At 48.8% G+C, this 72089-nt stretch overlaps 1 pseudogene across 1 annotated transcript; it reads right to left on the reverse strand.

The window, feature by feature from the left end:
- Positions 1-35359: 35359 nt before the first annotated feature.
- LOC118475118 (S-norcoclaurine synthase 1 pseudogene) lies at positions 35360-37221 on the reverse strand (annotated as a pseudogene). Its single transcript, NR_190342.1, has 4 exons — positions 36906-37221; positions 36582-36829; positions 36156-36494; positions 35360-35733 (listed from the first exon to the last, which is right to left on the reverse strand). The product of NR_190342.1 is annotated as an S-norcoclaurine synthase 1 pseudogene (transcript).
- Between the last annotated feature and the right edge of the window lie 34868 nt (positions 37222-72089).

Below are 72089 nucleotides of genomic sequence, written 5' to 3' on the forward strand. Positions count from 1 at the left end.
AGAATCTCCTGGAGGATGCCGCGGTTCGACGGGCCGAGAGCTCTGCCTCCCGAAGGCAAGGGTACCCCCCGGAGCATCGCGCCGCGACTTCCTGATCCATGCGGGAAGCCTCGGTCCACACCGGGTGCACGCGGGACGCGACGCCTGCAGCCCCGGGTCGCCTCGGCAACGAGCACCACCGCCACGACCGTCGAGCCCGCCTCGACGAAAAGGTGCGCCGAGGCTACCACCCCAGGCGTGGGGGACGCTACGACAGCGGGGAGGATCAGAGCCCCTCGCCCGAACCACCTGGTCCGCAAGCCTTCAGCCGGGCCATACGACGGGCGCCATTCCCGACCCGGTTCCGAGCCCCGACTACCATCACCAAGTACTCGGGGGAAACAAGGCCGGAACTGTGGCTTGCGGACTATCGGCTGGCCTACCAGCTAGGTGGAACGGACGATGACAACCTCATCATCCGCAACCTCCCCCTGTTCCTCTCCGACGCCGCCCGAGCCTGGCTGGAGCATCTGCCTCCTGCGCAGATTTCCAACTGGGACGACCTGGTCAAAGCCTTCGCTGGAAACTTCCAGGGCACGTACGTGTGCCCTAGGAACTCCTGGGATCTCTGAAGCTACCGCCAGCAGCCAGGGGAATCCCTGCGGGAGTATATCCGGTGATTTTCGAAGCAGCGCACCGAGCTTCCCAACATCACCGACTCGGATGTCATCAGCGCGTTCCTCGCCGGCACCACTTGCCGCGACCTGGTGAGCAAACTGGTTTGCAAGACTCCCACCAGGGCGAGCGAGTTGATGGACATCGCCACCAAGTTCGCCTCTGGTCAGGAGGCGGTCGAGGCCATCTTCCGGAAGGACAAGCAGCCTCAGGGACGCCAGCAGGAAGACGTCCCCGAGGCGTCCGCCCAGCGCGACACGAAGAAGAAGGCCAAGAAGAAGTCGCAAGCAAAGCGCGACGCTGCCGACGCAGATCTTGTCGCCGCTGTCGAGCACAGGAACCCTCGGAAGCCTCCCTAAGGGGCCAACATGTTCGACAAAATACTCAAGGAGTCGTGCCCCTATCACCAGGGCCCCGTCAAGCACACCCTTGAGGAATGTGTCATGCTTCGGCGCTACTTCCATAAGGCCGGGCCCCCGGCGGAAGGTGGCAAAGGCCAAGATAACGACAAGAAGGAGGGCGACAAGGCAGAGGAGTTCCCCGAGGTCCACGACTATTTCATGATCTACGGTGGGCGAGTGGCGAACGCCTCAGCTTGTAACACCCTGAATTTGGGGTATAAAAATTTCTTTGCTCATATTCACAAATTCAGGTGTTACTCCTCTCTTCACACCTTTCTCAATCTCCTCCTTCTCTGTTCTATAGAAGAAGAGTGGTTATTTTTAATTGTAAATGTAATTATAATCTAGTAAGTTAAACCCTAAGGGAACAATGGTTGTTGCATCATGTTAGAAAGTATTTGTTTTTTTGTTTGATGAATGGTTTGCTTGATCTTTCATCTAATCATTTATTTGCGCATAATGTCAAACTGAAATAAAAAGAAAAGAGAAAGAAAAGAGAAAGAAAAAAAAAAGAAAAGGAAAAGCGGCCCAGCCAGCGCCGCGGCCCAGCCAGCGCGCGGCCCAGCCTTCTCGCCGCGGCAGCCCAGCTCCGCAAGCTGCCCAGCGCGCCTGGTGGCCAGCGCGCGCGTCCAGCCGCCCTGCCGCGCGTAGCGTGCACGCGACCGCATCCGCGCGTGGAGCGCGCCGCCGCCGCCCAGCTCCGCGCCCACGATTGCGCGTGGGCGGTTCCGCGCCGCCGCCTGCTCTGCCGGGCCCGCACGTCAGGAGCCGCCACTGTTTATCTCCTTGGAACCGCCAGATGCACAGTTTCTTCCGCCCGTCATCCAGTGTTTTCGCCACGAACCACCCGCGATCCCTGCGCAGTTCTCGCCGTTTCTCCTCGCCTCGATCTCGCCCTCCGTCTCGCCGTCGCAACCGCGCCCCGCCCAGAGCACCGCTGCGGCCGTCGTCGTGCACGCCGCCGAGGTGAGCTCACCCTCTTCCTCTCTTTCCCCCACTCTTCTCCTCTCGACGTGCTGCTCGCTCACCATGGCCAGAGCTCGGCTGAGCCGGCCCGGACGCCCTGTTCCTCTCCGTCCCGTCGTTCCGTCGGTCGAGCACCCCAGCCCAGCCGTCGTCTCGCCGATCAGCCCCTGCGCAACGCTCGGCCCGCGCGTCCAGCAGCCCCGCGCGCTCTCGTTCGGCGAGCAGAGGCCGCCGTCGCCTAGCGTCGACGTAGCAGCAGTGTCCTCTCGCCGGCGAGCCTAGTCCCTGCGCGCCGTGGCCGAGTTGCTACGCGCTCAGCACGCCCAGCCCGCCCCCATGCCTCCGGTCGCCGGTGCGCTGCGAGTACGGCTGAACCCAGCCCAAACCAGCGAGCCGCCCCCGCCGATGTCCCTGCAGCCCGCCCCGGTCATTCGTCTACTTTCGCCGTGCCTCGCTACTGCTACCTAGCGAGTCGCGTACTCGTCAAGTCTCACGCGCGCAATTTCGCACGTGATCACGGGTATCGCGCGCGCCGTCGTCGTTGTTTGCAGAGTCCTCGCGCTGTTTCGTGCGTGTCGCGCGCGCAATCTGCGCGCATTAATTAATCACTTCGCTATAATCGTCCATACTCGTTAGTCAATTAATCCTCGTATTAATCATCGATTAATTGATAATCCATTTTATCTAAAATATCCCACCCAATTAATTTATGTCAACTAAGTTGAACTTAGAAAAATATAGTTTCCACGTTTAAGCGTAATATAAGTTGTCTGTTCGTCATGTCATTATTTAGCCGCGGATTGTTAACTATTCGATGTGTCGTGCGTCGCGCAACTAGTGCGCGCGCTCGCGTTCGTTTGCGCACAGTGCGTTGACGGAACTTCGTCTACCCCTAGACGACTCTCGTCTACCCCTCGTCTACCCCTAGACGACTCTCGTCTACCCCTCGTCTAAACCCCGTGTGCGATCGTGTCATTCGCCATCACCCGCATATCGCGCGCGTTGCGCGTGCTGTTCGCACGCGTTGTCGCGCGCCATTTCTGCATGTTATGTGTTGTCCGCACGCTAAGTCGTTTGAGCCCGCGCGCCATTCGTGTGTGTCATGCGTGGTTCGCACGTGTTGTGTGTGTCGACGCGTCGTTCGCGCGTCGTTCGCGCATATCGCACGTGCTGTTTCGCGTGTCGCGCGCTGTGAGCGCGTGATATTTAACCGTTCGATTATAATCACTCATGTCGATTAATTAGCTATTAGTTTAATCGTCCACTATTAAAAAATAGTAAAATAGTCAAAGCGAGGTAGTGCTTTTAATTTATATTTAGTATGATAATGTCAATTTGTGTAATTATAATTAAGCCGAGTTAAATATTATAATTCATATTCGCTTAGTGTAAACGTGATATCCCTCGACCGTAGCGTCAGTCGTCTCAATTCCGTTCTCACGTAGTTATAGATGCGAATTCTATGTCGTGTACATATTCATTTGATCTATATTGTTGTATGGTGTACTGTTTTCTACCATTTCAAGAATGTTGGATGTATGTTTGCACTCGCGTAGATATCGGGCCGTTCGTGGAGTCTGAGGGAATTGCAGAAGAAGACCCTGAGCAGCAACAGCTTGGTAAAGGCAAGTGTCCTCAGTCCCATTATGTCCCATTTACTTTATAATACACTGTCCCGCATACTATGAACAACCTAAGGATTTACTAGCTTTCTATTTATCTTATCCTTGTTTACCTTTTGGGTTACTATGGTTAACTACATGCTAGCGCTTTACTTTAATCAATGAACATGATGAGATACAATGATGATACTATGGTCTTATGCTGGATATGATGATATTGTGATACTCTAAGGGGCTCAGGCCATTTTCCTGAGTACCTCTCCGTAAGGACCTGTTCGTTGAGAGACCACCCGGGATAACAGTGCAACCATGAGGGTGAAATGGGATGCCCTTAGCTAATTAATTAGAGGAACTAGAGGTGTAGTTGCTTCGCCGTCGTGCCGTCAATGGGGTCTAGGCACAGTGCTTGCTCTGCCGAGGCTGAGTGCCGAGGTTCTTTCGTTTTGCTTTTTGTTAGTCACCCTCCTGCGGGGAGAGGTACTGTGTTTATCAAACTGGAGAAACCTAACGGGCGGCTAGGACCTCTAGGGAATCTTTGTAAAAGCTACGTAGTGATACCCTGCCGGACCACCTAGGTAGTGGTCAATGGGGATTAGCTCTCCCCGGGCAGAAAGGGAATCATGACTCATGGGTAAAGTGTGCGACCTCTGCAGAGGATAGTGAAACTGATATATCAGCCGTGCTCACGGTTAAGAGCAGCCTTGGGATCCTCTTTGATTAGAGATACTCCGGATACACCTCAGATGATGACTCTAATGATGATGGTTAATGTTGGTGACTTTAATTATGTATTTTAGTATTTCCTCTCTGAGGAGGTACTTTTGGGACTATAACTTGGGCTTGATGATAAAATCTGGATTCTACTAACAGTAAATACCTGACCAACTAAAAGCAACTGCTTGAGCCTAACCCCACATAAAAGCTAGTCCACTTCAGCCAAACGGGGCATTTGCTTAGTACGTTGATGTGTACTCATCCTTGCTTTACCACAAAACACCAGGTTGTCCACATTGTAACCACTGCTCAGGAGAAGATGAAGTCGTGGAAGGAGACTTCCAGGAGTTCCAAGACTACGACGAGTTCTAGGTGTGGGTTGGCGGCAAACCCCAGTCAGCTGCCTGTGAAGGCCTTATCTTTACTGCGTTTCGCTTAGCACTTTGATTTATCTGTTAAGTTGATGACTATGTGGATGTCTATGACTCAGTGATGTAATAAGTTAATACTCTTTTATGTTATTATTCGAGCAATGTGCGTTGATGTTCATTTATGTAACCGTTGTGTACGTGAGTTCTGATCCTGGCACGTACATAGTTCGCATTCGGTTTACCTTCCAAAACCGGGTGTGACATAAGTGGTATCAAAGCCGTGCTGACTGTAGGACCGCTGACCTAGAGTAGCACTGGTCGTACTAAGGACTATTGACCTTCACTCTCACCTTGACCTCTGATGTCACTTCAAAAGTCGGTCACCTCGACCAACCCTATGTTTTACTACATATATATATATACTATATTATACCTTGTTAAAATTTTATTTTGTTCTGTCTATGGTTTACTCACTTGTCATATTAGTTCTGTTCTTACTCTTATGCTTACGGTGTCTTTTGTAGATGGCTCGTCTTAGACACACTGCTTGTAAGTCGGTGATTCCTTTCCTGCCGTCTCGCCTTGCGGAGCGTCCTCTGCGCCGCACCGTGTCCGGTCAGTCGAGTCACCTGGAGAGGCTGCACCACCGCCTGCATGAGGAGCAGGAGCGCCAGCGTCAGCACAGGGAGCAGCAGGGCTCTTCCTCCCCACCTGAGCAGGAGGTGGAGTCCGTGAGGCGCCGTTCCCCTGTTCCCCAGCTGGAGGCGCCCCCTGCACCACCGCGGGACGCCCCGGCTGTTGGAGGAGCTACTGGGGGAGGTCCTGGAGGAGACCCCGACGACGACGACGGCTCAGACCACAGCACCGAGTCCTCTGAGCCGCAGGAGGCAGAAGGATGGGTCGCCCGACCCATCACCCGTGACGCCGCTCGCGGTTGTCACTTCCACGACGCACTCGACACCTTGTTGCGCCAGGCCTTCGACCGGCACATCTGGTCGATCGAGTACCGTTGTGTAGTCTACCAGCACAGTCGCGGGAGGTACCCGGACCGCTGGGAGGCTACCTGCCTAGTTCGCCGTCCGGAGGATGATCTCCGGGGTGCGGAGGCCTTTTCGGAGCACTACTCCATCTCCGAGAGGGACACTGCAGAGGCAGCTATGCAGGATGCAGCACGACGTGCACTCTCCCAGTACTGTTCTTTGTTCGATGGGGTGGCCGACGGTCTTAACCTTAGGTACTACCCCCGCCGTCCTACTGGTAACACAGAGAGTGTGGTTGTCTCACCTGTTGGTGAGGATAACCCTAGGTTGAGCAGCACAGTCAACCTAGTTGTTGTGCTTAACACTGAGCTGGATCACTCTCTGGACGAGCTGAGCAGGGCTCGAACGGAGATTGCTGAGTTGCGTGCTGAGCTAGCAGAGCGCCGCCACCAGGAGGGTGGTTCCCCCGCTCCTGTTGGGAATCAGCACCCTTACCGCTCGCCGCCACGTGGTCACCACACTTATGGTTCCCCTGCCTGTAAGACCAGGATAGATCTGGATCCTTAGATCGTTAGCGTCGGAGTTTGTAATAATTCTTAAGTCAGATGTCTCAGTCTTAGATAGTCAGTTTAGTTTGCTTATCAGTTGCTTCCATTCATTTTAGTTTGCTTATCAGTTGCTTACATGCTTGTTATGATGAACTTGTGCTGGATTTGAATCTTTGTAATGACTGTTGCCAACATGTGGGTTTCCCCTACAGTTTGGCTTAGCTAGTGATGTTAATGAAGTCAGTTATTTAGTTGGGAAACCATTTACTTCTACTTTCCTTTTTATCTAAGAAGTTGTATTGGATCATAATGAGGATCAGTGAAGTTCTTTGTTCACTCAGTGTCATGAAGAATTCTGTATTCCCTTTTCTTATGCTGAAGGATTGTAAGATCAATGCTGATGTGTGAATGTCTTCCACAGATGTCTGACAACAGGCGCCGATGTAACAGGCGTGTTCAGCAAGAGCAGCGTGCCCAGCAGGAGGAACACCGGAGGCAGCCTCCCCCGCCACCCCCGATGACAGTGGAACAGATGTTCTTGATGCAAACTCAGGCAGTGCAAGCTATTGGGCAGACTCTGGCAGCCATGCAGCAGGCTCAATAGCAACCCCAACCCCAGTTGCAAGTGCAAATGCCTCAGATGCCACGGGACAAACGTGGCGAGTTCATGAGAGGGCACCCTCCTACTTTCGCGCACTCTGCTGACCCCATGGATGCAGAAGACTGGCTGCGTGCAGTGGAAAGGGAACTACGCACCGCCCAATGTGACGACAGGGAGAATGTTCTGTATGGTCCCCGCCAGCTAAGGGGAGCAGCCCAGTCTTGGTGGGAGTCCTACCTCGCCACCCATGCTGACCCCGAAGCCATCACTTGGGAGGAATTCAGCGAGAGTTTCCGCCGGTACCATGTTCCAGAGGGACTGATGATCGTGAAGAAGGAGGAATTTCTGGCTCTGAAGCAGGGACCCCTGTCTGTTAGTGAATATAGGGACAAGTTTCTGCAGCTATCTCGTTATGCACCTGAAGACGTCAACACTGATGCTAAAAGGCAGTACAGGTTCATGAGGGGTTTGGTGGATCCCCTGCATTACCAACTGATGAACCACACCTTCCCCACCTTCCAGCACCTGATCGATAGGGCAATCATGACCGAGAGGAAGCGCAAGGATATGGAAGATCGGAAGCGTAAGATGAGTGGACCACGGTCTGGGAGCATCAGCCGCCCCCGCTTCTCAGGAAGTTCATCTCAGCAAGGCAAGCCTGGCCACCCGCAGGGATATCAGCATCAGAGTCAGCGTCCGTACCAGCAGCAGTCTCAGAGGCAGTACCCACAGCAGTAGCAGTATCGTTAGAACAGCCAGCAGGGAGGTAACCAGTATCAGAGGCAGAACAACCAGGCACCTCGCCTTCCTGCCCCAGCAGCGAATTAGAACAACCAAGCAGCCCCAGCACAAGGAGGAGGTCGGGGATGCTTCCACTGTGGAGAACAAGGCCACTGGGCAATGCATTGTCCAAAGAAGATGGCGCAGCAGCAGGCAAACCCGAATGCTCCGGCAAGGCAAGGTGTACCTCAACAGGCAGCAGGTAATCGTGGCCAAGCGTACAACCGTGGAAAGGTGAACCACTTGGAGGCCGAAGCGATCCAGGATGCACCAGATGTGGCAGTAGGTATGTTCTCAGTCGAATCTCACCCCGCAAAAGTGCTATTTGATACTGGTGCAACTCATTCATTTGTCACTGCAACATGGGTAGAAATGCATAACATCTCAGTAGAGGCAATGATGTCGCCCATGAGGATTAATTCGGTTGGTGGCAAAATACAAGCAGATAAAATATGCTCAAATATAAGGGTGGAAATAAGGGGGATAGGGTTCCCCAGCGACCTAATAGTAATAGACACCCCTGGGGTAGATGTCATCCTAGGGATGAATTGGTTAATGAAGTATGAAGCGAATGTTAGCTGTGACAAGAGGACCGTAACATTGAAGTCCCCGCTTGGAGAGTAGGTAGTGGCTGAGCTAAGGATGCCTAAAACAGCGAAGGGAGATTGTCACCAGATTTCGGTTGATAGTAAGGAGGCCAACCCGCTTGAGGCTATCAGGGTTGTGTCGGACTTTCCAGATGTGTTTCCCGAAGAATTAACGGGCATGCCACCCGAAAGAAAAGTCGAATTTGCCATAGAGCTTATCCCTGGTACCGCCCCCATTTCTAAAAGAGCCTATCGAGTGTCTGGACCAGAATTGGTGGAACTCAAGAAGCAGATAGATGAGCTATTAGAGAAGGGTTACATCAGACCAAGTACCTCGCCTTGGGCCGCTCCAGTATTGTTTGTAGAGAAGAAAGATGGTACCAAAAGGATGTGCATAGATTACAGAGCCCTGAATGAAGTCACCATTAAGAACAAGTACCCCCTGCCAAGAATAGAAGATCTGTTTGACCAGCTCAGAGGTGCCAGCGTATTCTCGAAGATAGATCTGAGATCAGGTTACCATCAACTCAGAATCCGACCCTCAGACATACCGAAGACAGCATTCATCACCAAGTATGGGTTATATGAGTATACAGTTATGTCCTTTGGTTTGACAAATGCGCCAGCCTTCTTTATGTATCTGATGAACAGTGTGTTCATGGACTACCTAGACAAGTTTGTGGTAGTGTTCATCAATGATATTCTCATATATTCTAAAAGTGAAGAAGATCATGTAGAGCATTTGAAGATGGTATTGCAAAGGCTACGAGAGCATCAGTTGTATGCCAAGCTGAGCAAATGCGAGTTCTGGATTCATGAAGTCTTGTTTCTGGGTCACATCATAAACCAAGATGGGTTAGCTGTGGATCCAAAGAAAGTAGCAGATATCCTGAACTGGAAAGCACCGAAGGATGTTCGTGGAATCAAGAGCTTCATTTGAATGGCCGGATACTATAGGTGTTTCATTGAAGGCTTTTCAAAGATTGCTAGACCAATGACAGCGTTGCTAGCGAAGAAAGTTGAGTTTAAGTGGACCCAGAAGTGCCAAGAGGCATTTGAAGAACTGAAGAATAGATTGACTACAGCACCTGTGTTAGTTCTGCCTGATGTTCACAAGCCATTCTCAGTGTACTGCGATGCTTCCTACACCGGATTGGGATGTGTGCTAATGCAAGAAGGAAGAGTTGTAGCATACTCATCTCGACAGCTGAAGATCCATGAGAAAAATTATCCCACACATGACCTGGAGTTGGCAGCAGTGGTTCATGCTTTAAAGACATGGAGACATTACCTGTATGGGCAGAAGTGCGACATCTACACAGATCATAAAAGTCTGAAATACATATTCACCCAGTCAGAGTTAAACATGAGGCAGCGAAGATGGTTGGAATTGATCAAAGACTACGAGTTGGAGATACATTACCATCCAGGCAAAGCCAATGTTGTTGCAGATGCTCTGAGCAGGAAGAGTCAAGTCAATATGATGGCTACGTACCCAATGTCATATGAGTTAGCCAAGGAGTTCGACAGACTGAGCCTCGGTTTTCTGAACAGTACACAAGGAGTAACAGTGGATTAAAGCCCACCCTAGAGCAGGAGATCAAAGAAGGGTAGAAGGATGATGAAAACATCAACAAGATCCGACAGCTGATCTTAGAAGGAAGAGGCAAAGACTTTCGAGAGGATGAAGAGGGAGTAATATGGTTCAAGGACCGATTGTGTGTGCCCGACGTCAAACCTATTCGAGAATTGATCCTCAAGGAAGCTCATGAGACAGCCTACTCCATACACCCTGGAAGTGAAAAGATGTATCAAGATTTAAAAAGGAGGTTTTGGTGGTATGGCATGAAAAGAGAAATCGCAGAATATGTCGCCATCTGTGATAGCTGTCAAAGAACCAAAGCAGAGCATCAAAGGCCCGCCGGACTGTTGCAGCCATTACAGATTCCTCAGTGGAAGTGGGATGAGATCGGGATGGATTTTATAGTTGGCCTACCTCGTACCCGGGCCGGCTATGATTCCATCTGGGTGGTTGTGGACCGCTTAACAAAAGTGGCCCATTTCATACCTGTGAAGACAACATACACCGGAGCAACATTAGCTGAGTTATACATGTCTCGGATAGTCTGCCTTCATGGTGTGCCGAAGAAGATAGTGTCAGATCGAGGAACATAGTTCACCTCTCATTTTTGGCAGCAGCTACAAGAAGCCTTGGGCACGCATTTGAACTTCAGCTCGGCTTATCACCCGCAGACAGACGGTCAGACTGAAAGGACCAATCAGATCCTAGAAGATATGTTGAGAGCCTGTGCGTTGCAAGACAAGTCAGGATGGGACAAAAGGTTACCTTACGCAGAATTTTCCTACAACAATAGTTACCAGGCCAGCTTGAAGATGTCACCGTTTCAGGCGCTCTATGGACGGAGTTGTAGGACTCCACTGCATTAGGACCAGCCTGGAGAGAGACAAGTGTTTGGCCCCGACATTTTGCTTGAAGCCGAAGAGAATATCAAAATGGTTCCGGAGAATCTGAAGATAGCTCAATCAAGGCAGCGAAGCTATGCTGACAGGAGGAGAAGAGAACTGAGTTTTGAAGTGGGAGATTACGTCTATCTGAAGGTGTCGCCTATCAGAGGAGTTAGAAGGTTCGGAGTCAAGGGCAAGTTAGCACCTCGGTTCGTTGGACCATATCAGATTCAAGCAAAGCGTGGAGAAGTGGCCTACCAGCTCAACCTACCAGAAAGTTTGTCGGCAGTGCACAATGTGTTCCACATGTCGTAATTGAAGAAGTGTCTGCGGTACCAGAAGAACAGTTGCCAGTGGAGGACTTGGAAGTCCAAGAGGATCTGACATACATAGAGAAGCCAACGCGGATTCTGGAGTTTGCAGACAGAGTCACCCGGAGGAACACCATCAGAATGTGCAAAGTCAGATGGGGCCACCACTCTAAGGAAGAAGCAACCTGGGAACGAGAAGATGATCTGAAAGCCAAATACCCCGAACTCTTTGCTGACCAACCTTGAATCTCGGGGCGAGATTCTTTTCAGGGGGATAGGTTTGTAACACCCTGAATTTGGGGTATAAAAATTTCTTTGCTCATATTCACAAATTCAGGTGTTACTCCTCTCTTCACACCTTTCTCAATCTCCTCCTTCTCTTTTCTATAGAAGAAGAGTGGTTATTTTTAATTGTAAATGTAATTATAATCTAGTAAGTTAAACCCTAAGGGAACAATGGTTGTTGCATCATGTTAGAAAGTATTTGTTTTTTTTGTTTGATGAATGGTTTGCTTGATCTTTCATCTAATCATTTATTTGCGCATAATGTCAAACTGAAATAAAAAGAAAAGAGAAAGAAAAGAGAAAGAAAAAAAAAGAAAAGGAAAAGCGGCCCAGTCTTCTCGTCGCGGCAGCCCAGCTTCGCAAGCGGCCCAGCGCGCCTGGTGGCCAGCGCGCGCGCCCAGCGCCCAGCCGCCCTACCGCGCGTAGCGCGCACGCGACCGCATCCGCGCGTGGAGCGCGCCGCCGCCGCCCAGCTCCGCGCCCACGATTGCGCGTGGGCAGTTCCGCGCCGCCGCCTGCTCTGTCAGGCCCGCACGTCAGGAGCCGCCACTGTTTATCTCCTTGGAACCGCCAGATGCACAGTTTCTTCCGCCCGTCATCCAGTTTTTTCGCCACGAACCACCCGCGATCCCTGCGCAGTTCTCGCCGTTTCTCCTCGCCTCGATCTCGCCCTCCGTCTCGCCGTCGCAACCGCGCCCCGCCCGGAGCACCGCTGCGGCCGTCGTCGTGCACGCCGCCGAGGTGAGCTCACCCTCTTCCTCTCTTTCCCCCACTCTTCTCCTCTCGACGTGCTGCTCGCTCGCCATGGCCAGAGCTCGGCTGAGCCAGCCCGGACGCCCCGTTCCTCTCCGTCTCGTCGTTCCGTCAGTCGAGCACCCCAGCCCAGCCGTCGTCTCACCGATCAGCCCCTGCACAACGCTCGGCCCGCGCGTCCAGCAGCCCTGCGCGCTCTCGTTCGGCGAGCAGAGGCCGCTGTCGCCTAGCGTCGATGTAGCAGCAGCGTCCTCTCGCCAGCGAGCCTAGTCCCTGCGCGCCGTGGCCGAGTTGCTGCGCGCTCAGCACGCCCAGCCTGCCCCCAAGCCTCCGGTCGCCGGTGCGCTGCGAGTACGGCTGAACCCAGCCCAAACCAGCGAGCCGCCGTGTGTTCAGCATCCCGTGCTCGATCGTCCGTCGCCGCCGACCGAACAGCCGAGCCGACCCTGCCGATGTCCCTGCAGCCCGCCCCGGTCGTTCGTCTACCTTCGCCGTGCCTTGCTACTGCTACCTAGCGCGTCGCGTACTCGTCAAGTCTCACGCGCGCAATTTTCGCACGTGATCACGGGTATCGCGCGCGCCGTCGTCGTTGTTTGCAGAGTCTTCGCGCTGTTTCGCGCGTGTCGCGCGCGCAATCTGCGCGCATTAATTAATCACTTCGCTATAATCGTCCATACGCGTTAGTCAATTAATCCTCGTATTAATCATCGATTAATTGATAATCCATTTTATCTAAAATATCCCACCCAATTAATTTATGTCAACTAAGTTGAACTTAGAAAAATATAGTTTTCGCGTTTAAGCGTAATATAAGTTGTAACCGTTCGTCACGTCATTATTTAGCCGCGGGTTGTTAACTATTCGATGTGTCGTGCGTCGCGCAACTAGTGCGCGCGCTCGCGTTCGTTTGCGCGCAGTGCGTCGATGGGACTTTGTCTACCCCTAGATGACTCTCGTCTACCCCTCATCTAAACCCCTTGTGCGATCGTGTCATTCGCCATCGCCCGCATATCGCGCGCGTTGCGCGTGCTGTTCGCACGCGTTGTCGCGCGCCATTTCTGCATGTCGTGTGTTGTCCGCGCGCTAAGTCGTTCGAGCCCGCGCGCCATTCGTGTGTGTCATGCATGGTTCGCACGTGTTGTGCGTGTCGACGCGTCGTTCGCGCGTCGTTCCCTCATATCGCACATGCTGTTTCGCGTGTCGCGCGCTGTGAGCGCGCGTAACCGTTCGATTATACTCACTCATGTCGATTAATTAGCTATTAGTTTAATCGTCCACTATTAAAAAATAGTAAAATAGTCAAAGCGAGGTAGTGCTTTTAATTTATATTTGGTATGATAATGTCAATTTGTGTAATTATAATTAAGCCGAGTTAAATATTATAATTCATATTCGCTTAGTGTAAACGTGATATCCCTCGACCGTAGCGTCAGTCGTCTCAATTCCGTTCTCACGGAGTTATAGATGCGAATTCTATGTCGCGTGCATATTCATTTGATCTATATTGTTGTATGGTGTACTGTTTTCTACCATTTCAAGAATGTTGGATGTATGTTTGCACTCGCGTAGATATCGGGCCGTTCGTGGAGTCTGAGGGAATTGCAGAAGAAGACCCTGAGCAGCAGCAGCTTGGTAAAGGCAAGTGTCCTCAGTCCCATTATGTCCCATTTACTTTATAATACACTGTCCCGCATACTATGAACAACCTAAGGATTTACTAGCTTTCTATTTATCTTATCCTTGTTTACCTTTTGGGTTACTATGGTTAACTACATGCTAGCGCTTTACTTTAATCAATGAACATGATGAGATACAATGATGATACTATGGTCTTATGCTGGATATGATGATATTGTGATACTCTAAGGGGCTCAGGCCATTTTCCTGAGTACCTCTCTGTAAGGACCTGTTCGTTGAGAGACCACCCGGGATAACAGTGCAACCATGAGGGTGAAATGGGATGCCCTTAGCTAATTAATTAGAGGAACTAGAGGTGTAGTTGCTTCGCCGTCGTGCCGTCAATGGGGTCCAAGCACAGTGCTTGCTCTGCCGAGGCTGAGTGCCGAGGTTCTTTCGTTTTGCTTTTTGTTAGTCACCCTCCTGCGGGGAGAGGTACTGTGTTTATCAAACTGGAGAAACCTAACGGGCGGCTAGGACCTCTAGGGAATCTTTGTAAAAGCTACGTAGTGATACCCTACTGGACCACCTAGGTAGTGGTCAATGGGGATTAGCTCTCCCCGGGCAGAAAGGGAATCATGACTCATGGGTAAAGTGTGCGACCTCTGCAGAGGATAGTGAAACTGATATATCAGCCGTGCTCACGGTTAAGAGCAGCCTTGGGATCCTCTTTGATTAGAGATACTCCGGATACACCTCAGATGATGACTCTAATGATGATGGTTAATGTTGGTGACTTTAATTATGTATTTTAGTATTTCCTCTCTGAGGAGGTACTTTTGGGACTATAACTTGGGCTTGATGATAAAATCTGGCTTCTACTAACAGTAAATACCTGACCAACTAAAAGCAACTGCTTGAGCCTAACCCCACATAAAAGCTAGTCCACTTCAGCCAAACGGGGCATTTGCTGAGTACGTTGATGTGTACTCATCCTTGCTTTTCCACAAAACACCAGGTTGTCCACATTGTAACCACTGCTCAGGAGAAGATGAAGTCGTGGAAGGAGACTTCTAGGAGTTCCAAGACTACGACGAGTTCTAGGTGTGGGTTGGCGGCAAACCCCAGTCAGCTGCCTATGAAGGCCTTATCTTTACTGTGTTTCGCTTAGCACTTTGATTTATCTGTTAAGCTGATGACTATGTGGATGTCTATGACTCAGTGATGTAATAAGTTAATACTCTTTTATGTTATTATTCGAGCAATGTGCGTTGATGTTCATTTATGTAACCGCTGTGTACGTGAGTTCTGATCCTGGCACGTACATAGTTCGCATTCGGTTTACCTTCCAAAACCGGGTGTGACACAGCTCGGCACCGCAAGCAGGAGCGCCGGGAGGTCTGCTCGGTAAAGGTGGCGGCACCAGTCTACCTAGACTGGTCCGACAAGCCCATCACCTTCGACCAAGGCGACCACCCCGACTGCGTGCCGAGCCCAGGAAAGTACCCGCTCGTTGTCGACCCCGTCATCGGCAACGTCAGGCTCACCAAGGTTCTCATGGACGGAGGCAGCAGCCTCAACATCATCTACGCCGAGACCCTCGGGCTCTTGGAAATCGATCTGTCCACGATCCGGGCTGGTGCGGCGCCCTTTCACAGGATCATCCCCGGGAAGCGCGTCTAGCCCCTTGGACAACTCAATCTGTCCGTCTGCTTCGGGACTCCCTCCAACTTCCGAAAGGAAACCCTCACATTTGAGGTGGTCGGGTTCCGAGGAACCTACCACGCGGTGCTGGGGAGACCGTGCTACGCCAAGTTCATGGTCGTCCCCAACTACACCTACCTCAAGCTCAAGATGACAGGCCCCAACGGGGTCATCACCGTCGGATCCACGTACCGACACGCGTACAAATGCGACGTGGAGTGCGTGGAGTACGCTGAGGCCCTCGCCGAGTCTGAGGCCCTCATCGCCGACCTAGAGTGCCTCTCCAAGGAGGTGCCTGATGCGAAGCGCCACGCCGGCAACTTTGAGCCAGCCGAGGCGGTTAAGTCCGTCCCTCTCGACCCCAGTAACGACGCCTGCAAGCAAGTCTGGATCGGCTCCGAGCTCGACCCCAAACAGGAAGCAGTGCTCGTCGACTTTCTCCGCCCGAACGCCGAGGTTTTTGCATGGAGTCCCTCGGACATGCCTGGCATATCGAGGGATGTCGTCGAGCACTCACTGGATATCTGAGCCGGTGCCCGACCCATGAAGCAGCCTCTACGCCGTTTCGACGAAGAAAAGCGTAGAGCCATAGGCGAGGAGATCCACAAGCTGATGGCTGCAGGGTTCATCAAAGAGGTATTCCATCCCGAATGGTTAGCCAACCCTGTGCTTGAGAAAAAGAAAGGTGGGAAATGGAGGATGTGTGTAGACTACACTGGTCTAAACAAAGCATGTCCGAAGGTTCCCTACCTTCTGCCTCACATCGATCAAATCGTGGATTCCACTGCTGGGTGCGAAACCCTGTCATTCCTCGACGCCTACTCAGGTTATCACCAAATCAAGATGAAAGAGTCCGACCAGCTCGCGACTTCTTTCATCACACCTTTTGGCATGTACTGCTATATTACTTTGCCATTTGGTTTGAGGAATGCAGGTGCGACATACCAAAGGTGCATGAACCATGTGTTCGGAGAGCACATCGGTCGAACGGTCGAGGCTTACGTCGATGACATCGTAGTGAAGACAAGGAAAGCCTCCGACCTCTTCTTTGACCTTGAAACGACATTCAGGTGTCTGAGGGCGAAGGGCGTGAAACTCAATCCCGAGAAATGTGTCTTCGGAGTCCCCCGAGGCATGCTCTTGGGGTTCATCGTCTCCGAGCGGGGCATCGAGGCCAACCCAGAGAAAATCGCAGCCATCACCAACATGGGGCCTGTCAAAGACTTGAAAGGAGTACAAAGGGTCATGGGATGCCTTGCGGCTCTGAGCCGCTTCATCTCGCGCCTCGGCGAAAGAGGCCTACCCTTGTATCGCCTCTTAAGGAAGACCGAGCGCTTCTCTTGGACCCCCAAGGCTGAGGAAGCCCTCAGAAACTTAAAGGCACTCCTTACAAGTGTGCCCATCTTGGTGCCCCCCGCTGCAGGAGAAGCCCTCTTGATCTACGTAGCCACGACCACTCAGGTGGTCAGCGCCGCGATCGTAGTTGAGAGACGAGAAGAAGGGCATGCACTGCCCGTCCAGAGGCCGTTCTACTTCATCAGTGAAGTGTTGTCCGAGACTAAGATCCGCTACCCGCAAATTCAGAAGCTACTGTACGCAGTATTTCTGACGCGGCGAAAGTTGCGACACTACTTTGAGTCTCATCTGGTGACTATGGTGTCATCCTTCCCCCTGGGGGAGATCATCTAGTGCCGAGAGGCCTCGGGTAGGATAGCAAGGTGGGCGGTGGAGATCATGGGCGAGACAATCTCGTTCGCTCCTCGGAAAGCCATCAAGTCCCAAGTCTTAGCGGACTTCGTGGCTGAATGGGTCGACACCCAGCTACCAACAGCTCCGATCCAACCGGAACTCTGGACCATGTACTTCGATGGGTTGCTGATGAAAACAGGAGCCGGCGCGGGCCTGCTCTTCATCTCACCCCTCGGGAAGCACCTCCGCTACGTGCTGCGCCTCCATTTCCCGGCGTCAAACAACGTGGCCGAGTACGAGGCTCTGGTTAATGGGTTGCGCATCGCCATCGAGCTAGGGGTTCGGCGCCTCGACGCTCGTGGCGACTCGCAGCTTGTCATCGACCAAGTCATAAAGAACTCCCACTGCCGCGACCCGAAGATGGAGGCCTACTGCGACGAGGTTCGGCGCCTGGAAGACAAGTTCTATGGACTCGAGCTCAACCACGTCGCTCGACGCTACAACGAGACCGCGGATGAGCTAGCTAAAATAGCCTCGGGGCGGACAACGGTTCCCCCGGACGTCTTCTCTAGAGACATACATCAACCCTCCGTCAAGACCGACGACACGCCCGAGCCCGAGGAGGCCTCGGCCCAGCCCGAGGCATCCTCGGCCGCCGAGGGTGAGGCACTACGCGTCGAGAGAGAGCGGAATGGGGTCACGCCTAATCGGAACTGGCAGACCCTGTACCTTCAATATCTCCACTGAGGAGAGCTACCCCTCGACAAAGTCGAAGCTCGGCGACTAGCGCGACGCGCCAAGTCGTTCGTCTTACTGGGTGATGAAAAGAAGCTCTACCACCGCAGCCCCTCAGGCATTCTTCAACGATGCATATCCATCGCCGAAGGGCAGGAGCTATTGCAAGAGATACACTCGGGGGCTTGCGGTCACCACGCAGCAGCTCGAGACCTCGTTGGGAACGCCTTCCGGCAAGGCTTCTACTGGCCGACCGCGGTGGCCGATGCCACTAGGATTGTACGCTCCTGCCAGGGGTGTCAATTCTACGCGAGACAGACGCACCTGCCCGCTCAGGCCCTGCAGACAATACCCATCACCTGGCCGTTTGTTGTATGGGGTCTGGACCTCGTTGGTCCCTTGCAGAAGGCACCCGGGGGCTTCTCGCACCTGCTGGTCGCCATCGACAAATTCTCCAAGTGGATCGAGGTCCGACCCCTAACGAGCATCAGGTCCGAGCAGGCGGTGGCTTTCTTCACCAACATCATCCATCGCTTTGGGGTCCCGAACTTCATCATCACCGACAACGGCACCCAGTTCATTGGGAAGAAGTTCCTGGACTTTTGTGAGGATCACCACATCCATGTGGACTTGGCTGCCGTGGCTCACCCCATGACGAATGGGCAGGTGGAGCGTGCCAACGGTATGATTCTGTAGGGACTTAAACCGAGGATCTACAATGACCTCAACAAGTTCGGCAAGCGGTGGATGAAGGAACTACCTGAAAGTTCCCTTTGCCCAGGAACAGGATCTGGATGTCACCTAGAGGGGGGGGGTGAATAGGCGAATAAAAATTATCACTTTAAAACTTTAGTTCTTACTCTACTCAAAGACCATATCGCAGTGGAATGAAAGATCCTTCGAGTAGGTTGCAGCGGAATAGAAGATCCTGTCTCAAAATGCCCTGCACTTCAAATATAACTTGTACCACAGATAAGTGTTGAAGTGCAGATATAAAAAGTGAGTAAGACAGAGAGTCAGCACACAATACAGAGCGAAGCACACAGACGCAAGAATTTATCTCGAGGTTCGGCCAAGCCTGAAATGCTTGCCTAGTCCTCGTTGGAGTTAGCCACACCTGGGCTTGGAGTCTATTTCAACTCCTTCCTCCGTTTGCTCAGATCTATCAGTATGATAGATAGATCCTTCCACTATGTTGAGTTGGGTTACAAAAAAGCCGCGACTGCTTACAATCTTCTTGACAGCACTCCGTCAGAGTAACAATGCGCTCAAGACTTTGCTCTAGCTCTTTGCAGCACCTCTCCACTCTCTAAAGGCTTATAACTTTGCCTTCGCACAAACTAGAGAGATTTACATGAGAGTGAGAGAGAGAGAATCGATCCGAGTGATGTATACAATTGTTGGCTGCACTTGTGTACTTGTTGGAGGCGCCTAGGAGTCCCTTTTATAGACCCAAGGGGCCTAGGAGCCGTTGGAATTCATTTTGGAAGGCAATATTTGCTTTCTGTCGGGTGGCGCACCGGACAGGTCCTGTAGCTTGTCCGGTGCGCGATCTCCTTCCAAATCGGGCTCAGCTGACCGTTGGAGCAACGATTGTCTTGGCTCACCGGACACAGTCCGGTGCGCACCGGACAGTCCGGTGTGCCAACTGACCGTTGGCTCAGGCCACTCGTCGCCCGCTGATTGCGCTGCCGACTGTTGGGGCAGTCGACCGTTGGCTCACCGGACAGTCCGGTGCACCACCGGACAGTCCGGTGAATTATAGCCGTACGCTGCCAAACTTCTCTCGAGAGCGGCCTGTTCACCGGAGTTCAGTCTGGCGCACCGGACAATGTCCGGTGCATCACCGGACAGTCCGGTGTGCCAGACTGAGCTGAGTCTTTTTTCTTTTCTTCTTTTCTCTGTTTCTAACACTTAGACAAATATATTAGTACACACAAACCAATGTACTAAGTCTAGAAACATACCTTCTCTTTGATTTTCACTTCTTTAGCATTTGGCATGATTGAGATTGATGTTGGACTCATAAATCATCAAGTCAACTTGACTGGATCTAGATTGACATTTCTGAGCTCCAACTTCCTGCAAAGGTCACATAGAATATCTCCAAACTAGGAACAACCCAAACTAGAGATCAAGGTGCACTTAGCTCTTTTGGGCTGCTTCCAGTTCTGGTTTTGACACAGCTTCTCCTTTTAGTGACCTTGTTCACTTCTTGAGCTTGATCTTGAGCCTTATGACTTAAACCACATAATTGTAGATGTTACCTCATTGGTTGTAAGTCATGTCCTTATGTAGTGTTCCTTGATGCACCATAACTTTTCTTAACTCGATCAACCTTGATTCCGCAAGTCTTCTTCTTCACCCATGGCCTTGGGTTCCTGGTCTCCTTGACTTTCTCCCATGCACTCGGTACCTCGAAGCTCTTCTTGCTTCCATCCTTGGCTTGATCGGTTGTCTCTGAGTTATGCACATCGAGTCTCACTTAAGCAGTGTTCATTACCTATAGATAAATCAGTCTTTGGACCATCACACTTGTTCACTTGTGTTGAACCCTGTTAGCTTTGCATTAAGCACCTGTTCAGCACTTAGCACACTTGTTAGTCCTTTAATTGGGTTGTCATCCAAACCACCAAAACCCACAGGAGAGCTATCAATCTCCCCCTTTTTGGTGATTGATGGCAACACAATTAAAGCTTACACAACAATAAGATTTAAAGCACAAATTTTGAATTCTAAGTTTATAGAATGCTCCCCCTAAATATGTGCTTACATTAAAATCTTAACTTTGGCCTTAAATGCCAAAATGCACATACTTAGGCTAATTCGAAGCATTGCTACACCTTAGCACCTGTGGGATGCATTGTGTGAAGAATCAAACCATGATGCGTATAACACACAAATGCACAGAATCAGAGTTAAACACCAATTAAATAAATATACCATAAGAATATCAACCTACCACTATTCACCATTAAGATACCAATTTAAAGCGCCAGAACCACAAGAATATCTATCACAAGATAAACACAGTAGATACCAATTGATTCATATCAACAGAAGCACTAATTTTGCATTATCACCATATAATACAACAAGAAGCATATGATAAGTATTGTCAACAAACTAACACATTTTTCTTTAAGATCAAAGGAACTCAAGGAAACCCCTTTGAGTCCTTTAGCACACAAAAAATTAATCTTCACCCTTAAGATAAGCTTTCCTCTTAGGCCGAGGTAAGCTTTAATGCACAAATTCTCCCCCTTTGACATCAAACGCCAAAACCATATTCAAGTAAGAACAGAGGATGATGTCAAGGTACAGCAGGGTATTAAGCAGGGAAAATGCAACACACTAACATTACTCCCCCTTACACATTAAACATATGCAACACAAGTTATAGTATTGTGGCACAAGATGAAGCTTCTATTCTAGTGATTACCAAAAGATACCAATTGAAGCACACTACCAATGCTACCAATTGAAAAATCATCACTGTCATAGCTCCATGATATTCAAAGATAAGCATCTAGGATCACCAACTATAATAGAACACGAGCAACCTTTAAATACGTAATTACTCACAACTTTAGATACCAATTACTCGACTCGTGGAGGTACCCAAGTCCTGATTGCTCCATTTCTTGCTCATCTTCCCTTTTCCACCTTGAGACTATACAGGATCACTCAAGAAACAATTAGTCTCAAAAGACACAAGTTATGTGTGCTCCCCCTAAAGTTGTGCATCAAGTATTTGAATGACTTGCACTTTGCACATTCTAGCTTCCTCAGAACTAGAGGGGATCACAACATATCTTGGTCAAGGCATACTCTATCAATTTCATCACAAAGAGATACCAATTGAATAGTTGACTTAATACAACAATGCATGCCTCAAGGAGTATAACATTTTACAAGCAACCTAGGCATGCTTCATACATGATAATCATTGCACCACATATACCAATTGAAAACGACAAGATCATGCATATAAAGCGCAATGTCTAAGTAAACCATGATTAAGAAGGTTCCTTAGGTACACCAAAAGAAACAACATTTTAAAGTAAGGAGCACCTAAGCCAAGTTACTACCAATTCAGAGGCAAGAACATAGCTGTGATCACAATCAATGGAACTTCAAGATATGAGATTGCATAGTTCCATTCTCCATACCTTTGCCTTTTATCTGAATACCATGAGATCCATTCTTTTAGGTAGTGTAGAGTGAGAGCACCTGTTGTCACCAATTTAGGGCTCCTTTTGCTCATGCACCTCATAACTCAAGAAGGTGCATTAGTGGCACAACATGGATTTGGTATACACACAGTATCAAAATTGGGTAATTATGTGAACATGGACTGAACAAGATGTCATGCTTGCACATAGGTTAATCATTAAAGACAATAGCATGTCTTACAAAAGGATACAAGTTTATCCATTAACACAAAAAGAGTTAATCATAGTGAATATATCGATTGAAAAGCTACCATTGAATGATTCAAAAGATATAACATATAGAACACACAATCATGATTAATCAAGCATCATTATGAACCATTGATAACACAGGCAATCTCAAAAGCATAACTACTCCAAGGATAGGTAGCACAACAAACCAACTTAAGAGCAATACTGATTTGCAATAATGTACTTAAGATACCCGGGTACCGTCCTTTGGAGAGCAAGTTGCATATTCTCATCAAGGTCCTTTGCTTGATTCACCAATAATGATTCAAGACCTCTACAACTTATTTAAATTGAGATGAACCATCTTAAGCTCTCCCATGGTCTCCAGTCCATCTCGAGGCACCTGCATGGTCTAGTTGGCACAGTTTGGTACCCATCTCGGGATGGGTCCATAACGATCATCCAAAAGAGCCTTTGGTACCCAAATAGCAGTTGTGCTAGTTCTAGGTGATCTCATTACTGATCTAGCACAAGTGTATGGTTTGGGTCTTCTAAGCGAATAAGATTGAGACAAATTTACTTGCTTAGGAACCTTACCTTTATTACATACCTCAGGTGGATGACCAAGCTCACCACACATATAGCAGAAACGTCGCTCAACCCGACATGACGCTTGTTGTTTATCATTTTCCTTGGTGAGGGTCATCTTGGAGGGTGCATGTCCTTGATTCTTTATGACCGGACATGAGGTGATCATGTGGTCCTTTTCATTGCATCCAAAACATCTCCTTATCCCTTCGTCCTTGTCTTTGTATGGACAAGAAGCAATGAGGTGACCTAATCCTTGCACTTGAAGCACCTCCTTTTTCCTCTTCTTTTTTTGCTTTTGGATGACATAGAGAGATTATTAGTGCAAATAACATGACTTATTGAATCATTACCTTTTTCTTGTCTCTTGTTGATTGCTTCACTTATTGCTTTAGGAACATCTTTCTCAAGGAGTTTGACCCTTGCTACGGTTTCTCCTTCCTCAAGCTTCTTCACCACGTGTTCGTAGATATCTTGAGGAAGTCGAGCAAGGCATCTTCTCCTCAATTGTCTTTGTTTCTTGTTTCCAAGCAATTTCCTTTTTGACCCTACAACTTGTTGCTCATTCAAACATTCGCTTCCTTTTGAGCGACAGGGGTTAGCACATGGTGATATATTATCCAAATGTGCACTTGTGCAAGAATGAGGTTCACATGAATTTAAGTTTGTAATTACAACCTCATGAGCAACATCAAGCATGATATGGTCATCAACTAGTTTACTATGATAATACGACAACATATCATACTTTTCACCTAGAGCAAGTTTTTCTAAATTTATCATTTTTACTTGACTCCTAAGCATAGAATTTTCAGTTTTAAGTTGAGCAACATTAGATAAAACATCATCATTATTTCTTTGCTCAATTAAAACTGAATCATACCGTTGGACCAAATCATCATGAGAGCACTTTAGCTCCTCATGTTCTTTGGTCATCTTCTCCAGGTTGTCGTTGGTTTTGATGAGAGTCTCCTCTAGCCTGAGAAGCGTCTCGCCTTGTTCCTTGTTCCTTCTCAACAGCTTAACCAAGAGCGCTTTGTCTTCTTTGTTGAGATGGGTGTAGAAACGACGAATCTCCTCTTCTTCTACATCGTCGATCTCATTTTCCCTGTCACTATTGTCAGTGGAAGCAAAATAGGAAAATGTACCCTGTGATGATGTAGACTCCTCATCCTCATATTCCTCCTCATGATTGCTTTCATCTCCATTCTCATCGTTAGCAACAAGACATGTATAACAAGTGGGAGATGAACCTGTCGGTGAGGTGGATCCATCGCTTGGTGTCCATCTCTCTCGTTCTTCTCCCTTGGACAAGTTAGTACTACCAGCAATAGAGGGAGCAGAAGCAGTGCATATGGACTTAAAAATTTTAACTTAATTTTGGTCCATAGATCATGAGCATCAACAAATAAATCACTATCACTACTCATGATTGCAAAATAGGCACTTCTAGAAAGTGAGTCAACTAAGATGTTGCAAGCATGGTGATTGAGAGACAGACATCTTAGTTCATCATTAGAAGGATTTTGACTAAAATTGGAGGGAAAAATACTTCTACTAAAGATCTGTCTCAAATCAGGATCAACACGCATGAAGGCATTATAAATAGAGACAGACCAAGATTTATAATTAGAGCCATCGCCTAGAAGAAGTTCTACAGTTACCTCTTGTGACGACATCATCATCTCCGGACGGCTAAGCCCACACTGGAGAGGCCTTGCTCAGATACCAATTGAAAGTTCCCTTTGCCCGGGAACAGGATCTGGATGTCGCCTAGAGGGGGGGTGAATAGGCGAATAAAAATTATCACTTTAAAACTTTAGTTCTTACTCTACTCAAAGACCATATCGCAGTGGAATGAAAGATCCTTCGAGTAGGTTGCAGCAGAATAGAAGATCCTATCTCAAAATGCCCTGCACTTCAAATATAACTTGTACCACAGATAAGTGTTGAAGTGCAGATATAAAAAGTGAGTAAGACAGAGAGTCAGCACACAATACAGAGCGAAGCACACAGACGCAAGAATTTATCCCGAGGTTCGGCCAAGCCTGAAATGCTTGCCTAGTCCTCGTTGGAGTTAGCCACACCTGGGCTTGGAGTCTATTTCAACTCCTTCCTCCGTTTGCTCAGATCTGTCAATATGACAGATAGAGCCTTCCACTATGTTGAGTTGGGTTACAAGAAAGCTGCGACTGCTTACAATCTTCTTGACAGCACTCCGGCAGAGTAACAATGCGCTCAAGACTTTGCTCTAGCTCTTTGCAGCACCTCTCCACTCTCTAAAGGCTTATCACTTTGCCTTCACACAAACTATAGAGATTTACACGAGAGTGAGAGAGAGAATCGATCCGAGTGATGTATACAATTGTTGGATGCACTTGTGTACTTACTGGAGGCGCCTAGGAGTCCCTTTTATAGACCCAAGGGGCCTAGGAGCCGTTGGAATTCATTTTGGAAGGCAATATTTGCTTTCTGTCGGGTGGCGCACCGGACAGTCCGGTGCACCACCGGTCAGGTCCTGTAGCTTGTCCGATGCGCGATCTCCTTCCAAATCGGGCTCAGCTGACCGTTGGAGCAACGATCGTCTTGGCTCACCGGACACTATCCGGTGCGCACCGGACAGTCCGGTGTGCCAACTGACCGTTGGCTCAGGCCACGCGTCGCCCGCTGATTGCGCTGCCGACCGTTGGGGCAGTCGACCGTTGGCTCACCGGACAGTCCGGTGCACCACCGGACAGTCCGATGAATTATAGCCGTACGCTGCCAAACTTCTCCCGAGAGCGGCTTGTTCACCGGAGTTCAGTCTGGCGCACCGGACACTGTCTGGTGCACCACCAGACAATCCGGTGTGCCAGACTGAGCTGAGTCTTTTTTCTTTTCTTCTTTTCTCTGTTTCTAACACTTAGACAAATATATTAGTACACACAAACCAATGTACTAAGTCTATAAACATACCTTCTCTTTGATTTTCACTTCTTCAGCATTTGGCATGATTGAGATTGATGTTGGACTCATAAATCATCAAGTCAACTTGACTTGATCTAGATTGGCATTTCTGAGCTCCAACATCCTGCAAACGTCACATAGAATATCTCCAAACTAGGAACAACCCAAACTAGAGATCAAGGTGCACTTAGCTCTTTTGGGCTGCTTCCAGTTCTGGTTTTGACACAGCTTCTCCTTTCAGTGACCTTGTTCACTTCTTGAGCTTGATCTTGAGCCTTATGACTTAAACCACATAATTGTAGATGTTACCTCATTGGTTGTAAGTCATGTCCTTATGTAGTGTTCCTTGATGCACCATAACTTTTCTTAACTCGATCAACCTTGATTCCGCAAGTCTTCTTCTTCACCCCTGGCATTGGGTTCCTGGTCTCCTTGACTTTCTCCCATGCACTCGGTACCTCAAAGCTCTTCTTGCTTCCATCCTTGGCTTGATCGGTTGTCTCTGAGTTATGCACATCGAGTCTCACTTAAGCAGTGTTCATTACCTATAGATAAATCAGTCTTTGGACCATCACACTTGTTCACTTGTGTTGAACCCTGTTAGCTTTGCATTAAGCACCTGTTCAACACTTAGCACACTTGTTTGTCCTTTAATTGGGTTGTCATCCAAACCACCAAAACCCACAAGAGAGCTTTCACTACCCTCGGTGGTCTGGAGTCTGAGGACGACGCCAAGCCGAGCCACGGGTTTCTCACCATTCTTTCTAGTCTATGGGGCCGAGGCTATCTTGCCCATAGACTTAGAATACGGTTCCCCGAGGACAAGGGCGTACGATGACCAAAGCAACCAGACCAGCCGAGAAGACTCGCTGGACCAGCTGGAAGAGGCTCGGGACATGGCCTTACTACACTCGGCGCGGTATCAACAGTCTTTGCGACGCTACCACGCCCGAGGGGTTCGGCCCCGAGACCTCCAAGTGGGAGACTTGGTGCTTCGGCTGCGGCAAGACGCCCGAGGGCGCCACAAGCTTACTCCCCCCTGGGAAGGGTCGTTCATCATCGCCAAGATTTTGAAGCCCGGGACATACAAGTTGGCCAACGATCAAGGCGAGGTCTACAACAACGCTTGGAACATCCGACATCTACGTCGCTTCTACCCTTAAGATGTTTCGAGTCGTTCATATGCCTAGTTTTCTTTACATACACAAATACAGTCTAACCATCAAGGAAGGGTCAGCCTTGCCTCGGCAAAGCCCGACCCTCCCTCGGGGGCTAGAAGGGGGGAACCCCCCTCTGCGTCAAAATTTTCCTCGGAAAAAGTCTTTCCGCCAGAACATCTTTCGCGCTTTTCGACTGCTTCGATAGCGAGATCCTAAAAACGACGGAGTACACGTAAGCGGCAAGGCCGACCGAGCCGAGGGACTCCTACACCTCCGGGATACGGATACCTCACTCATCACCTTCTATGATAAGTAACTCACGCTCGGATAAGCGATTCTGCTGCCGAACAAGTCTTAACGCTCAAAAACTTTTTCTGCCAGAACAATTTTTGTGCCTTCTCGACTATATCGATAACAGAATCCTACGAACGAGTAAGAGTGCACGTAAGCGGCGAGGCCGACCGAGCCGAGGGACTCCTACGCCTCCGGGATACGGATACCTCACTCATCACCTTCCGCGATAAGTAACTCTCGCTCGGATAAGTGATTCTGCTACCGACGAACAAGTCCTGATACTCGAAACAAGAGGAAAGGAAATGCAGCTTTACAACACGACAATAACATGTTTGGGCCTCGGCAGCCGCAAAAAACATACGCACACTACAGACAAACTATTCCTGCAGGTTCAGACATCGACAGAGGGAGCAGCAGCACCCTCGGCGTCGTCTCCACCTTCGGCGGAATCTGGCCCGGCCTCGGACGGCGACACGGGTGGAAGGATCTCCACCTCGAAGGAGGACGCCAGCACCACGCTCGGGCCATCATAGCCAGGGTCTCCTCCAGGGCCCCGGCCCGAGCAAACACCTCGACCAGCCGCTATGTAGCCTCAGCCAGCTGTCCCTCGAGGACGTCAGCCCGGCTCTGCCTCTGTTCACGCTGACGCCGCTGCCTCCAGCTCCGGCTCATCGCAGAGCAGCCGAGGGTTCTATAACTGAGCAAGAGAAGCCTTGGTTGGCAAGGCCGACTGAGCCGAGGGACTCCTACGCCTCCGGGATACGGATACCTCACTCGTCACCTTCCGCACAGGGCAACTCACACTCGGTTAAGTGGTTCAGCTAGCCGACAGGCGAGTCCTAGTGCTCGAAATGAGGAAGAAACACGGCTTCACGCCTAAATCCCCAGATGTTCAGGCCCCGACAGCCACAATGAACATACACCGGCACTCAAGGTGCCATTACAACTGGAACTCTGGTTCCACCCACGCGGGTATGAACAACCTCCACATCGGAGGGCCTGCGGGACGACAAACTCTGGGTGGTTCGCCGCCGACCACTGCAGCAGCGTCAACGACCTCCATCTCGGATGGCAAGACAACTGCAGCGACGGCCTCAGGGCAAACGCTGCTGCTGGAGGTCCCTCGACCACATCCCCACACGATGGGCGAGGACAAGCCGCCAAGGCCGAAGAGCCGGAGGTCCGACCGCCGGTGGCGCCGACGATCTCGTCGACGGAGAAACCTTCTATGGCTGCCACCACCTCAGCACCGACGACGGCAGCCACCTGCCCACCAACACCGCACCAGCGAGCACCGGTCGCCCCAAAGCGCACCGACAGGTCCTCACTCCCGTCCTCGCCGCAAGAACGAGAACGGGACCGTCTCAGAACACGAGTACCGCCCTCGCGGCGTACGACGTGTTGTGCGACCCCCCGGTGCAGCCGGCCACAGTCGCCCGGATGGAGGACGAAATGCTGCACCCTGGCCAGGCAGCAGCAGTTCGCCTTCCCCCGCATGGCTGGAGGACGCCTCCTCCGCAGAGCTAGAGGATGGTTTCCACCCCCAGATGCCGGAGGAAGAAGCGGGTTGCCAGCCCACGCGAAGGCAGGCCCCGGCTCGCCTCGCCCTCCTCCCCAGCAAGGATGATGAAGATCCTTGAAGCTGAGGGTGGGGCAGAGACCGCAGCCCGGCTTGCTTCTCCCCACCATCAAACTGGTGGTCACCATCCTGGGTGACCATTGGTGAGGGAATGCAGCCGGGCTGCCTGATGAAAATCCCTGAAGCCGAGCAATGGCTGAAGGGTGCCAACCTCCGTGAGGTTGCGTTCCTCCAACAACAAGACGAAGGCAACGCTGGCGCTCCCCATCCAGGGGCTCGGAAGGTGGAAGGACGCGATGCATGAGGGGAGTGCGAAGGCATGGCTACCGCCCAGGGGTCGATCCCTTTTTAAAGGCGGCTCTCCCCACTCGCGTCCTCAGGCGTCGCAGACTAAGTCTTCACCAACATGCTCCAGGGTCCTCCCCCCACGACACGGGGGCTGGGTCCCACACGTCATGCAAGCTGGCCCAGAACAGAAGAAGCCAAACCGCCGCGCGCGGAGCGTGTAACCGCCCCGCGGTTACAAGTACTCCGCCATCCTCGCCGAAACCAGCGGTTGAAAGGGCAGGCCGCCGTGCAGGTGGCGTGCAACTGCACCACGGGGACGCACCCCTTCGACTTCGACGCATCCAGCATGGAGGCCCAGGCCCACATGTCATGTAACCGGCGCGCCGGTTACTACGTGCGAGAACTTGCACCGCCACTTGCGCCAATGCCTCGCCTTCTCGACTGCGGAACCAGTACCACGACTCGAGGCAACTCTGCGCATGGCCCAACCGTGCCAATCGAGCGCATCGGTCACGGGTCAGTCAGCCACAGGAGGAGGCGCGATGGTCGATATGGCCAAAAGTGGGCCGGCAGTAATGGCGGCAGCAGGCGAGCGGAAGCAGCAGTCAAATCGTCTACAGGGTCACGTCCCCTCCTGGAGCAGCAGGGGAGGCCTCTCCCACGGCGTGAAGACGACGCGCCCGTGTTCCGTCCCTTGAACGGCTCGCGCAACGACCGCCCCGCGAACCACCCGTCCCGTCGCATTAACTCCACGGCAGGGCAAGCGACACCTTTGGCAGGCAAAGCGGGCGACCTTTCACCTCCGCCATGATGACCACGTCAAAAAAGGTGCGCCACACCGTTTAATTTCATATCCTTTTCTTCTTCCCCCCTCTCTCTCTGTCTTGCTACAGGGACCGGGAAAGGGGATATTTCGAAAGGGATCCTTCTCCGCGAAGGAAGCGGGCCCCGAGCCCTCCAACTGATCAGGGGTTCAAAGGCTGGCCCCTCGGAAGGGTTCGATAGCCACCCCAGAGCACTCGGGCTTCAGGCTCATTACTGATCAGAGGTTCGAAGGCTGGCCCCTCGGAAGGGTTCGACAGCCGCCTCAGAGCACTCGGGCTCCGCGCCCACTACTGATCAGGGGTTCGAAGGCTGGCCCCTCGGAAGGGTTCGACAGTCGCCCCAGAGCACGCAGAGCGAGGGATGACTCTAGGTACGTCCGATACATGGCCGAGGCTCGGGCTACGCTCCCGAGGTACCCTAGGACATTTCCGAGACCAGCAGGAGCGATTTTGTAACGGAAACCCATCAGAGGGAGGCATCGAGCCCTCGGACCCTATCGAACGGGACCGGGTCTGGCAAATCACCTGCAGGTACTTTTGGAGCGCGCCTCTGGGCCACTAGCCGACCCTTATCAAACGGGGCACGGGCGTCCACTCGGATCACCCGTTAGCAACTCACTGGAGACACCATGTTCGGCGCCCTCCGAGGGCAACATGGCGCTTTCCCCCCTTCCTCTTTGCAGAAAGGCGACGAAGGGGCGTATCATAAAAGTCGAGTTAGTCCTTGATCGTCCTCTCGCTCCGTGCAGAGGCTCGGGGGCTGCTCTCGCAAACCCGGCTACGGCCAAACCGTTGACAGCATCAACAAACCAGCCTGAGAACTCGGAACCTGACTGTGCACCCGGGATACGATCAGATCGCATGAGGGAACAACCAGACCGGCCGAGGCATCACGAAGGGCATTAAGACCTCAGAGGAGTCAAACCACTCCTCCGAGGCCTCGGGGGCTACACCCGGCGGGTGCGCTCGCGCGCACCCACCAGAACAAAGTGTAACCGAGAAAGGCCGGTCCCCTCGCAAAAAAGTGCGACAAAAGCCTCCAAGCGAGTACCAACACTTTTTTTGAGGCTCAGGTGCTACTGTCGGGTACCATAATTTGGGGTACCCCCAACACTCCTAAACTCGGCTGGTAAACACCATCAGCACAAGCAATAGAAACTGATGGGCGCAATTCAGGTCAAGCCTTCGTCTACTCAAGGGACGCAATCTCGCCTCGCCCGAGCCTAGCCTCGGGCAAGAACATTAGTCCCAGGCGAATTCACGCCTCGCCCGAGGGCCTCCTCAAGCAACGGGCGCACCCTCGACTCGCCCGAAGCCTAGCTCGGGCAGGCTTCGTAGTGAAGCAACCTTGGCCAAATCGCCTCACCAACCGACCGTATCGCAGACGCATTCAATGCAAGGATCACCTGGCATCTTATCCTGACACGCGTGCCTCAGTCGGCAAGGTCCAAGTGACCGCAGTCACTTCGCCCTCCTACTGACTGACTTGACAGGAGAACAGCGTCGCTCGCCCCTCTCTGACTGCTGTGCCACCCGCCAGGGTGAGGCTGACAGCAGCTGAGTCCAGCCTCAGGCGCAACAGGAAGCTCCGCCTCGCCCGACCTTGGGCCTCGGCCTCAGGAGGAAGTCTCTGCCTCGCCCGACCCTAGGGCTCGGCCCCCGCCTCGGCCTCGAAAGGTGGTCTCCGCCTCGCCCGACCCCAGGGCTCGGCCTCAACCTCGACCTCGAAAGGTGGTCTCCGCCTCGCCCGACCTTGGGCTCGGACCGACCACGCCGCAGGGGGTACATCATTACCCTACCCCTAGCTAGCTCAGGCTACGGGGGAACAAGACCGGCGTCCCATCTAGGCTCACCCCGGTAACAAGTAATGATGGCTCCCCGCGTGCGTCCATGACGACGGTGGTTCTCAGCCCCCTACGGAAGCAAGGAGACGTCAGCAAGGTCCCAGCAGCCCCGACAGCTGTGCTTTTACAGGGCTCAAACGCTCCTCCGACGGCCACGACACCGAGTACACAGGGCTCTAGCACCTCTCCGACAGCCACGTTGGCATGTACATAGGGCTCTGGCTCCTCTCTGTCGGACACGTTAGCATATTGCTACACCCCCATTGTACACCTGGACCCTCTCCTTGCATCTATAAAAGGAAGGGCCAGGGCCCTCATACGGAGGATGGTCGCGCGGGAGGACGGGCCGACGAACGGGCTCTCTCTCTCTCTCCCTCGCGAACGCTTGTAACCCCTACTGCAAGCGCACCCACTATGGCGCAGGATAACACGAGCCACAGTTTTTCCCCCTTTGTGTTCCATCTCGCGCCAACCCATCTGGGCTGGGGCACGCAGCGACAATTTTACTCGTCGGTCCAGGGACCCCCCCCCCCGCGGGGTCGAAACGCCGACATCTGGTATCCTAGTCCCTTGTGGATATGGCACGTCGTCAAATCGGTGATTATAAGGTTTCCAATACGACTGCCCTGTGCCTGACATACTAACACCGAGTTTGTCTCTGGCTACCTCGTCCCTAATTTTTCCACCATGTCTGGTGGCCCTCCATTAAGTTTGTGGGTGGAAATCTCTGGTTGCCTGACATCATTCTATCGGCTTTCCTCCCAGGGATGTCCGAGATGTGTGTCAGGTGTCCTATTAATGTCACCACCTCCTGCTCTATATTTCTTAAGTTCTCTGGTGGTCGAAGAATATTCAGCCCTGTGTCCATGAGGTGGCATGGCATGGTTATAATATGTTGCCGGTGGGGCACCATAGTGTTGCTGCGATGGGTGTGGAAACTATGTATATTGTGCAACTCTCGGTTCTGCGTATGCATACCCGGACGGTCCTACGTAAGGCGACGGACGATCCACGATCGGGCCGAATGGTACAAGGGTATATCTAGACTGTCCGGCCGTATATGGTGCTGCCTGGGTAGTTTCGTACTTGGACCGTCCTCATAAGGGGCCGGACGGTCCGCGATCGGGCCGAATGGTCCAGGGTTGTATCCGAATGATATTGTCATGTATGGCGCGACTTTGGCAGTCTGCCTGTGGACTCATGTAAAGTCGGACGGTCCGACAAAATATGCCAGTCGGTCCGTGAAACATCCGGACAGTCCGACATGAGGTACCAGGCGGTCCACGACTGAGCCGAATTGTCTAGGGTTGTACCCGGATGATCTGACCATGTACAACGTGATCTGAGTGATCCGTGTGTGGGCCTGTGTAAGGTCAGACGGTCCGACAAAATATGTTGGACGGTCCACGATAAAGCCAGACTATACATGAAGTCTCTCGGACGGTCCAACTGTGTCCAGAGCCTGTCGCGTGCCTGGTGGCGGCCGTTGTGTTGATGACACAAACGTGTGCATTAGCATGCCATATGATGGCTGGGCCAAGGGTGACCCATTTGTAGTCGATGTGTTTGGCGTGGGTGGCTCCGTATTAGACTCATGCGAGGGAGAACTAGGTGCACTTGATTTCTCATATGAACGTATATACCTTTTAATAGATTCGTCTACATATTGCTTTAACCGATCTCCTCGATGTTCCATGAAAGTCGTAAGAGATAGATCAGGAGCACTTAGAGCAGGAGCCTGAAGCGGAGGTAGGAGGGATTTCATATCGACCTCTCCTTGACGGATGATCTTCTGGTGGCGATCCACCGTGAAGTGTGACAAGTACTTTTCTTTCGCCTCTTTGCGCCGTTCAGAAAGTTTATGCAGCAGTTCCGCCTCCTCCTTGTCGCGCTGTTCATTCCATTGTCACATCATCTCCTCCTCCTCGCACCTTACGAAGTCCTCAAAGGATTGCTGGTCATCAGCCGGGAGTGCCTCCATGGCCAGCTTGATGATGTTGGGGGTGTAGACGTTGGTGTGATCCTTGGAACTGGCCAGGGCCGATTTTTAGCAGATCTAGACACCCTTGTTCCCCAGTGGAGTCGTCAAAAAGTGTGTTGGCACCGATCTAGGTGCCAAACACTGGAACGAACCACATGGTGGTGCTCTTTTCGGAGGCGCGGACGGTCCGCGACACATGGCTAGATGGTCCGCGACCTAGGCGCAAGAGCAGATCCTCCTCTGCGCGCTTCTAGATGGTCCGCACCTACGGCCGGACGGTCCGTGATAGCGCAGAGGGTCTTCTTCTCCGCGAAGAACCCTAGAACTCGCCCTGGGAGAGATCCTGTCGAGGGAGAGAGTTCCAAGGCGTGGCTCCGGGTTGGCAAGTTGCCCGGTGCTGCTCTAATCGGCGTAGAGTCGAAGAGAGATTGTTGTGTAAGACTATAAGCTAAATCTAAACCTAAGGCTAAACTACTCCTACTCTTAGAACGAGGCAAATAAGGTAAAACTGATAAATAGATTTGATTGGATCGATTGTGGGGGCTTCAATTGGTCGTAGCCCTTCATCTATATAAAGGGGGAGGTCTAGACCCGTTACAAGCTGTTTCTCGAGTCAATCCCGCAGATTTAGCTAACAAAAGCCACAAGAAACTTAGAATCCTAACTGATTCTATGCACGCGCGGACCGTGCGCGCCACCACCGTGGACCGTCCGGACCGCGGACCGTTCGGTCTCAGGGCCAGACCGTCCGCGGGGACATTTTCCGTGTTCAACAGGTTAATCCATATTATTTGGTCTGCGACCCATGTACGCCCCGTTCGTGGTTTCGACAGTGTAACTCCGTTGTTTTCCAACATTATGAAAACAAGAGAGTTATGCTACGGAAATCATGAGCGGAAGGTACACGAATCAGACCAAATAACATGCAATGACTGCCATTCTTGGGTGTGTTTAGGACCTATCCTCTTTCTAATATGGTTTGTAGTTGTGAATTGGTTAATAGCACTGCACACTACATACGTCGCCATGACCAAATCTAGGGGCCATGACCCCACTTTGCCCCCTGTGCATCCACCCCTGGCTGCGTGGTCTGCACTACATCAAGCGAAACGCCTACGTCAACCAGCATAATCTATGCTCCATGGTATATAATAGGTATGTCCAATGGTTGATAATTATATTTATCAATGTTATATTTTCTAGACCAAAATCCAACTGAAAAAGCCTACTTTATTGATGCAAATGCTTGGTGCTTAAATTACAAGTCATATATGCTATGTCATTTATTTAGTACCACATGACCAAATGCTTTTGTCGTATTTGATTGCTTCACTCTATAGCCGATTAATGGTGTGTTTATTTCCCTCCTAGATTATATAAGTTGGATTATGGTGAAAAAAATAAGATAATAAAATATCAATTTGGAATCATAAATAAGATAAAATAAGATACCCAATATTAACTTATTTTAGCTTATTTGTGGTACTTAAATAATATTTTACTCTCATACTCTTTTGACATAATAATCTAACTTATATAGTTTAGAAGGTAAACAAATATGGGCTAAGCCTTATGCATCTACCAAATTTATCATTTGGATAACTCATGCGAGTACCACTATGCTCAGGGTAATTCTCTGACAGTATGCAGGAAGCAAACGGATGTAACACAGTAATGCCCGAACCCGAGGTTGCGCGCGTTAACATTTTAGACAAGCAAACCGTTCAATAACTGGCCATTATTAATAATTACAAGTGAATTTATTTTTTGTTCGAGCTGAGAGGTCGTAGCTACTACTGTAGCTTGAATCTCTCTATGAGCTTCTTTCCATCGAGCTTTGCAGCGAAGAATCGCTTCATGAACTCTTGGTAAGTCGTCGTTGCGTACCGCACTGTGTCGCCTTCCTTCACCAGCTCCGGCAGAGGACCAAGCATCCGATCCTGGTCCGGGAAGTGGAACAGCGCCGCCGAAATCCGCTCCTTGGTCGGGTGTATCACGGCCCTGTGCTCAACACTCCTGAACGCTCCGTTGCTAACGATCTGCAAGGGTGGTGGCGTGTCGGGATTCGAGAGAGAGAAACAAGCATATATATGCACTACCTAAATTCGATTCTTTGTCGAGTCCTCGGTTCTTTATTAAGTGTTTTTTTTCGGTTAATTAGTAAAAAAAGTCTTTGTAACGGAAAAGACAAAAGCGTCGTCTCCGCTACTAGTAGTTGTGATGACGGTTTTTTTTTACCGAGTACCGAATAAGAGTCGGCAAAGTCTGTCCGATAAAAAGTACTCGGTAAATAAGCCGTTGCTGATATACTATTTACCGAGTTCTCTTTATCGAGTGTCGCACTCAATAAATACTTTGCCAACTGTTTTTCAGGTTTTATAGAGTGCTTCCGTCACTCGGCAAAGCGCCGAATTTCGATAGTGATGGTAGCGAACTGGGGCAATTCAAAGTACACACGTACCTCGAGCGCGTCACCGACGTTGAGTCGTTGACAACGAAGGCGCCGGGGAGAGCCTGCACGGGGAACCACCTGCCGTCCTTGCTGACCTGAAGCCCGTGCACGTCGTGGCTCATCTGCAGGAGCAGGGTGAGCCCGTTGGGGTCGCTGTGCGGCGACAGGCCCAGCACTTGGTCCGCCGCCTGCCGGCACGGCGGGTAGTAGTTCACCCGCATGCCCTGCACCTGCCCTTGGAACATGCCCTGCAGCGACGCCGGGTCGGCACCCACGCCCCTTGCCATGAACTCCAGCAGGCGGTACGCTAGCTTCGAAGCTTCCAAGGAGTACGCGTCCACGGAATCCCTGGAATCGGTTCAGGTACGGTTAAAAGGAAGCTGGAGCAGTTGAATATATGGATCATTCATCTCGGACTCGGCGGACTACGGTCACCTGAAGGACTCAGGGCGCGTCGGCCAGAAGCGCATGTCCCTGGCCTCCCTCGGCCGCACGATGAGGAAGAGCATGTCCGCCCAGTCCAGCTTCTGGTCCTCCGACACGACGAAGGCCTGGCCGTAGCCTTCGATGCTGCCGGCCTGCTGCGCGCACTCCTTCTTGGCTTCCAGCGGCTGCCTGAAGAACCCAGCTACGTCCTTCATCAGGTTCCCAGTCACCTCGGCCGGAACGCCATGGTTGATGAGCTGCACACCACTGCATCGCATCAGTATATATATATATGCATAATAATTCATGTTTTTACTACAAGGTGGTACGTACCTGGAAGAATCCCCAGTGGTGGCACGCGGCTCCCAGCCTGGCGCACTCCTCCTCGTACGACCCCGGATCGAGCAGCTTGCGGAAATCGATGACCGGAATCGTGCAGGCGCTGTCGCCGGCGGCTACGACCTCCTCGGCGCTAGGATCCTTGATGAGGTACCTCCCGGGCACCGGCGCATCGGCTCCGTTGTCGTTGCAAGACTCCGCAAGCGCCTGCACGTTAGCCACCGGGAGAGACGAAGACCCGAGGCCTCTGGCTGCGTCCGCCATTCCTCCTCCTCCTCCTCTCCTTCAGTTCGTTCGGACTTGTTCTGAAATATTATGTTTTGACCATAGCGCGCTGCTAGCCTGCTACGGTGTATTTATGTACGTCAGGAAAATTTAGTATTACCAATTAATGCGATAGATCAACATATGGTGGTGGTCGCTGGTCGAGTCCGAGTGTAGAGTCGTCTATTGCGGGTTTGTCAGTTACTCGTAGCATGCTTATTTTGACCACCATGTTTCACCAGCGACATTATTGGTTTGAGTCGATTTAACACTTGCGTTGCGTGTGGTCGGACGTACGGCCATGTGGTAACCTGTATCCCAACGTTCTCTAATTTTCGTTCTCTAAAGAGATATTCTCGGGCCTTTAGAGCACACTCTAAAATATTATATTCTCTATATTTTATTATATGTAATTTTGGAACCATATTAACATACCTTTTCCGCAACTGTATTTTTTAAAAAAACTGACCCATTTACATATTGTTATGAAATACATGCTAAAAAAATTTAGAACCAGAAATGACAAATAAATAGAACTATCGTTCTTCTCATTTGTCTCCACATAAGATCCTTCTCTTTCCTCCTGTTTATTTCTTTTGTTTATTGGTTGCCGGCGACGTGCACGCTTCTGACTTCTCTCCAGCTCTGCCACGTGTAGGGTGAAAACGGGTCGAGTATATCCGTTGGGTACCGGATACAGATAGTGCAAATAACCATTTTTTCAGATACAGAGTCAGATATTTTTATATTCGGGACGAATACAGGTAATACCCGGATACTGCAGCTTCAGATTCAGGTCGGATACGAAGCGAGGACTAACCAGTAAATACCCGGATATTCAGGTCGAATACGGGTACCCGGAATTCGGGTACCCGTTTTTTCTTTTTCTGCATAATATAGTTATACAATCATAACTTTTACATATGAAATCGGATGAAGATAAAATTTATATGAAAATTGTAGAGCTCAAAGAGATCTATAACTTTGTAGTACATCAATTTTTTTGTTTAAACATATCTTTAGGACAAAATCATTGAAATAATGTCCAAATGTATATCAAATTAATAGACTTTATCATTTATATATGGGGGCTTAAGGTTATCTCCATGTGGGAACCTAAGGTTATCTTTTTATAGACTATTTATTAGTATTTGTAACTTATTTGCATTTTTGGTCGATCGTATAATATTTGATGGATTTAACTGTATTTTGATGATTTTCTACGACAAGAAATTAATAATACATAAATAGACTCAAAAAATCGTGAAATTTTATGGGGCACAACATATGTCCATATATAACCATAAAAAATATTTGGATCATAATATCTATAAGATGCCCGCATTTCTTTCATTTCACTTTCACTTATTTGTGTGAGTTACATGTGAAAATCACTGTAAGTATCAAGTTTCAACATAATCAATACTTTATTTTATCATTTTCATATGATGACTTGAGTTATCTTCGTATAAAATGTTTATTAGTTTTTGTAACTTATTTGCAAATTTTGAATGAAACTAAAATATTTTATGATTTTTTAATATTGTGGTGTTGGTTCTATAATGTCCTTGTGATTAGTAACTTTGAACTTCATGATGTCAATTTTATCGGTTTTCTTTCCTACATTTGATCTATCATATACATGATTATGTATTGCTTAATTTATGTGTTTGTTGGATGGTTGGATAATTAATATCATCGGGACGAACTACCCGACAACTATCCGGTACCTACTCGAGTAGTATCCGTTATCCGTTTCTTACCCGCCGGATTATTACCCGATCTCGTCCTGTATCCGTCTCGAATCTTAACTATCCATATTCGGTCCCATATCTGAGAGAAATACATTAGGGTAGGATACGGAATGACCCAGTATCCGGTTGCATCTGTCCCGTTTTCATCCCTATCCACGTGGTTGTGGATAATAGCGGATGAAATGAAGTACTCTAGATTTAAAGTACACCGTAAGTGTGCTATATTTTACCGATCCGTTTGCAGTTTGTTGTTGGAGAGGTAGCGGATGTCTTTTTCCTCTAAATTTAGCATTCAACGCTATTTACAGTACCTTGTTGGATGCAGTCTAAGACCCAATGCCTATGCCTCTGGCTGTGTCCGCCATTCCAGCTCCTCTCCTTCAGTTCGTTGAGACTTGTTCTGAGGGGACAGTACACAGCCGGTGAGACTCTCTTCAACGGTTCCCGCGACCATTCCCCTCCCCTTGCAGTGGTGGCTATAGGGGCACCCCTTTCCCCACATCGCTGCCCCCTTCCCCTCACTCTACGTAGCGGACATCGTCTCTCTCTCCTCAGATGCAGGGGAACACTGTTTATCCCCTACGACACTGTGCTGTGGGTCCACGAGTAATTGTTAGTAGATAAAAAATTGATATTAGATATAGAAAATGATATTTTATAGTTGTAGTGTAGTATAGGGGAAGTATTTAGGGGGAACCGCTGTGGGAGATGAAAAAATAGAGGGTGAAATGTTGATGATGTGACGCAAAAAAGTGATATAGGGGGGAAATTTTAGGAGGAACCGTTGAACACAGTCTGATGACGCTCATGTATAAATAAATTAAGATAGCGTGCTGCTGTGGTTGTGGTCCACCACAACTTATATATGTTGTACGTCAAGAAAATTTAGGCGATAGATCAATGGACGAGTGTGTGTTATACTAGTCGGTTACTCGTGCGTTGCGACGGCTCACAACAATATCCATGTAAATTATCCACCAAAAAGATCTCAAAATTTTTTATTGATTGTCTCCGCTCTTCACATAATATTTTTATGAATGCACGGGTACCATAGGCAGCAAATCAGAGACCCTCATCCCCCTCGCCTCCCCTACTTCCAAGGTTTCGTAGACCAGGAGGGGAATAGAAGAGGCGGACATACCTGTTCGTTGCCGGAGAAGGACACGACGAAGACATGAGCATCTGGAGGCGACATAGGTAGTATATCGCTAGATATATAGGGAGAGAGCACGCAAGCGGAGAAAGAAGCCCAGCCAGAGCAGCTCCAAACCGAGAGGCACCCGCACCATGCGTCAATCCGAGAAGGACGAGAGAATACGAGTGTCTTCCCAGCCCTAGACCCGCCGAAGCGACACAACACCACTACCAACTCCGTAGCATATGCCGACTACTGCCACGCTACGAGCCTTGGTTATCCAATATCTCATGCCTGGACTCCTTATCGCCAAGATAACCTAAGTGTGGCAGGCGCCACCATGTCCTCCTCGACGGCACGCGTGGAGAAAGGCTAGGAGCATGACCGACTCGCCCGGTACCCGTGTCGACGAGCGTCGGTTGGCTCGCGGCTGGGATCGTGGGTGGGCGCAGCGGGTTGGGGAAGAAGAACAAGGCGAAGGCCGGGAAGACGAATGGGACGCCTGACGACGGCAAAAACGATGGTGCGTGCATGATGTGAAACGTCCTCATGGACGTGCAATAGCCACTGCGCGAGTCGATGTCGGGGCTGGTGTCGGAAGAATACGGGGAGGAGGTCCATGCTCCTACGCCCTCTGCCGAGAATGGGGTGGTGCGGAGGTGGAGGCATGAGGGGAGAGAGAAAATAAGTAGAATGACGAACGAGGTGGTGGCAACTGAGGCGAGGACCATCATTATCGTGCGGAGGTATATATGGCCAGATGGGCCGTGTTTAGCGAGCCAGTCCGAGGCATGACCCATTTAATAGTGTGTGGGCCAACCCGGCACGAGCATCGTGCGATGCTTGGGCTGTAGCCTCGGCCCGTAGTGCTGGTCAGCCCGACACGATAATTTTTTTATTTTACAAAAAATCATATATACAATTTATATTCAATATTATAAACACTAGAGCATGATATTTTACTGGTTAGACGAATTCGTCTAGTGTCTCCCACCCTTCTTCCATCAAGGTGTGGGATCAAACCCCAACTCCTGCACCGCTTTTTAGCATAACCCACCACCTCCTGCACCGCTTTTTAAGGTAGTGTTTGGTTGAAGAGCCAAGTAGAATGGAGTCGTTCCATCCCTGATTCTAGGAACAGAGCCGCTCTGTTCTGTGTTTGGTAAGCTAGAACAGAGCGGCTCTGTTTTTTGTTTGGTTGCAGAGTGAACTAGAACAGAGCGGCTCTGTTTTTTGTTTGGTTGCAGAGGGAGGCACGCGAGCTGCTGCGCACGGATGGGAGGGCGAGCTATGCGAGCGGGCTAGGAACGGAGCGGCTCCGTCCCATTGATTTTTTGGAGTGGGATGGTTCCGGATCTGAGGAGAATATTCCCTAATTGGAGCCACTCCGTTCTAGTTACTTTGTAACCAAACAACAACAAAACTGGGACAAAACGACTCCATTCTACTTGGCTCTTCAACCAAACACTACCTAACATTTTACGATAAGTTGATTTGGAAGAAATGTAGAGACTTTTTTGTGAAAAGATAACCGTTGAAACTGGTGCTTTAAGTATAGTATATGTATATATATATGTGTGTATACACACACTAGTTAGTTGCTCGTGCTTTGCTATATTTTATATATCATATAGATATGTATTAAGATATTTATTCAAATAAAATTATTGTTTATTTCTAAACACTAATGTACATGTGGTCTAGAGCAGGGGATGTGGGTTCGAGTGCTCGCTCTGAACTATTTTTATATAATTATTGTTTATTTCTAAACACTAAGGTGTGTGTGGTCTGATGATAGCTGCGTGAGCGGGGTCACGGGCGACGCCAAGCCGACCTCGCGACACCGGTATGTAAGAGTCGCTGCTTCCCCTGTTTACGTCTAGTGATCCAGCCTCCAGCTAGTTTAACAGCGGCTGGAGTCGGCGAGGGGTCATTTCAAACAATAGAAGGGATTATTTGTAAAAACATGACGCGAGATGATTGTTCAAACAAATGCTTTAATATAGTATATATGTAGTAGGTATATTAGGAGCCCTGAGTTTCTTCTAGTTAGAGGAAGCCTCAGGCCGACCACCCCTGCGACCTGGTCCAGCCCAGCGCGCCCACTGCACCCACTCGCCAAGCCAGCCTATCGGGTGCGCCCCCACCCATGTCTGTACATGCAAAAAATAGAAAGGCATGCATGAGTCAAACATGTTTCTCTGCATGCGCGTAAATTTAAGAAATAGATATGTGAAGGTTTCTATTTTTAAATGCTTGATTTTCTTCATACATATAGGATCGCTGCAACAGACATGCAGCTAGACTCGTCAAGACCAATTTATGATATATACTAATACTAATTATGCTACACAATGTAGATATTTATGCAATTTAGTACACTATGTAAAACTTTCTTAACATCCTGCATACACAAAACTAGGATGACAAAAATGTATGATGAAAGGAAATGAATTGGCATGTATGGAAATAAAAAATGTATTTCATGCTTTATTTCCTCCATAAATATAGGATCGCTCCAACAACCATGTAGCTAGGCTCGTCAGAATCAATTTATGATATATACTGATATTAATTATGCTACACGGTGTAGATATTTATGCAATTCGGTACACTGCGTAAAAATCTGTTACCTGTTGCATGCGCACAAAATTAGTATGACAAAAATGTACGATGAAAGGAAATAAATTGGCATGCATGGAAATAAAAAATCATATTTAATGCTTTATTTCGTCCATAAATATAGGATCGCTCCAACAATCATGCAACTAGACTCGTTAGAACCAGTTTATGATATATACTTATACAAATTATGTTACATGTTGTAGGTATTTATGCAATGTTGTACACTGCATAAAAATTATGTTACATGGTGTAGATATTTATGCAATGTTGTACACTGCGTAAAAAAATCTGGCATGTGGTTCACTGGTGGACACATCTTCAAGTTCGAGCGTAAAAATCTCAAGTTTTGAGCATAAAATCCCTCGGTTATAAAGCGTAAATACCGAGCCAATGTAAGAGGTTGATATCTGTGGTGCGCTGTATTCACGATCCTATTTTTATGGCAGTTCCTAAAAATATGGAAGCCGCATCCATGGGGTTTCTATTTTTACGCAAATCCAAAAATTATGGCAGATCGTTGTAGTTTCCATTGCATGCACAAAAAAGAATCATGATGCCCAAGAGGGGGTGAATTGGGATTTTCTCAAAATTCGACAACAATTAAACTCTAAGCATGAGCCTAACTTCACTCAACTACTAGTAATAAGTAAATACTACTAGAAAAACAAGAACTCTAATTCATTACTTCAAATACTTGCTAATCAATTAAACAAAATGAAATACTCAAATAAAATGCAGAATGTAAAACAAGGTTAAGAAGACTCCTCCAATTTTTTGCCGAGGTATCGAAGAGTCGGCACTCTTCCCTAGTCCTCGTTGGAGCACCCGCGCAAGGGTATCGCTACACCTTGGTCCTCGCAAGAACCAAGTGCTCACTATGAGGTGATCCTTTGCCACTCTAACGTGGTGGATCCCTCATGACCACTTACAATCTGGAGCTAGGTCACCAACAAATCCTCTAGGGTGATCACCGCGCTCCAAACGCCACCAAGCCGTCTAGGTGATGCCGATCACCAAGAGTAACAAGCGATAAACTTTCACTTGAGCAAGAGAAGCCTAATGCAGGTGGTGTGTGCTCTAGGTGGCTCTCGCTTGCACTAATGAGGTCCTAACACGGGATTAAGATTTTCTAATCACCTCACTAGGCTTTGTGGTGCTTGCAATGCTCTAGCAATGTGTGGGCTTTAATGTGGGCAGCAAGTGTAACACCCTGAATTTGGGGGTATAAAATTTCTTTGCTCATATTCACAAATTCAGGTGTTACTTCCTTTTCTCATCCTTCCTAATTCTTTTCCCTCTCATTTCTATAGGAGCTAAGTGCTTATTTTACTTGTAATTATAGTCTATTATGTTAAACCCTAAGGGAGTATGAATTGTTGCATCATGTTGAACCCTAGATTTCACTTTTGTTGATGCATAATTCTCAAAAAGTCTAATTTGGATTTGGGGCTCATTTGAATTTGAATCAAATAGAATAAGTAAAAAGAAAAGGGAAAAACAATTCAGAATAAAAGAAAAGGCAAAGCAGCCCACTTACCCGCCCTCCTCGGCCTTTCGGCCCAGTCGGCCCATCTCGCACGCGCACCTCTCCCCCCCCTTCTCTCTCTGCGCAGCGGGCCCGGCCTGTCGGCGCGGCCGCCTTCCGCGCATCCGCCCCCTTCTCTCTCTGCTCGCCCGGCCCCACCTGTCGGCGCTGCCGCTTCCCCGCGCGCGCCCGCTCCCTCGCTCTCTCTCTGCCCGTGGGCCCAACCCGTCAGCCCCGCTTCTCTCGCGCCCGCACCCGCTTTCCTCTCTCTCTCTGCGTTGCGGGCCCGGCTTGTCAGCCCCGCCGTCCCCGTGTAACCGCCGCCGAGCTGCTCGCGCCCGCCTTCCCCGCGCCCACGTCGCGCGTGGGACTCGCCCCACCTCGCCCTCGGCCACTTGTGCCCCGAGCCCCACTCGCCCTCACCCTCTCCCCCCATTTGCGCCCCAGTAGACCCTCTTTCCCCCTCGCTGCGCGCACGCAGAGCGCTGCCGCCATAACCCCGCCGTCCCGAGCTCGGTTCCTCGTCGCCGTTGGAGCTCCGCCGCGCCCTTAGCCCCGGTGAGCTCCGCCCCGACGTCCGCAACCCGGAACGCGCCCCAATTCCCTCTCCCCCTCCCTATTTCTCTCTGCCCGCGCTCACCCGTCGTCCGCCGTGCAGCCGCCACCGTCGACCCGGGTCCCCGTCGCGTCTCTGTCGCCGCCGAGGAGTCCCCGGAGCCCGCCTTGAGGTAAGGGACCTCTCCCGCCCCTATCGCCCTTTGTTTCGCTCTCTGTTGCGTTTGATTGCTCGCCGGAGTAGAGTAACCCCGCCGCCGAGCCGCCCCGCCGTGAACCGCCCCCCTCCGGTGCCTCTGCCCCGACCCAGACCCCACCAATGGAGTCCCCGTGCCCTCCCCGACCTCCCCGACCACTCGGATTGCCCCAGAGCCCCGCCAGTCGCCCGTGCCCCTCGTCTCCGGCGAGCCCTCCGCCGCGGGGACGAGCGCCGCCGCCCCAGCTAGCCGTAGGGAAGGCCCAGGCCGCCCATCCGATCTCCGTCGTTCAACCCAGATCGGGCGGCCCTGATTCAACCCGCCCGGACCTAATCCTGGCCGTCCGCCAGCGATCCAGCGGCCCAGGCCCACTACCCCCTCACCCCGTCTCTCTGCCCGCTAGGCCCCACTTGTCAGTCCGCCCGCGCGCGCTGCCCGCCCGGTCCCGCCTGCCAGTCGCCCGCACCCGCGCTGTCCGCCCGGCCCCGCCTGTCAGCCCCGCACCCGCGCTGTCCGCCCGGCCCCGCCTGTCAGCCCCGCGCCCGCGCTGTCCGCCCGGCCCCGCCTGTCAGCCGCTCACGCCGCCGCGCGCCCGCGCGCCCGCCGCGGGATCTAATCCTAGCCGTCGATCTGAGATCCAACGGCTGTAGGCGCCCGATACCCCTTCGCCCGCGCATTTCTTAAAGAGCCCCCCTGTTTTCTGGAAATTGCGCCCGCCGTCCCTGGTTTCTCGCAGTTAAGTCCCTGGCCCTTTTATTTAATTCAAAATAAGTCCTTAGGGTATAATTTTAACCCCTAAACTTGTAAAATTCATAACTTTGTCATATGAACTCCAAATTAGGTGCTTCAAATTGCAAAATGTTCATAATATTATTATCTATCTGTCTATGCAATGTTTCCCTGCTGTTTCCATGTATTAATTAATAGCTAATCACTAGGATAGGATTAAGACTATTGAAACCTTATTTAAGATAATTGGAAATGAGTAGACTTTAATAAAAGTTGGATTACTTAAGTTTATGGACTTAAACACTTAAGTTTAGGAACTTAAACCAGATAATTATTTAATCCCACCACTAACTTAGACCTGATTAGTAGATAGTGAATCACTTTGTGTAGTCCTCTACCCCAGACCTAGGGAACACTAGAGTGCCTATCCCTTTTCTGTTATGAACTTGTGACCCCTCTCTGCTGCATATGTTTGGTATATTGTTTTTGTTTGTTATTTTCCCAAGTGCATAGTGTGAATGATTGCTTTGCGTAGACAACGAGCAGTCTGTGTTTCCCGAGGCAGTTGCAGAGGAAGTCCCTGATCAGCAATTTGGTGAAGGCAAGTGTCCTCTGTCCTATTATGTCCTATTCATTCATAACATACTACCCCGCATTACTTACTTGAAACCTGAGGATTGACTAGCTTTGCATTTTACTTTATCCTTGATGACCTTATGGGCTATTATGGTTAGCACTTTGCTATTGCTTTAACATAATCAATGAACATGATGTGGCTATTTATGATACTGTTATCCTGATGATGTTGATGATCTTGTGATACTCTAGGGGGCTCAGGCTGTTTCCTGAGTACCTCTCCGTAAGGACTGGTTCGTTGAGAGACCACCCGGGATAACAGTGCAACCATGAGGGTGAAATGGGATGCCCTTAGCTGATTAATTAGATGAACTAGAGGTGTAGTTGCTTAGCCGTCGTGCCGTCAATGGGGTCCAGGCACAGTGCTTGCTCTGCCGAGGCTGAGTGCCGAGGTTCTTTCGTTTTGCTCTTTGTTAGTCACTCTCCTGCGGGGAGGGGTACTGTGTTTATCAAACTGGAGAAACCTAACAGGCAGCTATGATCTCTAGGGAATCTTTGTAAAAGCTACGTAGTGATGCCCTGCCGGACCACCTAGGTAGTGGTCAATGGGGACTAGCTCTCCCCGGGTAGAAAGGGAATCATGACTCATGGGTAAAGTGTGCGACCTCTGCAGAGGGTAGTGAAACTGGTATATCAGCCGTGCTCACGGTTAAGAGCAGCCTTGGGATCCTCTTTGATTAGGGATACAGATGGTTCGAGATGCAATGGTTATGATATGGTTTTGGTTCGACTATGATGATGATGTTCCTCGATGAGGAAATGGTTTACGGATTGGTTAATGCTAAAATCTGGCTTCTACTAATGATAAATACTTGACCAACTAAAAGCAACTGCTGGAGCCTAACCCCACATAAAGCTAGTCCACCTCAGCCAAACGGGACATTTGCTGAGTACGTTGATGTGTACTCATCCTTGCTTTACCACAAAACACCAGGTTGTCCGCATTGTAACCACTGCTCAGGAGAAGGCGAAGCCGTGGAAGGAGACTTCCAGGAGTTCCAAGACTACGATGAATTCTAGGTGTGGGTTGGCGGCAACCCCCAGTCAGCTGCCTGTGAAGGCCTTATCTTTACTGCGTTTCGTTTAGCACTTTGATTTACTTGTTAAGACAATGACCATGTGGATGTCTATGACTCTATGATGTAATAAGTATTCTTTTATGTTATTATTCGAGCATTGTGTGATGATGTTCATTTATGTAATCGCTGTGTACGTGAGTTCTGATCCTGGCACGTACATAGTTCGCATTCGGTTTGCCTTCTAAAACCGGGTGTGACATAAGTGGTATCAAAGCCCATGCTGACTGTAGGACCGCTGACCTAGAGTAGTACTGGTCGTACTAAGGACTATTGACCCTCCCCCTCACCTTGACCTCTGATGTTACTTCAAAAAGTCGGTCACCTCGACCAACCCTATATTTTACTATCTATCTATACATTACCTTGTTAAAATTTTTATCTTATTCTGTCTTTGGTTTATTCACTGGTCATATTAGTTCTGTTCTTACTCTTATGCTTACGGTGTCTTTTGTAGATGGCTCATCTTAGACACACTGCACGTAAGTCGGTGATTCCTTTCCTGCCGTCTCGACTTGCGGAGCGTCCTCTGCACCGCACCGTGTCCGGTCAGTCGAGTCACCTGGAGAGGCTGCACCACCGCCTGCGTGAGGAGCAGGAACGCCGGCGCCAGCACGGAGAGCAGCAGGGCTCTTCCTCCTCACCCCAGCAGGAGGTGGAGACCGTGAGGCCCCGTTCCTCTGTTGCCCAGCTGGAGGCGCCCCTTGTTCCACCGCGGGACGTCCCGGCTGTTGGAGGAGCTGTTGGAGGAGCTACTGGAGGAGACCCCGACGACGACGACTCAGACCACAGCACGGAGTCCTCTGAGCCGCAGGAGGCGGAAGGTTGGGTCGCCCGACCCATCACCCGTGACGCCGCTCGCGGTTGTCACTTCCACGACGCACTCGACACCTTGCTGCGCCAGGCTTTCGACCGGCACACCTGGTCGATCGAGTATCGTTGTGTGGTCTACCAGCACAGTCGCGGGAGGTACCCGGACCGCTGGGAGGCTACCTGCCTAGTTCGCCGTCCGGAGGATGACCTCCGGGGTGCGGAGGCCGTTTCGGAGCACTATTCCATCTCCGAGAGGGACACTGCAGAGGCGGCTATGCAGGATGCAGCACGACGTGCACTCTCTCAGTACTGTTCTTTGTTCGGTGGCGTGGCCGACGGTCTTAACCTTCGGTACTACCCCCGCCGCCCTACTGGCAGCACAGAGAGTGTGGTTGTCTCACCTGTTGGTGAGGCTAACCCTAGGTTGAGCAGCACAGTCAACCTAGTCGCAGTGCTTAACACGGAGCTGGATCACTCTCTGGACGAGCTAAGCAGGGCTCGAACGGAGATTGCGGAGTTGCGTGCTGAGTTGGCAGAGCGCCATCACCAGGAGGGTGGTTCTCCCGCTCCTGTTGGGACTCAACACCCATACCGCTCACCGCCACGTGGTCACCACACTTATGGTTCCCCTGTCTGTAAGACCAGGATAGATTTGGATCCTTAGGTCGTTAGCGTCGAAGTTTGTAATAATTCTTAAGTCAGATGTCTCAGTCTTAGGTAGTCAGTTTAGTTTGCTTATCAGTTGCTTCCATTTAGTTTAGTTTGCTTATCAGTTGTTTGCATGCTTGTTATGATGAACCTGTGTTGGATTTGGATCTTTGTAATGACTGTAGCCAACATGTGGGTTTCCCCTGCAGTTTGGCTTAGCTAGTAATGTTAATGAAGTCAGTTGTTTAGTTGGGAAGCCATTTACTCTTACTTTCCTTTCTTATCTGAGAAGCTGTGTTGAATCATAATGAGGATCAGTGAAGCTCTTTTGTTCACTCAGTGTCATGAAGAATTCTGTATTCTCTTTTCTTATGCTGAAAGATTGTAAGATCAATGCTGATGTATGAATGTCTTCCACAGATGTCTGACAACAGGCGCCGATGCAACAGGCGTGCTCAGCTGGAGCAGCATGACCAGCAGGAGGAAAATCAGAGGCAGCCTCCCCCACCACCCCCGATGTCAGTGGAGCAGATGTTCTTGATGCAGACCCAGGCAGTGCAGGCCATCGGGCAGACTCTGGCAGCCATGCAGCAGGCTCAACAGCAGCCCCAACCCCAATTGCAAGTGCAGATGCCCCAGATGCCACGGGATAAGCGTGGTGAGTTCATGAGAGGGCATCCTCCTACCTTCGCCCATTCTGCTGACCCCATGGATGCAGAAGACTGGTTGCGCGCAGTGGAAAGGGAGCTGCGCACCGCCCAATGCGACGACAGGGAGAAGGTTCTGTATGGTCCCCGCCAGCTGAGGGGAGCAGCCCAGTCTTGGTGGGAGTCCTACCTCGCCACCCATGCTGACCCCGAAGCCATCACCTGGGAAGAGTTCAGCGAGAGTTTCCGTCGGTACCATGTGCCAGAGGGACTAATGATCGTGAAGAAGGAGGAGTTTCTGGCTCTGAAGCAGGGACCCATGTCTGTTAGTGAGTACAGAGACAAGTTTCTGCAGCTGTCTCGTTATGCACCCGAGGATGTCAACACTGATGCCAAGAGGCAGTACAGGTTCATGAGGGGTTTGGTGGATCCCCTGCATTACCAGCTGATGAATCACACCTTCCCCACCTTCCAGCACCTGATCGATAGGGCAGTCATGACTGAGAAGAAGCGTAAGGATATGGAAGATCGGAAGCGCAAGATGAGTGGACCCCAGTCCGGAGGCATCAGCCGTCCACGTTTCTCAGGCAGTTCGTCTCAGCAAGGCAGACCTGGTCACCCACAGGGATATCAGAATCAGAATCAGCGTCCGCATCAGCAGCAGTTTCAGAGACAGTACCCGCAGCAGCAGCAGCAGTATCGTCAGCACAGCCAGCAGGGAGGTAATCAGTATCAGAAGCAGAACAACCAGGCACCTCGCCTTCCTGCCCCAGCAGCGAATCAGAGCAACCAAGCAGCCCCAGCACAAAGAGGAGGCAGAGGATGCTTCCACTGTGGAGACCAAGGCCACTGGGCGATGCAGTGCCCAAAGAAGACGGCTCAGCAGCAGACCAACCCCAATGCTCCAGCAAGGCAAGGTGTACTGCAGCCGGCAGCCGGCAATCGTAACCAAGCGTACAACCGTGGAAAGGTGAACCACTTGGAGGCCGAGGCAATCCAGGGTGCACCAGATGTGGCAGTAGGTATGTTCTCAGTCGAATCTCATCCCGCGAAAGTGCTATTTGATACTGGTGCAACTCATTCTTTTGTCACTGCAACATGGGTAGAATTGCATAACATCTCAGTAGAGGCAATGATGCCACCCATGAGGATTAATTCGGTTGGTGGCAAGGTGCAAACAGATAAAATATGTTCAAACATAATGGTGGAAATAAGGGGGATAGGATTCCCCAGTGACTTAATAGTAATAGGCACCCCTGGGATAGATGTCATTCTAGGGATGAACTGGTTAATGAAGTATGAAGCAAATGTTAGTTGTGACAAGAGGACCATAACATTGAAGTCCCCGTCAGGAGAAGAGGTAGTGGCCGAGCTAAGGATGCCCAAGTCAGAAGAGGGAGTCTGTCACCAGATTTCAGTCGATAGTAAGGAGCCCAACCCGCTCGAGGCTATCAAGGTTGTGTCGGACTTTCCGGATGTGTTTCCCGAGGAGCTAACGGGCATGCCACCCGAGAGAAAAGTCGAATTTGCCATAGAGCTTATCCCTGGTACCGCCCCCATTTCAAAGAGAGCCTATCGAGTGTCTGGACCAGAATTGGTGGAACTCAAGAAGCAGATAGACGAGATGTTAGAGAAGGGTTACATCAGGCCAAGTACCTCGCCTTGGGCCGCTCCAGTGTTGTTTGTAGAGAAGAAAGATGGTACCAAAAGGATGTGCATAGACTACAGAGCCTTGAATGAAGTCACTGTCAAGAACAAGTACCCCCTGCCAAGGATAGAAGATTTGTTCGACCAGCTCAGAGGTGCCAGCGTATTCTCGAAGATAGATCTGAGATCAGGTTACCATCAACTCAGAATCCGACCCTCGGACATACCGAAGACAGCATTCATCACCAAGTACGGGTTATATGAGTTCACAGTTATGTCCTTTGGTTTGACAAATGCGCCAGCCTTCTTTATGTACCTGATGAACAGTGTGTTCATGGATTATCTAGACAAGTTTGTGGTAGTGTTCATCGATGACATTCTCATATACTCCCAAAGTGAGGAAGATCATGTAGAGCATTTGAAAATGGTATTGCAAAGACTTCGAGAGCATCAATTGTATGCCAAGCTGGGCAAATGCGAGTTCTGGATTCATGAAGTCTTATTTCTGGGTCACATCATAAACCAAGATGGGTTAGCAGTGGATCCAAAGAAAGTAGCAGATATCCTGAACTGGAAAGCACCGAAAGATGTTCGTGGGATCAAGAGCTTCATTGGAATGGCTGGGTATTATAGGCGTTTCATTGAAGGTTTCTCGAAGATTGCTAGACCAATGACAGCGTTGCTAGCGAAGAAAGTTGAGTTTAAGTGGACCCAAAAGTGTCAGGAAGCATTTGAAGAACTGAAGAATAGATTGACTACAGCTCCTGTGCTAGTCCTGCCTGATGTTCACAAGTCATTCTCAGTGTATTGCGACGCTTCTTACACCGGATTGGGATGTGTGCTAATGCAAGAAGGAAGGGTGGTAGCATACTCATCTCGACAGCTGAAGATCCATGAGAAGAATTACCCCACACATGACCTGGAATTGGCAGCAGTGGTTCATGCTTTGAAGACCTGGAGATATTACCTGTATGGGCAGAAGTGCGACATCTACACGGATCATAAGAGTCTGAAGTACATATTCACCCAGTCCGAGTTAAACATGAGGCAGCGAAGATGGTTGGAACTGATCAAAGACTATGAGTTGGAGATACATTACCATCCGGGCAAAGCCAATGTTGTTGCAGATGCTCTGAGCAGGAAAAGTCAAGTCAATATGTTGGCCTCGCACCCAATGCCGTATGAGTTAGCCAAGGAGTTTGACAGACTGAGCCTCGGTTTCCTGAATAGTACGCAAGGAGTGACAGTGGAATTAGAGCCCACCCTAGAACGGGAGATCAAAGAAGGGCAGAAGGATGATGAAAACATCAACAAGATCCGGCAGCTGATCCTAGAAGGAAGAGGCAAAGACTTTCGGGAGGATGAAGAAGGAGTAATCTGGTTCAAGGACCGATTGTGTGTTCCCGACCTCAAACCTATTCGGGAATTGATCCTCAAGGAAGCTCATGAGACAGCCTACTCCATACACCCAGGGAGTGAGAAGATGTACCAGGATTTAAAAAGGAGGTTTTGGTGGTATGGTATGAAAAGGGAGATCGCAGAATATGTCGCCATCTGTGATAGCTGTCAGAGAACCAAAGCAGAGCATCAGAGGCCTGCCGGATTGTTGCAGCCATTGCGGATTCCTCAGTGGAAGTGGGATGAGATCGGGATGGATTTCATAGTTGGCCTACCTCGTACCCGGGCCGGCTACGATTCCATCTGGGTGGTTGTGGACCGCTTAACAAAGGTGGCCCACTTCATACCTGTGAAGACGACATACACCGGAGCAACGTTAGCTGAGATATACATGTCACGGATAGTCTGCCTTCATGGTGTGCCAAAGAAGATAGTGTCAGATCGAGGAACGCAGTTCACATCTCATTTTTGGCAGCAGTTACAAGAAGCTTTGGGCACACATTTGAACTTCAGCTCAGCTTATCACCCGCAGACAGACGGCCAGACTGAAAGAACTAACCAGATCCTAGAAGATATGTTGAGAGCCTGTGCGTTGCAAGACAAGTCAGGATGGGACAAAAGGTTACCTTATGCAGAATTCTCCTACAACAATAGTTACCAGGCCAGCTTGAAGATGTCACCGTTTCAGGCACTCTACGGACGGAGTTGTAGGACTCCGCTGCACTGGGACCAGCCTGGAGAGAGACAGGTGTTTGGCCCCGACATCTTGCTTGAAGCCGAAGAGAATATCAAAATGGTTCGGGAGAACCTGAAGACAGCCCAGTCAAGGCAGCGAAGCTATGCGGACCGAAGGAGAAGAGAACTGAGTTTTGAAGTGGGAGACTACGTCTATCTGAAGGTGTCACCTATCAGGGGAGTCAGAAGGTTCGGAGTCAAAGGCAAGCTAGCACCCCGGTACGTCGGACCATATCAGATTCAAGCCAAGCGTGGAGAAGTGGCCTACCAGCTCGACCTACCAGAGAGTTTGTCAGCAGTGCACAATGTGTTCCATGTGTCGCAATTGAAGAAGTGTCTGCGAGTACCAGAAGAACAGTTGCCAGTGGAGGGTTTGGAAGTCCAGGAGGATCTGACATACATAGAGAAGCCAACGCAGATTCTGGAGTTTGCAGACAGAGTCACCCGGAGGAATACAATCAGAATGTGCAAAGTCAGATGGGGTCACCATTCGGAGGAAGAAGCAACCTGGGAACGAGAAGATGACCTGAAGGCCAAAAACCCTGAACTCTTTGCTGACCAACCTTGAATCTCGGGGCGAGATTCTTTTAAGGGGGATAGGTTTGTAACACCCTGAATTTGGGGGTATAAAATTTCTTTGCTCATATTCACAAATTCAGGTGTTACTTCCTTTTCTCATCCTTCCTAATTCTTTTCCCTCTCATTTCTATAGGAGCTAAGTGCTTATTTTACTTGTAATTATAGTCTATTATGTTAAACCCTAAGGGAGTATGAATTGTTTTATCATGTTGAACCCTAGATTTCACTTTTGTTGATGCATAATTCTCAAAAAGTCTAATTTGGATTTGGGGCTCATTTGAATTTGAATCAAATAGAATAAGTAAAAAGAAAAGGGAAAAACAATTCAGAATAAAAGAAAAGGCAAAGCAGCCCACTTACCCGCCCTCCTCGGCCTTTCGGCCCAGTCGGCCCATCTCGCGCGCGCACCTCTCCCCCCCCCTTCTCTCTCTGCGCAGCGGGCCCGGCCTGTCGGCGCGGCCGCCTTCCGCGCATCCGCCCCCTTCTCTCTCTGCTCGCCCGGCCCCACCTGTCGGCGCTGCCACTTCCCCGCGCGCGCCCGCTCCCTCGCTCTCTCTCTGCCCGTGGGCCCAACCCGTCAGCCCCGCTTCTCTCGCGCCCGCACCCGCTTTCCTCTCTCTCTCTGCGTTGCGGGCCCGGCTTGTCAGCCCCGCCGTCCCCGCGTAACCGCCGCCGAGCTGCTCGCGCCCGCCTTCCCCGCGCCCACGTCGTGCGTGGGACTCGCCCCACCTCGCCCTCGGCCACTTGTGCCCCGAGCCCCACTCGCCCTCACCCTCTCCCCCCATTTGCGCCCCAGTAGACCCTCTTTCCCCCTCGCTGCGCGCACGCAGAGCGCCGCCGCCATAACCCCGCCGTCCCGAGCTCGGTTCCTCGTCGCCGTTGGAGCTCCGCCGCGCCCTTAGCCCCGGTGAGCTCCGCCCCGACGTCCGCAACCCGGAACGCGCCCCAATTCCCTCTCCCCCTCCCTATTTCTCTCTGCCCGCGCTCACCCGTCGTCCGCCGTGCAGCCGCCACCGTCGACCCGGGTCCCCGTCGCGTCTCTATCGCCGCCGAGGAGTCCCCGGAGCCCGCCTTGAGGTAAGGGACCTCTCCCGCCCCTATCGCCCTTTGTTTCGCTCTCTGTTGCGTTTGATTGCTCGCCGGAGTAGAGTAACCCCGCCGCCGAGCCGCCCCGCCGTGAACCGCCCCCCTCCGGTGCCTCTGCCCCGACCCAGACCCCACCAATGGAGTCCCCGTGCCCTCCCCGACCTCCCCGACCACTCGGATTGCCCCAGAGCCCCGCCAGTCGCCCGTGCCCCTCGTCTCCGGCGAGCCCTCCGCCGCGGGGACGAGCGCCGCCGCCCCAGCTAGCCGTAGGGAAGGCCCAGGCCGCCCATCCGATCTCCGCCGTTCAACCCAGATCGGGCGGCCCTGATTCAACCCGCCCGGACCTAATCCTGGCCGTCCGCCAGCGATCCAGCGGCCCAGGCCCACTACCCCCTCACCCCGTCTCTCTGCCCGCTAGGCCCCACTTGTCAGTCCGCCCGCGCGCGCTGCCCGCCCGGTCCCGCCTGCCAGTCGCCCGCACCCGCGCTGTCCGCCCGGCCCCGCCTGTCAGCCCCGCACCCGCGCTGTCCGCCCGGCCCCGCCTGTCAGCCCCGCGCCCGCGCTGTCCGCCCGGCCCCGCCTGTCAGCCGCTCACGCCGCCGCGCGCCCGCGCGCCCGCCGCGGGATCTAATCCTAGCCGTCGATCTGAGATCCAACGGCTGTAGGCGCCCGATACCCCTTCGCCCGCGCATTTCTTAAAGAGCCCCCCTATTTTCTGGAAATTGCGCCCGCCGTCCCTGGTTTCTCGCAGTTAAGTCCCTGGCCCTTTTATTTAATTCAAAATAAGTCCTTAGGGTATAATTTTAACCCCTAAACTTGTAAAATTCATAACTTTGTCATATGAACTCCAAATTAGGTGCTTCAAATTGCAAAATGTTCATAATATTATTATCTATCTGTCTATGCAATGTTTCCCTGCTGTTTCCATGTATTAATTAATAGCTAATCACTAGGATAGGATTAAGACTATTGAAACCTTATTTAAGATAATTGGAAATGAGTAGACTTTAATAAAAGTTGGATTACTTAAGTTTATGGACTTAAACACTTAAGTTTAGGAACTTAAACCAGATAATTATTTAATCCCACCACTAACTTAGACCTGATTAGTAGATAGTGAATCACTTTGTGTAGTCCTCTACCCCAGACCTAGGGAACACTAGAGTGCCTATCCCTTTTCTGTTATGAACTTGTGACCCCTCTCTGCTGCATATGTTTGGTATATTGTTTTTGTTTGTTATTTTCCCAAGTGCATAGTGTGAATGATTGCTTTGCGTAGACAACGAGCAGTCTGTGTTTCCCGAGGCAGTTGCAGAGGAAGTCCCTGATCAGCAATTTGGTGAAGGCAAGTGTCCTCTGTCCCATTATGTCCTATTCATTCATAACATACTACCCCGCATTACTTACTTGAAACCTGAGGATTGACTAGCTTTGCATTTTACTTTATCCTTGATGACCTTATGGGCTATTATGGTTAGCACTTTGCTTTTGCTTTAACATAATCAATGAACATGATGTGGCTATTTATGATACTGTTATCCTGATGATGTTGATGATCTTGTGATACTCTAGGGGGCTCAGGCTGTTTCCTGAGTACCTCTCCGTAAGGACTGGTTCGTTGAGAGACCACCCGGGATAACAGTGCAACCATGAGGGTGAAATGGGATGCCCTTAGCTGATTAATTAGATGAACTAGAGGTGTAGTTGCTTAGCCGTCGTGCCGTCAATGGGGTCCAGGCACAGTGCTTGCTCTGCCGAGGCTGAGTGCCGAGGTTCTTTCGTTTTGCTCTTTGTTAGTCACTCTCCTGCGGGGAGGGGTACTGTGTTTATCAAACTGGAGAAACCTAACGGGCAGCTATGATCTCTAGGGAATCTTTGTAAAAGCTACGTAGTGATGCCCTGCCGGACCACCTAGGTAGTGGTCAATGGGGACTAGCTCTCCCCGGGTAGAAAGGGAATCATGACTCATGGGTAAAGTGTGCGACCTCTGCAGAGGGTAGTGAAACTGGTATATCAGCCGTGCTCACGGTTAAGAGCAGCCTTGGGATCCTCTTTGATTAGGGATACAGATGGTTCGAGATGCAATGGTTATGATATGGTTTTGGTTCGACTATGATGATGATGTTCCTCGATGAGGAAATGGTTTACGGATTGGTTAATGCTAAAATCTGGCTTCTACTAATGATAAATACTTGACCAACTAAAAGCAACTGCTGGAGCCTAACCCCACATAAAGCTAGTCCACCTCAGCCAAACGGGACATTTGCTGAGTACGTTGATGTGTACTCATCCTTGCTTTACCACAAAACACCAGGTTGTCCGCATTGTAACCACTGCTCAGGAGAAGGCGAAGCCGTGGAAGGAGACTTCTAGGAGTTCCAAGACTACGATGAATTCTAGGTGTGGGTTGGCGGCAACCCCCAGTCAGCTGCCTGTGAAGGCCTTATCTTTACTGCGTTTCGTTTAGCACTTTGATTTACTTGTTAAGACAATGACCATGTGGATGTCTATGACTCTATGATGTAATAAGTATTCTTTTATGTTATTATTCGAGCATTGTGTGATGATGTTCATTTATGTAATCGCTGTGTACGTGAGTTCTGATCCTGGCACGTACATAGTTCGCATTCGGTTTGCCTTCTAAAACCGGGTGTGACAGCAAGACATTGAATGAGGTAGGTGGAGGGGGTATAAATAGCCCCACCCACCAAACTAGTCGTTACCAGGGTGTTCTCCGCATGGGTGCACCGAAAAGTCCGGTGCGCACCGGTGCGCCAACGGTCGATTCCGACGGCTAGTTCTGACAGCTAGCCGTTGGGCTGATGGCACACCGGATAGTCTGGTGTGGCCTCTAAAATTCATTTTCTCAACTCATTGCTCTCGGGTTTTCTCAGGGGCAGAGGCGCTGCCTCTGGGGCTGGCTGGCCCCACTGCCAGGGGGCGCACCGGATAGTTTGGTGCACACCGGACAGTCCGGTGCCCCTAAGACAGAAACACTAACTTCTTTTTCCTTTGGTTTTTCTAATCCATTTTTGTTCTAACTTGTGAGTGTGTTATATAGTGACACCTAGCACTAGGTGTGAGTGTGAATATGCACTAACACTACACTAGAAATCTCTTGGTCAAACTACTCATCCACAACCCCTCTTTATAGTACAACTAAAATAAAAATAGAAGACCTAATTCTATACCAAGTGTCCGCAACTCCTTCGACACTCGGAATATGAAGACCTTCATCTTTTGATTCGTCTTTTCAGCCGTCGCTTCAAGTTCAAATCTCAGGGATTGTTTTTACCGCTATAGTACATCTTCCTGTAACACGACCTAACTTATCATTTGCTCTGCAAAACACACGTTAGTCACATATAATCTTATGTTATCATTAATCACTAAAACTAACCAGGGGCCTAGATGCTTTCACACTGCACACATGCAAAAAATAGGATGACATGGTTCACGCAGAGCATAAATTCATATACAAAGTCGCATAAATACATACACTATGTAGCATAATTGATAAAAAAACCTAATATCGGTTCAACTAACAGCCCCCGTGGGAATTAGGGACAATTTTATGGCAACATAAAATCGTATTCATCGTCGTAAAAATCATCACTAGAATGCATAAATAGTGTAAGTAGCAGACATAAAACAAAATCATCGATGGCATAAACATGGATCAGATAGTTCGTCACCGGAGGAAGATCCTGAGGCCGCTGGATTGGAGGAGTTGGTCGTTGAAGGATGTCAGAGCCACCCATGACTCGTGTGGCCCCATTGCCAGAGACGACTGCACCTCGTGCGGCCACCGGAGCGACCCATGTACCTCGTGGCCACCGCCGATGCTACAACGCCTACAGCGCCTCGCACAACCGCCGTTGCCACCGGGCCTAAGGTGCGCCGTCGCCGCCCGTCCGCTTCAGGAGCACCGTCATCGCTTGCCTGCCCGCCTCAGGAGCGTCACCGTCGCTCGTTCCTGGTGGAGCGCCACCGTTGGTCATCCGCCTCGGGGCGGCACCGCCGCTGGCCCCCAGGATCGCCGCCGCTCGGACGCCCGAGGGAACCGTCGCCGCCGCTGGAACCTAATCCCTAACGGCGTGGGTGTGTTTTTATAGCAGCCCGGACTGGTCCAGCTCGACTGGATTGCACCATCTGACCTGGGCTTCCTCTAGTTATTGAAATACCAGGGCTCCAAATATATATATAGTTTGTATATTTGGAGCCCTTGTAATACCCAAACTTGTAACTATATTAAAAGAAATAAATCCCTTATGTGATGTGCCTTTAATTTTTAGAACATGTGACCAACCATCTCTAAAATGATTAATTAACTAATAACCTATGAAATAAATCATGCATCATGTTGGAGTTTTGGTTGCTTGTGCATTTAATAATACGAATAATATTAGTGATGCGAATTAGGGATTTAATAAAAAATTCAATTATAGGATTTGGAAATAAAATTAAAGAGAAAAGAGAAGTAAGAAAAGAAAGAGAGAAGGAGTATAAAACTTACATAGAATATATATAGAAAGGTATTTTCAAAGTTAGTACCTTAATTGTACAATATAATTTGAAGACAAATTTGCCATAGGATTTGAATTTAAATTTGAAGTGAAGTTTGAATTTGGAAAGAAAAGGAAATGAAAAGAAAAAAAAGAAAAGAATAAATTGTGGCATGGGCCCAAATCACCAGCCGACTCACCTTAACTCCACCCCCGCGCAGCCCATCAGCTAAAACCGAGCGCCGAAGTGTGGACCTAGGCGCCAGGTCCCCGCGCGTACTCCCCCATCAGTGTGTCGCTCCCGCGTGGGCCCAGGTGGTCAATCTGGCCAGCTCCACGCACTCGCCTGGATTCTCGGGCGCTGACAAGATGCCCTTGCGTTTCAGCCTAAGCCGCACGCGGACCCTGTAGATCTTCTCTGCCACCGAGTCCACGTCGCCGCCAAATCCGCTGCTGCCACGCAATTCTCACGATGTGGGTACGACCGGCGCTGCAAGAATATAAGCCCGCGTCTCATAACTCCCTGTTATCGTCTCTGACACTAAGAACCCAGCACCAGAGAGAGACCGGGGTTGGGTGTGCCGTCGCAGGGGGAAATCGCCGGTCTGGCCATCATCCCCACCGTTGGTGTGGTCAGGGACCTTCCTCAAGCTCTGGGAAAGACGTTAGTGGCCACGCTACTCGTGATTGACCGCCAGTTCTGCTCCAATTTCTCGTCGTCGAATCGCACACCGCCCGGTTCCGCACAACGCCGTCGCCGGGATTCTCTACGCCCTAATCATTGGTGAGTAACCGTCCTCCATATTCGCGCGGCAGTACTCTTCGTTTAGCAATAGTGAGTTCGGTGATTAGTGCTCGAAATCGTCGGGCAGGAAGAGTTTGCCGGCGCGAAGTGACCGCCAGGGCGGCGCCACCGTCGGTCGCGATCAGATGAGGAAGATGAGACCTAGGTCGTTGATCTCGTAACGGATGGACATGATTAGACGATCGCGTACCTTTTCGTGTGATCGGATCTGGGCCGTTGTGATAGGATTGGACGAATAAGAATAGATCGTGATTGTTTTAAATCCAAGCCGTAGAATCCGATCAGACGGATCGATGCAGTTATGGGGTAAGATGAGATCTGCACCGTCGATTTCTGATCCGGTGGTTATTGTCGCGTACCGATTCACATGATGCTAAGTCTAATCGGGGCCGTTGGGTTCGGATCTAACGGACAGAGATACGGGATACCCTTTCGGTTGGCCTTTTTTTTACTAAAGAGACCCTGGAAAAACAACAAATCAAACCGCCATCCACAGCGGGGTAGATCTGAGTCTTGAGATTCTTTCGCGTTAGACCCTGGACTTCTCTGTTTTTGGTGCGCAGTCCAGAGACCATAGAAAATGAATAAATGGTTATAGAAATTAATTTCTAGTATATAAATAATTCTAGAAACTCATTTAAATCATAGAAAAATCATTTTAATTCCTTTTAACTCCATTACAGTTGCAATAATTTGATATTAATATTGTTCATCACTTAGTAACTCTGTTTGAACATGAAATGTAGACTAAAATTGTTTATTTAATTTATTTCGTATCAAGCACATAAATACTTCGGAAATTCATAACTCGAAATCAGTAACTCCGAATTTAGTGATTCTTTTTACTACGATCTTGTTTTAATGTGTGGATTATTATTATGTATTTTGTATACATGTTTAGTGTGATGTTAATTTCTCCCTTGTGCCATGCTTGTTTGTATTGTGGCGAGTAGAAGAGCCAGTGGGCGAGGAGCTCATTGAAGGCAAGTTATGCCCTTGACCACTTTTACTTACCCAATATTGTTTTTTTATAATCATTTTATTATGCATAGGCTTAATTTTGATGGGACCCAATAGGCCACCCTAGTCTGCTTATCTTTTCACCTTGTTTAAACCTGAATTTTTGGGTAGTAACTGCTATTGCTATACATGGTTTTGGGTGTTGAGAGAACTGTTACACATGATTATTCTTTCTTACTGTTCTATTTCTGTTCATGGTAAGACAACTATGTTAAATGGAACATCGAGCTTAACTTGAGAAACACGTGCCACCACAAGGGTGGAATGGGACGCCCTTGGATGACTAACTAGGAAAGCTAGTGGAGGACTACCTTACCCGATAGGGGCAAGGGCAGTAGGGGAGTAGGTGTGTAGGGAGGTTCCCGGGTTGATTTTGCTGCGATGGCGGTCAGACGGGGGATTTCTGCATAGCTATTCCTAGAAACTGTAGCGGGTTTTCTGAAGCTAGTGGAAATTTGTAAAGGGCTCGTAGTGGATCCCTAGACATTCACCTCAGTAGTGTGTAAGGGTCTATCTAACCCTAGCAACATGGGATACACGACTTGTGGGTACAGGGTACAACCTCTACAGAGTGTAAAACTGGTATACTAAACGTGCTCGCGGTCATGAGGAGCTCAGGACTCTCGCATGATTAATTTATGAAATTAAATTCAATTTGTCATTTGCATTGCATGGGATTTATTATTAATTTTGATCTACTATTACTCTGGTTTGGTATCTACTTACATTTTGTAACTGCTAATAAAATTTGACCAACTTATTAAAAGCAATGCTCAGTTTTAACCCCTATTTATTGGTTAGCCTTACACTTCATATGAACTCCCACCTTTGGCGAGTTCATGCACATTATTACCCACAACTTGTTGAGCTATGATCTTTTGTGAGCTCACACTTGCGATATATAAACCCCCCACAAGAGAAGAACAGGTGGTCCAGGAGGAGCCGTACAATGAGGAGTACGAGTTGATCTAGGTGGCGTCTCCGAGTCAGCTTTATGGCGCCAAGGATAGACATTTAGTTCGCTTTATATTTATCATTTATTTTGTAAGACTTCCGCTATGTAATAATGACATTTATGATATTTGTGACATTTATCTCTATACACTTTGTCATTATATGTGTTGTTCTTCTTTGGCGCACATATGAGATGTACCCGGCTTTATCCCTTAAATCCGGGTGTGACAGCTCTGGGCTTCCAATAACTAGAGGAAGCCCTGGCCCAACGGTGCCATCCGGTACAGCCACACCAGGTGCAGACGGCTATAAAAAGACCCCAGGCCGTCAGGGATTAAGTTTTAGCGGGGTGGCAGTTCCCTCGGGCGAGCGAGCGGCAGTGGTGGTCTCCTCGGGCATGTGAGCGGCGGCGATCCCGGGGGCTAGCGGCTGTGGCGCGCCGAGGCGGGTGACCGACGGCGACGCTCCTATGGCGGACGGGCAAGCACCGACGGCGCTCTCGAATCGGACGAGCGGTGGTGGCGGCGATTTCCTCGGGCGTGCGAGCGACGGCAATCCCGGGAGCTAGCGGCTGTGGCGCGCCGAGGCGGGTGACCGGCGACGACGCTCCTATGGTGGGCGGGCAAGCACCGACGGTGCTCACGAACCGGACGAGCGGCGGCGGTGCACCCTAGGCCCGGCGGTGACGGTGGTTGCGTGAGGCGCGGTAGGCTTCGTGAGCAGCGGCGACAGATGTTGGAGGAGCGCACACGATGGCAAATCCCGGAGGCGCGCGCCGCAGAGTGGCGCCCGCTGGTGTCCCCCCTTTCGCAACGATGTCGGGCTTCCCTAGGCGCGAGCGACGACGACAGACTTCCCTAGGCGGCAAGCGATGGCGGATTGACGGCCCTGTTTTTATGTTATTTTGCATACATATTTATGCCATTGTCAATAGAATTTTATGATATTTCTATTCACATTTTATGTAAATGTTTGTTGATTTTTGCGTAGTGTACCATAATGCATAAATACCTTCGACATGTAGTATAATTAGTATCAGTATATATCATAAACTGGTTCTAACGAGCCTAACTGCTTGGCTGTTGGAGAGATGCTATATTTATGAACGAAATAAAATATTGAAAATCAGATCTTTGTTTCCATGCTTGTCAATCCATTTTCTTTCAACTCACATTCTTGTCATCCTAAATTTGTGCGCATGCAATAGTAAACATATTTTGTACACAATGTACCGCATTGCATAAATACCTTCGACGTGTAGAATAATTAGTCTCAGCGTATATCATAAATTGATTCTAACGAGTCTAGATGCATGACTATTGGAGAGATCCTATATTTATAGAGAAAATTAAGCATTTAAATCAGATTTTTTGTTTCCATGTATGCCAATCTATTTCCTTTGGACGCGCATTCTTGTCATCCTAAATTTATGAGCATGCAGTAGGAAACAGATTTTTTTCGCGCTGTACCGCAGTGCAAAAATATCTATACCGTGTAGCATAATTAGTGTCAGTATATATCATAAACTGGTTCCAACGATGCTACGTACATGGCTGTTGTCAAGATCTTATTTTTATGAACAAAATAAAGCATTTAAATCAGATTTTTTTATTTTCATGTATGCCAATCTATTTGCTTTCAACCCGCATTTTATCATCCTAAATTTGAGCGCATGCAGCAAGAAACATATTTTTATATGGTGTACCACACTGCATAAATATCTACAAAGTGTAGCATAATTAGTATCAGTATATGTCATAAACTGATTCCAACGAGCCTAATTGTTGTTGTTGTAGAGATCCTATTTTTAAGGACAAAATAATCAGATTTTTTTTGTTTCCATGCATGTTAATCTATTTTCCTCTCATCGCACATTATTGATATCCTAAATTTGTGCACATGCAACAGGAAACTGATTTTTTACGCAGCGTACCGTGTTGCATAAATACCTACACTGTGTAACATAGTTAGTAGGAGTATATTTCATAAAATGTTTCCAACGGGTCTAACTGCATGATTGTTATTAAGATCCTATATTTATGGAAGGAATAAAGCATTCAAATTAGTTTTTTGTTTCTATACATGCAACAGTTAACGGATACACTTACTAATTTCTCGCGCATGCAATTAGAAACAAACTGCGCGCATGCAAAGAATGGACGTATGCGGGAGGTGGGTTGGCGGGCACGATGCGATGGTGCATGGCTGGCTGGTTGGAGCTTCGTGTGTGCTATGAAAGCACATGGCTCTCAATAGCCTATATATATATATAGTACCATTGATTTCGCTCTACAGTCTCGAGATTGTGGATGGCGTAAGCATCGACCGCACCAAAATATGCCCCCCCCCCGCTATTCAAGTCTCTGCAAGCGCCTCCACGTTTGGGTTTAGAGAAAATCCCTTCAATATCATCCAAATTTATACCAATCTCTTAAATGCCATCAGAATTTATAGCTTTCCTTCAATACCATCAAATTTAAATTTTAATCTCTTGAATGTCATTACCGTTAGTTTGGAGCTAACGCCGTTAGTTCAATTTAAAGTCAATTTCTCCAATGCCATTAAAATCTATATTGATCCCTTTAATGCCACTAGAAATTGGTTCGATCTATTTGAGGTTTAAAAATTCCAGAATAAAAAATATGGATCAGATTTTTAAAATTCCACGATTTTTAAAAACTTAATTACATACTTTTGGTAAACCCCAAAATTACTCCGCTATATCAGTTCGGTTTATTTGATTCCAAATATTTTTTCAAACTAACAACAAACACTAATGATAACAAAGGGAGTTAAATTCTAAAAATCAATGTGGTATATTCGCGTTTCAAAAAAATGGGTTCTAAAAATGTGGATTGAAGTTATAAAAATATTTAAATAATTTTTAAAAATTTTATCATATATTTTCATTTATTTTTTTCAAAATTATTAGGAAGCAAATATATCGAAGTAATTTTGGAGTTTTAAAAAATATGGACTGAAGTTTTTAAAAATTGTGGAATTTTAAAAATCTGATCCATATTTTTTGATTCTGGAATTTTTTAAATCCCAAATAGATCGAACCAACTTTTAGTGGCATTAAAGGGATCAATATAGATTTTAATGGCATTGGAGAGATTGCCTTTAAATTGAACTAACGTTGTTAGCTCCAAACTAACGGTAATGGCATTGAAGGGATTAAAATTTAAATTTGATGGCATTGAAGGGAAGCTATAAATTCTGATGGTATTGAAGGGATTTTCTATTGGGTTTAGCCACCGAGACAGAGGCCAAGGTTTATCCACAGGGAGACGGATCCAATGAGTACTTAATTGTCATGTCTAACAGTTAAGTTTGTCAGTTAGGCTTAGGCATACTGTCACGCCTACAACAGCATGCAGTCCCCCATGCATGCTCAGGCTGTCCGCAGCGCCTGCAGGCTGCAGCGAGCCTTCCTCTCCCTTTATACAGTGCACGTATAAGTAGCTCTTGAGGTGCAGCGGCTGACGCTAAAGTCATCTCTACGCAAAACAGATTTAGCGCCAAACACAGTCGTCCGCTAGATCCAGGGGTGGACTGTAGCACCTCCTTGACTTAAGTTTGGTGTTGGTTGGTATTTAATAGTTGAAGAAAAAATGGTAATAGAAAATGAATATGGTTAGATAATGATATTTTATAGTTATAGTGGGGTATAGGGGGAGTATTTAGGGGGAACCGCTGTGGAAGATGAAAAAATAGGGGGAAACATAGAAGGAAAAAGTAATATAGGGGGAAAAAATTTAGAGGTAACGGTTGCGGATAGCCTCAGTGAGCACGACGACGCGACAGGGAAGAAGCCACGGGAGAGATCGAGCTCGTACGTGGCCACTAACCAAACGTCTACCAAAAATGTTGATAATTGCGTGTGCAGTGCTTTAATAAATTAATTCCTACACAACAACTGCTAAATAAATCAGGTATAGACTATACATGACCATAACTGATATCCAAGATGGGTGAATTGGAGACTTCTCTAAAAATTCTTGCATAAATTGTCACGTCACGCTTAACTTCTTCATCCGAATGTCTAATATGCGATCAAGAGTTTTGCACCCTAACTCTAATTCTAACTCTATGCCAGCATGACAGTTATGAGAATATAGATGCTTGAATTGAATTGGTTAAAAGTAGATGTGTGTACAACAAAGCAAGGGTTAGGACACTCATTGATGTTTTACTGAGGTCTCGAAGAGTTGACACTACCCACTGATCCTTGTTGGATCGGACCATCCACGCAAGGATGTTGCTTACTTTACACAACGACCAAGTGTGCAATACGAGCCGCTTATAATTTCTAAGTCAGGTAACCCACAAGCTCTCTACATGATCACCACATTCGCGACCTAGCCGTCTAGCTGAAACTGACCACCAAGAGTAACAAGCAAAATGCTAAGTCGAATGAGGGTCGTGGTTGCACATAAGTCACTCACTATACACTAATGAGGTAGCTAACTGCATGATTATCACTTCAATCTTCTCACTATGCAAAAGATCTTCCACACTCTCAAGTGGATGCTTTAGCTATTAAAAGGGGCTAGAATCATCAAGCTAAGTTGGAGGGTATAAATAGCCTCAAGTGGTGGAACTAATTGTTATCACCCCACTCAGAATTTTTGGGGCACCGAACACGTCAGATGCCAATTTTCTCACTTCACCAGACACACTGATGCCACTCTAACGACCGATTTCTAGACTATTCATTATTATACGTCACATCTAGTGCAAGCATTAATGCCACAATGGATGCGTTTGGTGAGTAAAATTGTCAAAAACACAGTTGTAGATCTCTTTAAGTACCCTATCTGGTGCCACGTTTGGTGACATGATCAGTGAGTACCCGACCACTCAACACAGTTTATATGCTATCTGGATGTCCTGATTGGTGCCACATCTAGAAACACATCATGTATGTTGATGAGTGTAAACTATCTAAAAATACTTTTGTCATCTCTCCAGTTACCCTGTTCGATGCACCAAATTTGGCGCACACCAGACACATCGGTGCAACTATAAAAAAGTACAAGACACTCTCCCATCTGGTGTTGTATCCATTGAAGCATCAAACACGTCTGATGCAACAACATGTTGTCCAACTTGCTCTTTTCAATCAATTTTCAAGTTATTTTTTCAAACTTTTTGTAGGCTCTCTTACATTTACCTAGAACTAGTTCTCTTAAATATGCATCATCACACCTAACTAGACTCACCTAGGTCAAGTTGCCAATTTTATGCCCCCATTTATAGTACAAAAAATAAAGGTTCTCTCACTACTCTAGTTGTCCATCAACTCCAATGACACTGAGAATTAGATGACCCTTAACCTTTTTTCCATTCCTTTAAAATGGATTGTTGGTCTTTATAAACAAGGACATGAATACCTCATAAGCCTAATTATCCTATATTGTTGTGACCTACTTACCTTATCTCTATAAAATACACACTAGTCACAATAATATTATATTGTCATTAATCACCAAAACTAAAGTGAGGCCTAGATGTTTTCAATGTCTATATAGCATATTAAATCTACATTAAACACTAGAGAAAACTCATCATTTCTTACAGTGAGGATCGCTCTAACATAGTTAATGATGAGATTGAGGTTGAAGGCTCGTCAATTCTGTAGAATCTTGCAGTACAAATAAACTCGATGAGCATTCACATGATCATTGCTCAAACATCAGATTCGCCCCAACCAATGCAGGTTCTTCATCAGAACAAGGTTTCAAAGATACTACTCTCCCCATGCACCATTTTTATGCTGGCAATAGTGATGGAGCGAGCCTGAGATCACTCGACGCCAAGGAACAGATAACTCTCTCGTCAAAACATAATATATTTTTCTCTTGTGTTTAGGAGGACATTCCCCTAATTTATAGGTGATGGGCTCAAGATAACCTCACACGGAATGGAAGGAAATTGACTTTCCCATGATCTAATTGATTGAGTTTCAAACTTAACATCCAAGATATTTTAAAAAACATGTAGATATTCACAAGTCACATGAATATTCTTGTGAAATACGTAGTATCCAACATAGCATTAACTAGATCATTAATAATGTGGTTGTTTCTTTTGACAACCATGTTTAACTGGGCGAATAGGGAGGCATTCTCTCATGTATGACTCCATTTTTGACGCAGAGTTGATAGACATCATTTGAGAAATATTCTTCACCTCAATCCGCACTTAATCTTTTAACTATTTTATCTAACTGATTCTCAATCTAAGCCTTATAGATTTTAATGTAATGTATTGTTTCATTTTTATTATTATTAAGTACACATAGCATTATTTAATTGGATCATTAATAAAAGTCATTATATACTTCTTTCCACCTTTATTCATTTCAAAGATTAGAATATATGAGTTCTGAAAGTTTCAAACCCCTTTGCCTAAACCAAAGTGAGATTTTCTTAGTTGCTGACTTTGAACACAAGCTTAACACTTCAAACTTTGATCATAATCAATTTAGAAATAACAAACTGTAGATAGTTGATAGTTTCTTTGAAAATTAACATGGCATAAACAGGATTGCATGTTGACCTTATTGTTATTACATAAATGATTAACATAATTCATAACCGAATTATTTAAATCTGAAATAAAAGTGGAATAATCCTATGCTATGTTAGCTTTTACCAATAAATACTCTAAAGAGAGACATTACTACACGATTAGACTAAAACCAACTTAAAACCATCTTGACATAGAAAGGAACCACTACCAAGATTATCGTTTGTTGTTGGTCATGTTGTACACAATCTTCCTCGGAGTAAACTTCAGATCAATCGTACCAACACCATGAATAAAAGCACATGAGTTGTTCCCCAGATGGAGGCACTATCTATGGTCTAGTAAGAAAAAAATATAGATATGTTAGCATAAGAATGAATATTGACCCTCGTATCAATCCATCATTCAATAGATTGACATATTGGAAAAATTGTACATGTATTACTATACCATGTTGTTTCAAGCATTACTAATAACCATGTTGGTAGAATTATTCTACCATTCATGACTCTTCTTGTTGCCCTTCCTATCATGGTGTTTCTTGACAAAGTATTTAGTCTTCTCACAGACATAACAGATGATATCTTCCATGTTTATCTTCTTCTTGAAGTTAGTGGTTTGTATGGCCTTTGGCTTTCCCTTTTTCTAGCATGTTGTATGACATTAGCACTATATTGTGCCTCAGGCGCCTTAGACACACTATCCTTTGCTGGAGCCTTTTCTTCAACATCAAGAGAGGCTAATAGATTCTCAATAAATGTGTTTCCCTCCTATGTTTCAAAACCATAGTGAAATCCCTTTTAGTTGGAAGTAATTTGGCAATGATGCCCCTTTCCATAAATGGAGCAAGTAAGATACATCCAAGTTGTTGGAGCTCACCAACAATGAGTCCCTGTCGACAAATTAGGACTGGTAGCTAAGAAAGTCTTAGTTCGGCCATGTTCGGCCGATAAAGCCAAAGGAAAAAATATTATCATTGGTGACCCTCACGTGCCAAATCTATCATGTGGGGTGGTAACTCGAAAGTGAAAGGGAAATAGGGTAAAACCTTTTCCTAAATGATTTTGGTGGTTGAATTGCCCAACACAAATAATTGGACTAACTAGTTTGCTCTAGATTATAAGTTCTACAGGTGCCAAAGGTTCAACACAAACCAATAAAAAGGTCCAAGATAGGGTTCAAAAGAAAGGAGGACAGTGTCTGGTGCACTAGGGTGGATCAACTCGAACTCGCCACCTTCGGGTTTCTGGAAAAGCCACTCCGCTATAATTCACCGGACTGTCCGGTGTGGCACCGGACTGTCCGGTGTGCCAGCGGAGCAACGGCTATAGCGCAACGGTCGACTCCAACAGAAACCTGAAAAGCGCTATAGTGCGCGGACAGTTCGTGCAGAGTCAGAGCAGGCGCCAGAAGGCGCACCGGACAGTGAACAGTGACTGTCCGGTGGCCCAGGCTGTCAGAGCTCCAACGATCGAACCCTAACGGTTGGGTGACGTGGCTAGCGCACCGGACAGTGTCCGGTGGCGCACCGGACTGTCCGGTGCGCCCATCGACAGTAGCACAACCCCAACGGTTGGTTTGGTGGTTGGGGCTATAAATACCCCCAACCACCACCACTTCAAAGCATCCAAGTTTTCAGCCATTGCATTCAATACAAGAGCTCTAGACTTCACTCCAAGACACAAACAAAAGATCAAATCCTCTCCAAGTCCCAATATCATTCCAAAGACTTAGTGGCTTGTGAGAGAGAGTCATTTGTGTTCATTTGAGTTCTTGTCGCTTGGATCGCTTTTCTTCTTCCCCATTCTTGTTCTCAACACCTTTGTAATCAAAGCAAGAGACACCAAGTTGTGGTGGTCCTTGTGGGGTCTAAGTGACCCATTTGATTGAGGAGAAAAGCTCACTCGGTCTAGGTGACCGTTGGAGAGAGGGAAAGGGTTGAAAGAGACCCGGTCTTTGTGACCACCTCAACGGGGAGTAGGTTTGCAAGAACTGAACCTCGGTAAAACAAATCATCATGTCATCCGCTCTATTTCTTTGGTTGATTTGTTTTCGCTCCCTCTTTCTAACTCGACTTTATTTCTAACGCTAACCCCGGCTTGTAGTTGTGCTTAAAGTTTATAAATTTCAGATTTACCTATTCACCCCCCCCTCTAGGCGACTTTCAATTGGTATCGGAGCCCGGTACTTCATTAAGAGTCTAACCACTCCAAGTGATGTCGGGAGCATCCGCCAAGAGGGAGATTGGGACCAGCGGCGACAAGTCCACAAACTCGGGGAGAACCCACTCAAGGGAGTCCGGCCACAAGCACAAGGAGGAATCCTCTTCCTCCATCAAGACACAACAGAAAAGTGACAAGAAGAAGAAGATGAAGAAAGTGGTCTACTACGAGACTGACTCTTCGTCACCTTCCACCTCCAGCTCCGAATCGGCATCCGCCACTTCTAAGCGCCGTGAGCGCAAGAAGTATAGTAAGATGCCCCTCTGCTATCCTCGTATTTCCAAACGCACTCCATTACTTTCTGTCCCATTAGGCAAACCACCGGTTTTTGATGGTGAAGATTATTCTATGTGGAGTGATAAAATGAGGCATCACCTAACCTCACTCCACAAAAGCATATGGGATATTGTTGAGTATGGAGCGCAGGTACCGAAGGAAGGGGACAAGGATTACGATTCGGAGGAGGTCGACCAAATCCGGCACTTCAACTCCCAAGCCACTACTATACTCCTCGCCTCTCTAAGTCGAGAGGAGTATAATAAGGTGCAAGGATTGAAGAGTGCCAAAGAGATTTGGGACGTGCTCAAGACCGCGCATGAAGGAGATGAGGTGACCAATATCACCAAACGGGAGACGATCGAGGGGGAGCTCGGTCGATTCATGCTCAACCAAGGGGAGGAGCCACAAGCCATGTATAATCGGCTCAAGACCTTGGTGAATCAAGTGCGCAACCTCAAGAGCACAAAATGGGATGACCATGAAATGGTCAAGGTTATTCTAAGATCACTCGTTTTTCTTAACCCTACACAAGTTCAACTAATTCGTGGTGATCCTAGATACAAGCTAATGTCTCCCGAGGAGGTTATAGGAAAGTTTGTGAGCTTTGAATTGATGATCAAAGGCTCCAAACAAATCATCGAGCGAGGCGCCACCTCCACACCTGAGGTGCAACCCGTTGCATTCAAAGCGACGGAGGAGAAGAAAGAAGCGTCTACGTCAAGTAGGCTCCCCATCGACTCCTCCAAGCACGACAATGAGGAGATGGCACTCATCATCAAGAGCTTCCACCAAATCCTCAAGCAAAGGAGG

This window comes from Zea mays, chromosome 1 (assembly GCF_902167145.1).
Source record: "Zea mays cultivar B73 chromosome 1, Zm-B73-REFERENCE-NAM-5.0, whole genome shotgun sequence".
Lineage (NCBI taxonomy): Eukaryota > Viridiplantae > Streptophyta > Magnoliopsida > Poales > Poaceae > Zea > Zea mays.